General features: G+C 34.5%; 1 protein-coding gene across 1 annotated transcript; it reads left to right on the top strand.

Moving 5' to 3' along the window:
* Positions 1–17,855: 17,855 nt before the first annotated feature.
* LOC145677650 (rhotekin-like) lies at positions 17,856–53,657 on the top strand. Its single transcript, XM_081748083.1, has 9 exons — positions 17,856–17,991; positions 24,950–25,140; positions 34,138–34,353; positions 35,462–35,641; positions 39,290–39,384; positions 41,005–41,255; positions 42,565–42,722; positions 47,369–47,481; positions 49,887–53,657. The coding sequence occupies exons 1-9, from the start codon at positions 17,929–17,931 to the stop codon at positions 50,093–50,095; spliced, it is 1,476 nt and encodes a 491-aa protein (XP_081604209.1). The 5' UTR covers positions 17,856–17,928; the 3' UTR covers positions 50,096–53,657.
* The last annotated feature ends 1,721 nt before the right edge of the window (positions 53,658–55,378 follow it).

Raw genomic sequence — 55,378 nt, 5'->3', positions numbered from 1 at the left:
CACCTTCCAATGTTGAAGACAACTCTGTTCCCCAGATCCTCCACAGCATTGTTTTTCAAATTCATAAATATTTTGAACATCGCTTTAATAAATATATATATAATATGGGAACTGTCTCCCCCTCCCCCTAATGTTGAAGACAGATTTCCGCCGCTGGAGGTTTCGCACATATAATTGCTTAATTGCTGTATGCATCAGTAGGGAATGTTCCGTAGTACAGAGGGCTCTCTTCCTCCTCTATCTTTTTGTTAAACATTAAAGAAATTCGTTCATCCTTTGTTGTAACGTTGTATATGTGATATTGTAGCAAGTTCTGAAAAAGTCAGAAAGGCTTAGGTTCCGATACTTCTGTTAAATCTGTGCAAAATAAGACTGCATAGGAACAGGTATTTATTACCTGTTGCAAGTTCACGGGAAATTTCATCTTACAAAGAAGTGAACCAACGATTGCGTGGTTGAATAAATGAAATTTTCCTTTTAGCTCACTGAATTTTATAATAATTCAATGTTATCTTATTTGACAGGCCTAACATTACCTTACAGAACTTAAAACCTAAATAAAATCTTACACAATTCATTTTCAAAGTAACTTATAATTCTACGAAATGGCTAACCGTATGTTTATATTAAGTGGTAAATTGCAATATTGGTAATGTTTAGATTATTGAGAAAGGACTTTATAATATTCCACAATTCAGTGATATAAATATAGATAATGCGTGTTCATTAATAGTCCGAGTAGTGATGAGCGCGAGAGTCTTGGTCTTGCAGTTTTTGCAAGTCTTGCATGCAAGACCAAGACCAAGACCAGGAATCCTGATACGAGACCAAGACAAAGGGGTGCAAGACAAGACCAAGACCATACCTGCAAGACCAAGACCAAGACTCTTGCACAAGAGTCTTGCACAATTACTGGTACTACTTGAATCTTTTTTATAGAATGTAAAAATGAGAAAAATCATTACTTCTTTCTCTTGAATTTCTTGGTTTCAGTAAAAATACCACTGGAGTGAATGTGTTCCCAGTAGTTTATGCAATCGATGGTGTGAGTCGATCTGCCCCTGTAGCATATAGCTACAGTATGTCGTTTTCTGAATCGGTTCGCGTTTTCTGTAGTTATTCCTCGTTCTCAAGCCACACAGGTGCCATTCTAATCAAAGCTTGTTACACACAAAAAAATGTGTGATTGGTGCTGGATTATAATGTATTCATGCGTTTTTAAACAATGAGGATTACTTATCGTGAAATCACACACTATTCTATAGGTGTGTGTTATCTGGAGTAAACTTAAACTTTTAGCTTTCGAGCTGATAAAGTTTGTAGACCGTCCTGGGATAAATGTAGCAAAAGATGGATTTGTTTTTCACCCTTCAGTTGCTTTGCATCAGTCTACTGACGAAACGCCACAAACGTCCAGCAAGAAGAAATTTGCAAGATGAAAAAGCAAGTGGCGAGCCCAAAAAGTAAATTTCATGCGTACTTCGAAGTTGTTGCGGGAAGTGGGGAACATTCCTATGGTTATGCAAACTATGCAAAAAAAATCTAAGAATAAAGTGACAATAAAAATGAAAAACAGTAGCACTTCAGGATTGAAAAAAGTATATTTCATCAGTGCATAAGAACGAAGCGCAGGTACTATTTCCATTAAAGCATCTGCAGACTCAAAATATTGCAGATTTCTTTAAACCTGGTTTGATTATAATCAATATTATTTGTATTTGTTCTCTCCTTTTTAGCCGATATTGCTAAACATATCACCATCATCATCATAGCTATTCTGCCATTATTGGAAGGTCACTTGCTGCAACTGAGAAGTTTCGAAATACGGTGGTCCTCAGTTAGTCTCTTCGTCTTGACGTAGCAATTTTGTTTTAATACATTTCTCCAACTACAGTCTCTTTCGCCTTTCCCTCTTTTCCCTTCCACCATACCCTCTAGCAAGTCACTCATAATACAGTTCTTCCTCAGCCAATGTCCCAATACATGTCTTAATACATCTAAAATACTTTTATTCTACCCTACTGCTACTATTTCTAACACCTTCTCTTCGTTTTCTGTTCAACCCAGCTAATTCTCTCCTTTTCTCTCCATGCCCACGTTTCGAAAACCTCCAATTTTTTCATCGCTTTTGCGTAATGACCATGTTTCTGCCCCATAGAGTACATATTTGGAATCACTAAAACAAAATCCTTATATTTAATTTGAAGTTTTGTTCAATACAAAGATTAGCTAATTGAGGTTGAAAAAAAATCTGACGCCTTTAGAGTGTAAAAATTATTTTGCAATTCATAGTATTTCAGTAATCTGTGCCGTTTTGATTTTCTTTCATGAGTTTCAGGGGTAGGGTCCCCAGTTTGGGAACCAGAGGAGTATTGGATCTGTTAAAAAATGTAAAAATATTACGAAATGTTGTGATTTATCTTATAAGTAGTGAAACGGGGGCAACCATTGAAAAAAAAAAGTGTCATTGCTTATGTTGTACACTATCTTCATACTTACACGGAGATAAACTACATTGCATTTAGAAACATACATTGTATTTCCATTACTATTGGCGCATTGTAGAATTTATTATCTCTGATATCCAGAGTAAAATTTACCTATGAAAATCATAAGATTTCTTAAAAGCAAGACTCTTGCAAGCAAGACCAAGACCAAGGGTTCCAGTGCAAGACCAAGACCACCCGGGTCTTGGTCTTGCATTTGCTCATCACTAAGTCCGAGACCCGTTTCCTAGAATTCAGAATGACCTAGTAACTCTGTAGTAGAGGTGAAGTTTAACGGAATAGAGCGTTTTCAGTTCTTCCTCCGGTGCAATATTGGATTGGATTGGATTGGATTTGAGTTCAGCGTCCCTTTCAGCGGCGAGGCTATATGAGACGTAGACCTACACCTTAACGTACGATTCGAGCCACATAAGCTCTAATCGAAAATCGAACCTGGACCTCCTGCGCCAAAGGCGTGTACGCTATCCACATAGGCACGAGGGAATTCTTAGTTGCAATATTATTCGACAAAATTAGATATAGCAAAAATAAGTCGCAACCTGGAACACCGTTACACGACCTGACAAAAGATGGTAAGGTGAAAGAAAGATTCCTATGATTTACAGATGTTACTAGGAATCTATCAGTTGCATCATTGGCCGAGCATGTGTAAAAATAAAATTTATTATTTAATTTAAAATCCAACGCTTATGTCCTTTAGGCTAAAAGAGACGGATAACTATGAAAGAATGTTGGAATGAACATGTAGGAGAACACTACGAGAAAACGTCAATGTTAGTAAAAAAAAAAAAAATGAACTCCGGCAAAACAACCCTTAGGGAGCCAGAGCCTACCAGCAGGCTTATGTCATTCATGCTTTGGGGGATGTATGATCAGCACATCGGCTTCTTCTACCGTTAATGCTGTATTTCTACTCCTAAGTTCACTACTTTCTTTCAAATAGCTTCCCAATTATTCTCACACGGAGGGTAGACGCCACAATGCCAACTCCATATGGTGGGTACGAACAGTCAACTAGCTTTTCTCTGACCAGACCTGGCACTGTTTGACTTCGCTAATCTTACAAGAAAAGATATTTTTTGAGTGCGGCTACATCATTGGATGTCTCATGTTACTAGTATATGCTAATATTATCTTACATTTTGTCAATGGCAAATGTGTGTTGGCATTCGTGACTTGTTCCCCTCCCGGAACTAGTATGCATGCTCTCAAAAGTACGCTTGCAGCGTTAAATCTCAGATATTATAGTTGTAGTTAAATTTGTAAAAAGTGAAATTGAGTTAAATATTACTAACGGAAATTTCTTTAAATTGTTTGTCGGCAGAAAATAAGGAGAAGGAAAAGTCTGAGAAATAATTTAGCAAGGGTAAGAATTCATACATCTTAGAGGGTGTTCCTTATCGATTGGAAGACGAATTACCTCTGCAGTGACCAAACTCTGCAGAGGATTTCTCCGTTCTGTGTCCTCGCCGCCTTCACTGCCTTCTCTAAAATTTTTACGACACCTATCTTTCGCCGCTGTAAGTGGGTGGCACGTGTTCCCAAAAGTTGTAGTGTGAAGCTTGTTTCTTTTTCTGAGAGTCAAGTTTGATAGCCTTGCGTTGGGTAGAAAGAGTAAATAATCCAGGGCTGCAACGAGTATTTTTCGCCACCCGTAACAATCATTCGTTCTCACCATTCTTCTATTCTGTTATAGTCATATATATTTAAAATATATATACAGTATATATTTGTAATATTCTTTATATTAAGTCACTGAGATTTAAAGCTCAATTTCACTGCAGGTTAATTTTATTCTATTTATTTATTTATTTATTTATTTATTTCGATCTGTCAAAATTAGTTTATTTTAAACTGAAATTCCTTATTTAGTTTTTTTTTTTTTTAATTCACATTAAACAGTCTTAATGAACCGAAACATATTTAACGAAATCAAGATAAATTGGTACACCTCTCCCTTTCTCGCCAAGATGAAAATACATTTTCGTACATGGTTTTTACATCATGTGTATGATTGCTCGTTCGGATAATTTTGCTATTGTTTACACTTCGGCTGATTCAAGACTTGAAGGATATGTATATTTTAAATTGGAGACCCTACAATAACTTCATTGAATTGTGAATTTCATTTGAGTCTCACACGTAGTAAGCTTCCTCTTGATGATTAAATATTCCGCGTTCGCACCTGCGCACACTGGACTAAATGCACAATCTAGTTGTGCAAAAGTCCAAAATCAAGTTGCTTGGAATTGCATCCATTGTACCCGTAATGAGTCACAAAGAAACCACAGATAACAGGAACAACAGTAGAAAAATATAACATTCTGTAGGGAAATGGGTTTCCACGTATAAAAGACGGGTGGTGATACAGCAGCAAGTATTACTAGTGGTGATCAGATTTAGAGGGTCAAAATAAACCTATCGTGTTCAACGTTTTCTCGACTGTTAGGAATCGAGAGCTGCTGCATTTGCTGCGGCAGGAATGTACTATGTTTGAAATAAATTTGACTGAAAAATGAAATGCGTTTACCACAAGTAGCACGCGTACAACATCGGAAGTTGCTGTTCGTACCAAAAGGTATGTGATATTGCATTTTGAGGGAAAACAATAGATATCCACCTCGAAATTTATGTGCAATAAATCAGTGTTCTCGTATGCAATAATAGTGACATTAGCTGCAGCTAACTGCAACCTGATGATGTGTTTAATCACTGCAGATACGATATCTATATCCTGGAGAGAGCTCTTTTAATATCTGGCGTGATGAAAGAACCCTAACTGCCAAAAATGCTGCAGATGCCCATGCAACATATGTCTGGAGCAGACTGGGACTGGAGAAGACAAACACGGATGAAAATTAGTACCTTCAGCAACAAGTAAACAATGTCAATAGTAAATTGTATCAAAAATGTCAGAAATCGAATCGTATACTAAAGACTTTTTTATAACGAGATAGTAAGTGGCTGGATAACAATGTCCAAAATTTTAATGGCAAGTGGCAAAAAGGTTGGTGCGTGGAATCTATGAAACAACACCCCACAAGCTTGCTGCATCTCTTCTTTCAAACATAAACTACTTTGGGCGGCAAATGCTAATTCTTCTGTTGAGTGTTTTTTCACTAACGAGGAAACCTTTCTCTTCTTTGCTGATACGGATATTTGTTCAAATTTCTTCAGTGGCCTTCCGAGTGTGCTGCAGGATGATATCCCTTGTTCTGGATCACCATGTTGCTGTTGAGGCACAAAACTGATATTATTATCCAGCCACTTACCATCTCGTAATAAAAATGCCTTTAGTACACGATTCGATTTCTGACATTTTTTATACAATTTGCTATTAAAATTGTTTACCTGTTGCTGAATGTACTCATTTTCATCCGTGTTTATCTTCCCCAGTCCTATTCTGCTCCAAACATATGTTGCAACTGCAGCATTTTTGGCAGTTAGGGTTCTTTCCTCACGCCAAATTTCAAACAGCTCTCTCCAGGATATAGATATCGTATCCAAAATGATTATAAACACATCATCAAGTTGCACTTAGCTGCAGCTAATGTCATTATTATTGCATACGAGAACATTGATTTATTGCACTTAAACAAATTTCAAGGTGGATATAGGTGGATATCTTTATTCTTTTCCCTTAAAATGCAATATCACATATCTTTTGGTACGAACAGCAACTTCCGATTATGTACGTGTGCTACTTGTGGTAAACGCATTTCATTTTTAATCAATTTGTACGGTATTTCAAACAAAGTACATCCCTGCAGCAGCAAATGCAGCAGTTCTCGATTCCTAACAGTCGAGTAAACGTTGAGCACGATGGGTTTACTTTGACCCTCTAGATCTGATCACCATTAGCAATACCTGCTGCTGTATCACAATCAGTCTTTTATACGTGGAAACCCATTTCCCTACAGAATGTCATATTTTTCTACTGTTGTTCCTGTCATCTGTGGTTTCTTTGTGACTCATTACGGGTACAATGTGTGCAATTCCAAGCAACTTGATTTTGGACTTCTGCACCGCTAGATTGTGCATTTCGTCCACTGTGCTGCGGCGTGGAAGATCCAGGTTCGATTTTCACTTGAAGCTAATCTGTTCCGGGTCCAAAGTTAAGTTGTAGGCACATGTCTTTAATAGCTCAGTCGTGAAAAGTTGCGTTAAATTTAAACCAGTAAGGAGGAAGTTTAGCGATAAGTAACGGATGTGAAGAGCTTAATTTGTCGTTGTTTGTTCCTAATAGTGAAATGTAGTTTCGGAAATTAGAAGGCGAATGGAGAAATTTGAGTGATAAACCATTTTCTAAAGGCTTTTATCCATCAATAAGCTTGCAGTTCTCGTTTATATGGAAAAGAAAAGATAGCGCAGAATTCTGTATAACTTAGAGGGGGAAGGATATTCAGGTATGTGGGTTTCGTTGTGAGATACACAAGCTAGTGTATTCAGATATTGGGAGGCTCAAGAAAACTTTGAAGTGAGGACTCGGCCCTCCAAAGTCGATACACATGGTTGCACGTATGTATTGGAATAGTCAGGAATCAGCTCATCTTTACATAAGTTTTTCCAGTTCATCACAATTGTAGCAAGTACTAACATGAAAACTAAATATTAATGTTATCACTAGCTACCAAGAACAAAGCAATATTAACGCTGTAAAGCATCCAAAGTCAGAAAGAAGAGCTACTTTTGGGCTAAGTTGTAACCTGCAAGGAAGAACGATTGACATTGAGCTCTAATAACTTACGCGCCTGAGTACAACAGGGTCTCCTGACTTGCGAAAAATGAATTAAATCAACTGAGAATTATATCAAAAGCTTAATCAGTTATTGTCTATTGTGCAAACTAAAAAGGACTATTCATTTCAGTCTTAATGTAATCTAAAAATAATATTTTGAAAAAAAAATCAATCCCAACTCGAAACTTGTAAAATATGTTGAAAACCAGCATATCATCAGATTAATTAGTACTTAATGTTTAGTAGACAGTTTTCAAATTTACTATACTTGATTTTTTTTTTTTTTTAAGTTGGAACAAGTTTTATAAACCCAAGACATTTTATTAAAAATGTAATTTCTTTTCAGTACACACTGATTGTAAATCATAGCGCTAGTTTCAAACACATTCTGCTAGTACAAATAAACACAAGCGAAAAAAGGGAAGAATGAATCAAATGGGAGATACACACTCCTAAAAAAATTAGCTTTAAACGACACAAAAATGTTTTTGGTGCTTTCGATCGACATCGCCAAACGACTGGCGCCATGTACATTTCTTGGGAGTCGTAGTTGTTATAGCCTAAACTGCTCGATAATAGCTATGTTCATCCCCAACTTAAAAGTGTTTTACCATCTGGATTCTGTGGGATACTTGTAAAAGTTTTGTTCGTTCAAACTTTTGATATTTTAAATTTCTCTCCCTCTCTCTCTTTTATATATATATATATATATATATATATATATATATATATATATAAGAGAGAGAGAGAGAGAGGACTCCCTGTACACTATTATATTTTTCCTAGTCTCATCCACTCGTTCTTTTCGTTCCCTGTCGTTCTTTGTCCTAGCCAAGAGCCTCTGGAGTTAATAGCCCTCGTCGTGGATTGAATCAGGCCTTTCCTTATCTCTTGCCGAGACTTTCTCAGTTCTTTTAGAAAGCTTAGAAAATGGTGTGGAGACGCTGATTGGGGTGGAAGTGCATCGGACAGATACAAAGAGGGGAGAAAGACAAGGATTTTCCACGGGATTCTCTTCTTCGGTCGCCCGTGCGTGAGGAGATTAACTTCGAAAATTGCTACGGTAATGAGTGTGTGCTATTTTCAGTGAAGTTCCCTTCTTGCACTGCACAAACACAGGGTATGAGAGGAGTGACTGGGATGAACCAAAATTTATTTCCGAGTTGCTTGGGGTGGTAGTTGTGTTTGCATGCACTGACTATTTTGTAATTTCAGTAATTACTAAAGGCAACCAGAGTTGGAGGAGGGTGGATGTGAATCTCCCAAATAATTGTGCCTTTTGAAGATGTAACCCTCTGTAGAATTAGTTTGGTAAAGCTGTTCACAAAATTTGTATTCAGTAATTGAAGTTGTCTACAACGAATTTATTTATTTCAAAATATCCTCTGTGAGGAATAGGACTTGTTGATATAGTTGAGATGCCAGGAGTGTCTCTTATCGGAGGAATAATTAACTTGCATATGCATGTGTTTATTTGTGTAATGAAGTCATAGTTCTTGTCTATGTGGTTTCTCTAGTTCTAATTGTCAATCTATTTCTTCATGTTAGTTCCCTAATTTTCAGTTTTAAGTTTTGAACAAGTGAAAGAAGCAACTAGCTACCATTACCTCTGCTATACTGTCTTAGGTAAGAGGTTAGGTCCTACCCTCGGACAGAATACCCAGGCAAAATAAGAGTATTTCAGACTAATTACTTAAAGTTGTGCTCCACCATCCAATCCTTTGACTCGTTTGCAAATTTCTTGCACGTTAGCGACATCTCTTGACGTCAGTAGAAGGTAGCGCAGCTAGTGACAAATGTTAGCCTGACTGTGAACTATTAGGAACTACTGTGACTTGTGTCTATAATAATGATAAGAAGTATCTAAATATTTTCGCCTAGATGTTTATCTAACCCGTAACTCTTAAATGTTTTGATGTTTGCATATTAGCGTTACTCACAGATTGAAATATTTTTGTATTATAAATAGGATTATACACGCTCAGGAGCACACCCACGCGGGGGATCCATCGGGTTCGGACCCTCCCTCAAACTTAGTAGCTAAACTAGCATTTGTACACTTTTTTAACACAGCTATACTTGTTTAACAGATAAATGATTGATGTAGCTTAGGTTTAATTTTAAACTTAATCTGTATTCTTTCTTTTCTTATACAAATAACCCAGTTCTAGAATTTCGTCTGAGAATGTAAATGGCAGTAATTAATAATCATTTATACCCTTTTCGAGTGCAGAATAATAACAGGTTTAATACTACATAGACGCATTGGACCCTCCCCTCAAAAAAAAAAAAAAAAAAAAAGCAGCTTTGGACCCCTCCGAACAACAACAACAACAAAAGAATTCTGGGTTTACGTCTGTACATGTTTAAACTACCAGCTTTAAAAAAAATACAAAATACAAAGGAAAATTGATATTAACATTTTTAAAGAAATTTTGGAGCTTTTTGACAACAGCCAGGAGTATGATGCTAACAACTAACTCTTCAGAAACGTGCAGGTTCATTGCTGACACCGGTGAATTCACGGGAAGGGCGGTGAGGGTAAACGCTCACCTCAAAGATTACCTTTTATAGCCTATATATAAAATATTGCAATGCTTTATTCTGATTTTATGTAAATCTCCGTATTTCAATCCAACATTTATAATCCAGGAGGTGATCCGCCTCCAAATGACCCTTCTGGATCCGCTAATGACTCTTGCATATGCAGAAAGTAATGAAGCTTATTCTGAGCCAACCCAAGTATGATTATTGTTCCTACCTCCTGAAGACGCTGTTTAACGTTAGTAATGAAACTGAAATCAAAATTATTGAAAGTAATTCGAAAATGCTAGCGACGAAGGTTTCAAGTTGTCATAGATATATAAAATTCGTGCCATTTTCCTCGTTTAAAATAACAAACAAAAGACAAAATTGAAATTTGTAGAAAATACTGTTGACTCCAGTGGCGGCTCTTAAGGAAAATTAGGGGAAGAGGGCTTCTTACAGGTTTAGAAAGCTGTATACAAGATTTAGTTCATTAGGCTAAGTTACTTCCCTTAACTTGTAGTGATAAAGTTTGAATTTTACTGATTTAACTTCCCTCAAGAGCCGCCACTAGCTATTGCACTAACTGTTCAGTACTTTGAGTTCTGGTTAGGATTTAAAAAAACAGACTGTGTTTACAGTGCAGCGTTTCTCAGCGTTGTAAGGATAACTGGAGAAGTATTTTAATCAAAAATGGTACACGATAGTCAGCCATAACAAAATCAGCAACAATGACAATGGCCGTCGATGCCGAAAGCCCAGAAATATAATTCCTTGTCCTAATCCTTTAAACAAAACGTATAGACATCTAGACGTAGTTTTGTATAGACGTCTAAATTGTTTAAAACTAAACAAATAATTTTAATATATGTCCTAGCATGACAAGGCCCTAACGTTGGATCTTCATTATTCTTATCTAAACCATACACAAGAAGTAATTAAATATTCAGAATGCATTATGTATACAGATGTTAAATCATATATAAAAAAAATAGAACACAGTTATAGTGTACTAAATTGTTAATGTACTAAATTGCAAATCTTAATTTAAACTATAATTAAAATATTTATTTTGTGATGACTTGTGTATTTTCAAATATCGATAAATGTTCTTACATTGCATTTTCTATCACTTAATAAAGTTACAGTTTTTATGCTATTAACAATGTAAAACTAAAATAATGTTGAAATCTATAACTTGGGTGTATTAGGTATTGCCCACGAGACAAGAATTGCCATGTTTCTTGTCTCGTCTAAAATTTTAAAACTTAGTTCTCGTCTCGTTTTTGTGGGTACCTCTAGACGGAAATTTATCATTGTAAGTTTTAAATATGTATGTCAATTTACAATATAATGGGGAAACTCGTAAAATTCTTGAACACTATCTTCAATTTATTTATTGAACACGATCGTTGGCCTTTTTCATAACTGTGATTATCTGATACGTGCACCTACAGTTTAAGGTGGTACCATCATAATGCGTTAAAATTCCAATACTTGCCACCAGGAATCGAACCCGAACCACTTGCACCAAAGGCGTACGCGCAAGCCAGCGTGTAAGACTGGAAATTACAGGGGTACACACTTCTGTACAAGACACTACTCAGAATTATTGCATGAATGTTGTAGTCGAGGGAAAAAAAAGAAACTTATTACGGACTAGGAGCTAAATCCGGGTAGGTTATACCATTCATATATGCGAAGATCATCTTTTGGTAAGTTTGTCAACCCCCCCCCCCCCCCAAAAAAAAAAAATTCACATCTTTCATTGTCAGCCAAATGGGGAATTATGAGTTTTTATAACGTAAGAGCTTTAATGGGTAAGGTAAGTTCAAATTTGCTCTAGATACCCATTTCAACAATACATTTAAGTCTCATTTCCGCAAAAGAAAGAATACCGATAATTTCAAACATTCAGCTTTACTCATGGTAGAGACCTGCACGGGCCGAATTTTTCGGCCTGAGCCCGGTCCGGCCCGATAAGTTTTTAAAAATACTTGGCCCAAGCCCGGCCCGGCCCGATAAGTTTTTAAAAATACTTGGCCCAAGCCCGGCCCGGGCTCGATAAATTTTAAAAGTTTTTGGCCCGACTCCGGCCCGATAAATTTTAAAATAATTAGCTCGAGCCGGAATCTTTCTCAAAATTTAATACTAAATTTGACCTAACCCTCAGAAACATTTTCTAAACTTTGGTTCACAACCTGACGCTTGCCTCCCGAATGGTACTATTGCCTCCTAGAACTTTGCCTGTCATCGAGAGAACAAAAACTCCATTCCCTGTAACAAAAATCTAACTTAATTGATTTTTAGCATAAAGTGAAGATGGCAATATTGTTTAGCGACAGGCAAAACATTCCCACCCCTTCTTGTTATATTTTGAGTTCAGTGAAGGTCAAGGTCAGAGCTCAATTTACCGCATAATGCCTGCAATCCTCTATAGTGAAAGGGAGCCGCTAAGCTACACAAACTGTAAATAGCTATTGCATTCTTTGTAACATTTTTCACGGGCACACTTCTTCAACGTTTGGCTTTATTCCAATTATCGTTTAACGAAAGTCAATAATTATTAAAGAATTGCAATTGATCGGCCCCAGCCCGGCCCGACCTGAAGAGAAATCAGTGTCGGCCAAAGCCTGGCCCGGCCCAAAGAAATAACAGAGTCGGCCCGCCCAAGCTCGGCCCGTGCAGGTCTCTAACTCATGGAGGCTGATATTCTTGTGATTTGGAAAGAGGCAACCGTAGATACAACTGATTTTCCAAGGCCTTCTAGTTAGCTTAAAAACCTTTCTTTCTCATCATTCAATAATTATTAGCCTCTATCATTAATAGAGGAGCATGAAATACAACGGTTTGTCGCTTATTGCTACCTGTTAGTTAGAATTAATTAATCACTTAAAAATAATATTTGTTTCAGAAGACATACGAGTAATATTGCTTCTGTGCAGGAAACAATTACGCATATAATCTAGTGAGTAAATATTGATACAGATAAGTAAAAGAGCAGTTTAGGTTGTTGCTAAACGAGTTTGTTTACGTCTGCATTTTTAAAGCGAAACGGTTTCTTAACTTGACACTTTTTATAGTGTTGAACTGTTTTTATGCTGGTGCATCCAGGAAGCCAAGTCTTGGCGCCGTCGTGGCTAAACGTCCAGCGTAACCGTAGTACTCATTTGTTAAATGCTCACTCATTCATTCATTCAAAAGAAAATCCTCTTTTGTTACTCAAACACTATATGCTTTCGATTGTGTAATTACTGTTGGAAATCTTGTTTAAGTTGCTAGTGGTATAAGTTTAGTACTTTGAATATTTTTTTCTAATGAAGTTAAATAATTGCATTTTGACCAGAACAAGGTAGCTATAGCAATTAGCGTAGTCTTTTGATTATAAACTACCGAGCTCAATGAGATGGTCGAAGCGATCTTATTTTCATTCCTCTTTAAATAGGGATTAACCTGGATTCGTTGGCTTTCCCTAGCAAAATTGGCAAAGCATCATTGGGAAGGGGGGCAATATACACTTTAATAATAATAATAATAATAATAATAATAATAATAATAATAATAATAATAATAATAATAGGGCTTTATTTTACAGTGCGAAACTACGTTAGACTTCCAAACTATACGAATTCAATACTCTAATTTGAAATGGTACATCTACAACTACTGGTTGCAGTAGATTAATAAGATAAAAGATAGAATATGTTCCTCGGATGCAGAATCCATATCAAAAGCCATTACTCGATGTCCCTCACTATTGTTCCATGGCATTAAAGGTTAAAATCGTTAAATTAAACCACTTCTGATTTGAATAGAAAATTAACGGAGGAGGTGGATCCTACTTTTCGGACGCTTAATCAATTGAAAAAAAAAAAAAAAAAAAAAAAAAGCTTTTCGATATTTTTTGTCTTGTTTGCTATCATACATATCGACAGATAGACGGACGGAAAAAGCCGTTCTGTAAGATTTCTGACACGTATGAATAGCATAGTTTGGAAGTCTAATAATGTGAAATTAATGTTGCTAAAGATAATATGAAAATCCTTTAAAAAAAATAATAAATATTTTGCCCAGAATGCTAAAGTTTAGCTTAAAATTCTTGCTTTTTAACATTTGTTTTCTCGAATTAGGTTCAATCTCAAAGAATTATGTAAATCGGAACGTTGGCCTCAAATTTTACTTTATTTCTTTTATTTATTAATAAGTAGTATGCTACTGTTAGGAGAAAAACTACATACAATCTGGTAGTAAATACCGTGTTATTTTTAACATATACTGTACATAAATAAATAATAATTTCTAATAAGTGGAAACTATCAGTTATGATTAACAACAAAGGATACTTTTAGCGCCATAAAAAATTAGCTTCTACGCATGGAAATTTATCCTCAAGCATCTTATTTTATTTCGCTCAATGCCTTCTGTCGACTGGAACATGTATCAACTTTGAACATTATAAAGTTAAAGAGTTCGCGATAATTTTGAACTATATCTCATTAAGCACAGGGCCGGATTTAGGAGGTGCACCGGAGCACGTGCACCCCTCTTCGTTGTGAATATACACCATCTAAATTGAGAAGTTAGCAGTGAAAATAGCAATACTTTCTGAAAATTTGATGGCATGTTTCCGTTTCAGGCTTAAAAGAAAGCAGAGTTTTGCAAAAGCAGTAGTTTAAGTCAGTTTTCTGAAGGTTGAAGAAAAAGGATTTATCGAGAACAGACACAGCATTTCCAGGGAAATTCCTCATTCACACCACAGATGCCGAAAGGCATTTAAAAGACTTAAATTTAATTCAAATGTGCTGATAGTTATTGGTGCACTCCCCTCAGAAAATCCTGGATCCGGCCCTGATTAAGCGTACTATGTATTGTCATGTTACTAGCGTCATTATGAAGACCTTGGTTCGTGTATACTTCGGGATCAGTTTCACCTTCATAGATGGCGTCATTTTCGTACAGCACCAATTTTAAGGTTTGCCAACATTTTTTCTCTCTGTCTCCTTTTTCGAGAGCTATGCAGGTTTTACATTCACGTACATTATTTTGATTCAACTTTGGACTTCTTTTAACACTAATAATATTGTAGTATTACGATGTTAATCGTAATGTATTATATCCTGGGAAAATTGTTCACTATATTCGTTACTGTCTGAAGAATTTTTGAATCACTGCCTTCCCCTTGATGCATATTGTGAGAGGTCATGACCTCACTTTATAGCCTTTTAGACCCTTTGATTGTATTACTATTCTGCCCTCCTCAGCAATTTTCCTATCGAAAATAAACGTGCAAGCGGAATGTCCAGAAATGTTTTGATAGTGTATGACTGGAGAGGGTGAAGTTAGGGTGGTACTTTTCGCTAGCCAAGCGCCCTAACAGGAAGGAAGTACGGAAGCAGCGTAGGTGGGTAGAAAGGAAGGAAAGGCGATAACTAGAAAGAAGAAGAACAAGATGATTCCACTTTCCCGGAAGCTCACGGTTCAGTACGCTTGCTAGATTGCTGGACGGTTCCCACCTTATAAAAATGTGTCTGGGGACAAAATCGACGGTAGCTCTTGAGATCTCAAGGGAATAGCATGGGAAAGCCAAAAAAAAAAAAAAAAAAATTCCATCCGCTCCTCGAAAAGTTCCCCATCCCCCTCTTAGTGGAAGAACAAAGATTGACTACCCCTTGGGGATACATTGAATTTAGGATGAACTTTCTGAAAGGGTGAGTTCTTCAGATTAGCTAGCTTTTGTGTCTGGATTATTGGGAGTAATACAAACCATCTTCCCTTCTTATAATCTTGATTCCGAGTTGTAATGTGATGTCGCTTGAATTTATATTTATATACAGTATATATATATATATATATATATATACAGTATATATATATATATATATATATATATATATATATATATATATATATATATATATATATATATATATATATAACATACAGGGGCTACTAGACCTGATGAATAGTTTGATATAGTCTAAAATTTGATTATTTTTGTTCATAAATGCGTTTGAACCCGTTTTAATTTAAACAACTTCTTTAGACTATACTCGAGGGGGAAAAAGATCTAATTTTGAATGCTTCTTATTGAGTACGAATTTAAAACAAAAGTAAAAGAATAAAAAAAATGACAAAATTAAAATAAAATACGATCCTGCTTAGTGTGCATCAAAGAAAAACCAGTGTGCATTGTTTTACACATTACTCTCTCTAATTGAATGAACTACTCCGTTCGAGAGTCGACCTAGGACTACACACCAAACCTATAGGCAGCTGGTGGCCAGGGAAGGTGGGAGCTGCGAAATTTTGTCTTTTATTTACGTATACATGTGTTCAGAAAATAAACAGTCAAGTTAATTCGTCTACCAAGAACTCCCCAGAAGTACTGTATATATCAAGCTGTTTTATTATTGAGTGTGAAAATTTGTTTCATAATTGATTTTTACCAAGTTTGCTAATAGGACATAAAAATTTTCATTGTTTGCCAAGCATTGTGAGGCGATTGGACAATAGGAGGTAGCGAACTCCGGTTAGTAAAGCCAGAAATAACGGTTATGAGGGCATGAGGTCTGTATAATTGTCTCTTGGACAATGGTTCCTAACTTCGAACGTGCGGAAAATTATTAATACTGGCGGACGTAAGGCACTTTACATTCTGTTATAATATAAACTAATTATAATTATGTTTGAAGTTATAATGGCGAAGCAGGAAGTTTAATAAATTAAAATTGAAACTACTCCCAATTGACATTAGTCACACCCTAACAAATCCATACACCACTCGTTTTCAAAATTTCATATATAAGTCGACGATTTTTTTTTTTTTTTTAATGACAAAGCGGTTGAACAGTTTGAAATGAATTAAGATTCTATTTTGATAATCACCTACGTGCAAGTTGAGATAATTGCTCTTCAATTATCGATGGAGCCAGTTTTTCATTGTTGATCTGATACTAGATTCCCGAAACCTTTGAGCCCAAAGAATTACAAATTTTGCATTAATATTCTTCTCGAATTCTATGTTGTGGATAAGGCGGTGTTTTTCGAAACATTAGGGGCTAAAAGATTTTTCTTTATTGTTTACAAGATTTCCGAAACTGTTGGTCACAGAAACTTGAAACTTGTATGCAAATGTTCTCATTGTCTCTTAGGTTGAGAACCGTGCTCGTAGGTGTCTCGGGGTTCTGCTCTTTCCTCCCACTTTCTTCATTCCCATTTCATTCATTTCTCATAACCACCGCCTCCTTTAGCCTAACCAGCATAACCATGAGACGTAAAACAGATTTCATTTCATTTTTCCTTAGGTTGAGAATAAGGAGTTTCGCAAATTGTGACTCTTAAAAGAGGAAATGAACACTTCAAATTATTTTACGCCGTGCTCTGAATATGTTGAACAATGTAACAACTTGAAATGTCATGTATTTATCTTTGAAACTTATTCCGTAGACCTTATTCTCCCCGTGCGGAGAACGGACACTTCTGCCACTTATTAAATAGAATTATATTATTTTGAAACAGAGGTACAGTTTGTGAAAAACTTTTAACAACGTACATGATATAGAAAAAGTTGGGAACCACTGTTCTGTAATATAACTGGAATGTGAAACAAGCTACTAAGGTAATGGTATCCGAAGTTTCAGCTCATCATTGTATCATTCGTGGTATTCTTCTGTATCTTGTGAACTATTGGTTTCGAAAATGAAAATCTACACTTGTTCTTTGCTTACGTATACAAAATACTATGCACTGATCCTGATCACGTTACTACCTGTGAAGAGAATGAATGGAAAAGTGTAATGTTTCGCGTGTGACCGTCCTTCCTCTACATCCCATGGATACGACCCATCCCAGACGTGATCTGTTTTCAGTCTTGTCATCATGCAATCTTGTCTCATTCAAACACATCCTGACGTAGGTGTAATGTGATAGTGTTCAAGTGCAGCCACATTATAGGCTGGGTTGGTTCGTTTTCCTGAATGGTCAGCTGTCTGTGAAGTAAGAAGGCATACGTCAGCAACTAGTTTCTTCATTGTTCAAAAATACAGTATGTTGGAATTAAGTGTTAGTGTCTGCCCACTTCCTTTTTGTTCTCCGGTGCACCAGCAGTGCGGTCGTGCTTCAAAGACACTATAACGTAGGCAACAGGAATATCTAGTGATGAAGCAATTACTTGGTTTACTAGTGCAACATCGGTTGAATCCCAAGAAATTCTGTTCTAAGGTATAACTTCATTTATTTATTTATACTGTAAATATCAAGTATACCTAACTTTTTTTTTTTTTTTTTTTTTTTGGTTGAGATAGATTGCTATGTTGAAAACTAGTTCCAGATTGAGAACGATTGTTCATTCCTAGTTGAATAATTTAAAAGGAATCAAACGATATGTGTAACTTGAAATCGTGACCACAGGCAGTTTTGTTTGTCAATTGTTTGCCAAATTGATGCTGCCACAAGCCAAGACTGCAAGTAAGGCCGATCGTACCTTGACCAGAGGAAAGGACAACAAAGCTGAGGTACAGTACTGCGAGCAATGCAAAACTCGAACATGTGCTAGGCAAATGCCTCTCTCTCCGCGTCCTCTGCTGCTTCCTTCTACCTCAGAGTGGTTGTCTTTCCTCTGGTCAAGGCGTGGTCGGCCTAAGGTGAGGAGAGAGGAGACACGTGTCCCGAGCTTCGTATTAGAAAGAGGCTGTGAGAGATGGGATGTAATGCATTATTCAAGGTGGAGCATTTATAAATATCGTAATTGTAAACGATGTATTAATTTTGAAACTAACACATCTTACTCACTAATTTGAAACTACACATGTATTATTATTATTATTATTATTATTATTATTAGCTCAGACCTTGTTAACTAAGGAAAAGGATAAAAAAAAATGCAACAGACGAGTGGAAGAGAAGGACGGACCTCGATAAAAAAAAAATATCTTTACACTAGCGTGATCGTCCCCCACAAAGTCACCGGTCATGGTGTAGAAAAGGGATGTTAACTCCAAATCATACGAAGTCACTGTCCGGAGACCGAACCAATGTTCCATCGTACCAGACTTGAGCGCTCTACACTGAACCACCTTGCTCTATATGGAGGAGTTTAGTTCTGCTGCTGAAATTATTCAACGTATCTTTTTTACAGAAACTGAAATAAAATTAAAACCCTGATTACAGTGAACTACAAGAAATGAACCGGAATTTCATCATAAGCTGGTAGCACTGGCCGGCACTGTTGGCTGGTATACAGGATGTCGTACATGATAACGCTCTACCAGAAATTAAGGTGCACGGTGCTCAATGGTAGAACACTCGCTTTTGGTGTGTAGAATTCCTGGTTCGATTCCAGACGAAGTGAGTTTGTGGTGGACAGCATCGTGTCTGGATTTTCTCGGAATTCTCCCAATTCATCCCACATTTTCACTATTTTTCTCATTATAATTTATTTTCATTAATCGTTAGTCTCCTTTAAGCTAAAGCGCATAATGACATTGAACTTGAAATTTCATTTTGGACATGCAATTTATTGCAACGCCTGGTTGATAGTGAAATTATTAGGTGAATATAGTTTTTATTAAAGATACAAATCTGTAAACAAGTCACTCAAATGCATGAACTTCATAAATTCTACAATGTTTCTGTAATATTCAAAATAATAATAACCAAATACATTTTTTTGAGATTTTGTAAAGTAGTGCTTTTGTATAAAGATATCTAACGTGGAAATTTCACTATCATACACAGAACATGTCTTTCTGTAATGAACTCGACTATATTATACATTACTTCATTATACGGGGACAAGTTTAAAATGAAATTCAATTCCCTTTTTGCTACCATTTTATTGTTCCGAGAATAGACCAGATTTATTATTATTTTTTTTTTTTCGTTGAAACTACATGTAATATCATTACATCGGAGAGATTGCAATTGGTGGTGAATGTTACATGCGTTGTGGGGAGTAACCACCGTGTCCACCGTCGCTAATGAGTTTTCGTAAAGTAATTAACGGTTTCTCCCCCCTGTATAGTAAATTCTCCTGCTATTACCACACCTAATCATGAACACTCCATCCCGCTCGTCTCTCCTTCACCAATTCTCTTCAAGGGTGGCGAATTTCCATTGGAACTATTGTCAATTTATTTCTACGTTGATGCATACATTGCGTATATAGTGCGGTAGCTACGCGTGCATTTTGTAACTTTAGGAGATTTAGTTCTTATAATACAGAGTTATTGTTCCCGAAACTCGTATATTTTGATTTCAGCATGAATAATATCTAAATGTTGATAACAGTGTAACATACTCTATGAGGTAGTAGAACCTATACAATATAGCGGGATGTTTTAAACTTGGCTTTTATGAGATTCTCAAGTTAGAATTTTCTTCCTACTTCTGAAAATAGTAGTTGTTTACTGGAAGATAGAATATATTGCAATTTTGTCGAAAACTGGACTTGACTGACAATTTTGTGTGAAAAATTCTGAAGGGTTACTGCTGGAAGACAATTTTGTCAGAAACGGCTGACGCTGTTTTGTTCATAGAGCCAAGGTGGTTCAGTGGTAGAGCTTTCACCTTTGGTGCATGGGGTTCTTGGTTCGATCCTAGCTCACGCTAAGTGGGCTTTGTGGTGGACGCTTACACTGTGTGCGTGAGTTTTCTAAGGGTTTTTCCTTTTCCTCTCACTTTCTTCCTTCCACCATTTTTTTTCATTTCTCATCATTAGCTTAGCGTCTCCTTTAGCTTAGCCGGCATAACCGTGAGACGTAAAACTTATTTTTTTTTAATTTCATTTTCATTTCATTTGCTATTTTGTTCGTAATTCATAAGTGAATTTTCAGCCAATAACTCTTCAATGTAACCTCAGTCATTTTTCTTGAGTAAAGGCGCAAAAGAGTTTGTTGTTGGAGTCAGTTTCTTTGGGGATGATTTGCTTCAAAAGAGCTAATGTTCTATAAATATTATTTGTTTTGTGATGCGTTTAATTCATAAATAAGTTCACCACTAGTCCTACAATAAAACATTCTCGTAGGAAAAAAAAATAGGAAAGTTTGCTGGTGGAGTGTACTTTTCGTACATTAAAAAAAAGAAATCATGAAATGTTGCTCACTTCACTTACAACTCTAGAATATAGCATAATCTAATTTTCTCACAAAAGTTTAGACATTGTAGTGTACTTATGTGTCCCCCCTTTATTCCAACGATTTTCTCAAAAGTTGCTCTGAAAATTTTCTTGGTAATTTACGAATTCGTTATAAACTCTAGAACATGACAAAATTCATTTCTTTGAGAAGAACCCCACAAAGGATGTTTTACTGATGCGTTGAAGTTTCTTCAGCAGTTTTTCGAAAATGTGTAATTTTTGTATATATTTCATAAATAACTACACCGTAGCATAATTTATGATTTTAAAAAAAAATGGAAGCGAGAAGATTTTATGCAGTTCCTTCATATCTTTAATTGAAATATTTGGCTTAATAGATCAAGCTTGTAAGTGCACATCAATACATATTTTCTTTCTACTGAATTCAAATGGGAAAGTGATGTTTTTCTGGCTTTCTCTTTTCACTTCTTTTCTTTTTCTTTCTCTTTCCTTTTTTTAGTTATAAAATATAACTTCTTGAACACATCAAACTTAAAAACTCATAACTATTTTTTTATCCTCTCAGATAAATCAGTTCGAAGAGCTTATATATTGTAGTTTTAACTTTATGATAGTATTGCACAATAAATAAAAAAAAAAAAAAAGCGGGGAATCGTGTACGAAAGAGAGATTTCGCTTCAGAAAGTAGTTTTCAGTCGGATATAAATTTTCCCAATAACTCATTTTAGATGGTACTTTTTCTAGTTGGTGATATTATAATGAAGACGCATCTGTTTTTAAAGCTATTAGAATATAGAAACCCTTCTTTGCACATCGTTTCCTGCACATTGCATTTTATGAAATATAGTTTTTCGTGAGTTTTCTAATAAACGCGTTAGTCCTTACATTTTTAATATTTTGTGCAAGTAAATTTTCCTGTATTTAAAGAGCATTAATAATGTTTTGTTTCTACCTAAATAATTCAAAACTTAAATTATCTTATTATAAGACCAAACCAATATTCTTTGGGAGCAGAATAATTAGCGTTTATCTAGTGGGAGGAGTCACACGTTCGATAAATTTGCGGAAAACATCGTGTCCATGAATTTTCAGGATTTTCTTTTTCTTTCTTTCTTTCTTTTTTTTTCGAATTCTCATCCACTAGATCTTTCACAATCGTTTATCTATGTTTATAATGCGTTCCATGTAAAGGGCATAACTGTGGGCCATTAAGGATTTTTTCTTATTCATTTGGGGGGGGGGTTGAATTCGTAGTGGTATTTGTGCCCCTCTAGATTTGCACTTGGAACACTTGGTACAGAAAGTGATCACTCTAGACACGAGGTTACGGGTTCACCTGAACGTGAATACTGGTGCTCCTAATACAACTGTATGTAACATGTATAATTCAAAACACTTCAGTATACCTGAGATTAATGATTAACTGAATTTGCATTACTAAAATTATAGCATAGTAAAAAGAATGGTTAATATTTATATATGGATGTTTCTGCTGTAAGTAAGACGGAAGAAGCTACCAGAAAGCAACCTTTGGAGAGCCACTCGGATCTATTCGGCCACTCACTTTTCTAACCTATTGAGGTACATTTTATGAATAAGCATCACAGTTTTTCGAGACCGATGCGATGTTTCATTTTCCTGTCTCTATAAGTATTCATTTTAGCCCTACCCTAGTGATCACGTCATTTCGTACCAAGAAGTCACACTTTCTATTTGATTCATTTGCAGCGAAGGCATACTTCAATATGAATCCACAAGGATGGAGAAAAAAAATCTTCCTATTCTGGCATCATCCAAAAATGCCATTGAAACTTGAACACTTGTTTTTCCTTTTATCTCTAAGTGATTAGCTAAAGGGCTTTTGTTTGTCCCATTCCTAAACTGGAGGTCCTCGCACTCTTATATTGATTGTAAAAATATACACACATGAATATGAACTTGGTAAGTACAATAATAATAGACAAGAATTATTGTAAGGTTATAAAAATCATAAAAATAAAATTCATGTTTCTCTTCGGCGCTGTAACAAGAATTTCATGTTTTTGTTGTATCTATAAACTTTGATTCAGTGGAAATTAAAGAATATGAAAGCATGTCTGATATTGTTCGTTGATGAGTACGTTTATTACTTGTTCGTAATTACTCTTAACATTATCATTATTTAACTCATCAATGTATATTTAAAAACTTTTAAAAATAAAAGAAACAAACAGGCTGAGGTTCCGTAAACGCACTTTTAAGGAAGTGAATTTTAAAAATGAAAGTGAAAATGTTAAAACACAACAAAATAACGAACTGATACAAGTAAAAAGTTTTTTTTAAAAGAAAACAGGGTATTTAAAATAAACAAATGGTAAACAAGAGATTAGTTATTTAATAGTTGGCTTGTGAGTTAGAACAACATAGTTAGTCGACCACTAGAATTGGAACCTTGGCAGTATGGACCTCGGCCTATACCAACAAACTTTCCTGTAAGTACTTCATTAATTATGCTAAGAAGCAACACATACGAAGTTCGTGCATGGAGGTCTTCCTCCATGACAGGCGTAAATTGTTAAAATTTATAATTTCTATATTTATTTTGTAACCTTCTTCTCTATGTAACTTGTTCAATAATAATCAAGATGCATCTGAAGTAGTATTGTCTTTCTACCAAGGATAAACAATAAGCAATATCCTATAATCATTAATTCAATTAACAACAAATCTCTGTATTTTAAAGTTACGAAACATAGCTACTAAGTTTTAAATTTAAAAAACCTTAAGATTTATATGCCTATTGTTTATTTGTTAAGTATTAAAAGAATTAACATATATAATATTAAAGTCATAGACATTGGCTCAAATATGTCCATTCAATTAACTGCCTTTTTACCGGACCAGGAATAGTCCTTACATTATAGTACAGAAGCATACATATGCTCAGTATTTCTTGTATCTAGAGGTTAAGTTTGGTGTTTGGTTCTCACTTTTTTTGCTCTCGTGCTTTGTTGTGCTATGAGTTGTTCAGTGAACGCGTAAAAAAAATCAGTATTTACGAACCTCCTTTATAAACCCAACATGTCCATTCATACAACTGTTTCGGTAGACATGAGAATTTTGTCTTCAAATGAGAAACTTTTTTACATTTTCTAAAAATGAGTGTGTTATCTTTTAAAAAGTAAACTCCTCATTATTCCTGAATAATTAGAATAAAGATTGTAAATCGTAAGTTAATAACTGCGCGTTCGGTCTTTGCGGATGGCGGATGAAAATGCGGATAATCGTGAAAAGACAAGAATTTTAGGGCTCGATTTACATCTTGCAATAAAGTGTGATTACTTCTTCGGGACAAATAACCGCCAGAATAAAATTGAGTTTCGTTAATTATTTTCTGGTTTTATGCCAGTTTGTTAGAGGTGGCTTATTTTTCACTTTAAGGAAGGGCTTTTACATTCATTTTACCCTTGCGTCTGAGCAAATACACTTAAATCTTATGCGTTAGGGAAAATAAAGAGAATGATATGATACGATAGAAAGTATTACCAGTTTGAGAACTTTCTTGTCAGAAATCTTAATTAAGTAGATATGGTTTCCATTAATTTCCTATTTCTGTTTTGCAGGAATTTAGGATATTTTGTGTAGTTAATTTCCAATAGGAAGAGATAATATGGAATGTTTAGCTTGAATTTTATTGGCATTTATAACGTAGTATTCACGAAACTATAAAGGAGGTATTTATATTTTTTTATAGTAGGAAGAGGAACTATTTTTAAAATCGTAATTGTCGTAGAACAATCAAGTTCTATATATTTGTTATTCTTATTTGTGGGTGCAGGTGTAGATCGAGATGTGGATGTCGATGCCACTTTTTTTTTTTTTTTTTTTTTTTTTTTTTTGTTTGTTTGTTTGTTTCCGCGCAGACCTCTATTGACATCTGTGATATGCACTAAGTAACCTTACTACTAATTGTACTACGTATCAATATTCATTCTATTGTAAAGTAAAACTTACGTTTAAAAAGCTTTTTGTTTCTTTATCCATATATATTTTGTTCATATTTTGGAAAACGTACTTTAACGTGTCTTCTATTATTATTTTTAGGAATATGACCTTGAGCAGAAAATTGACCTGGAAATCAAGATGAGAGAAGGAACGACCAAACTGCTGGCTGCGTGTCGACACCAGACGCAAACTTTGGAAGCAGCTAAGAATCTCCTCACATCAAACGAAAGGATGTCAGCGTATATGGCAGAATTACAACGACGTAAAAAGGAGTCTTCCGTCAATTGTGGGTGCGTATTGTTTCAGAGGTTTCTGAATAGATGTTTAAGGCTAAGTGGCTTTTCTTTCAAATTCACTTATGCGAATTATGGTTCACTTCCTTCAGTCAGATGTGTAGTTTAAAATTATAAGAAGTAGGAAATATAATGTAATTTGTATGAATTCATTAGGATTTCCCTGAATTGTGATATAATGAATGTATCCTAATTTGCCCAAATGAAGTTCATTTCCGCGTTTTGTCTAATGAACTAGATCATCTTACTCCCAAAATCGTGCAAATAAATAAATATGTATATTCCAGTTGAAAATATCACCTGAATAATGGAAAGGTCTAAATTAAGTTTTCACAAGTAACAATATTCATTATTTAAATTCCCATACCATATAGTTTTTTTCTGATGTACTATTTGAACACTTATTATTCTTTCTTGCTTCTTGCAATTTGTGAAAAATAGTTTTGCCATCTGAATACTGTTCGTTCTTCCTTTGGAACTAAATATAACTTAAAAGAAAAATAACATCTGATTGAACAAACGCTTGTTATTAGTGATCTGTGTTGGTTTCAGCAATATATCATTGGCTTTATGTCAGATAATGTGCCGAAACTGGAAGAACACGATTAACACGTTAGCCGCCAAGCCAAATTTTGGGGGTATTTTGGACCACACTATTTGTGCATCAGAATTATGCACATGGCGGCCAACGTGTTTAATCATAAATGTTTGCTTTCCTCAAATTTTATTTTCAAGTTTTGCTACGATTTTTATACCAATATTATCATAGTTCAGGCAACCATATAGTGTGAAAATTAATACGTAGGAAGAAATTTCAGAGAAAAATTATCTATTTTGAAAGGAAAACTTAATATATATAGGGGATAGACAAAAAATCTAAAAAAAACACTTCATACAGGACACGTAAATTTGGCCCTCCACTGTACAACACGTGTTGCGGTTGCCGATCTTTTTTTTTTTTTTTCAATGTGTCATGTAGACCTTCCGTCAGCAGTAACCAGTTCACCTGTGAGTGTCGTGGTGTGAAAGTGGTGCGGTAAAATGGGAGACCTGACAGACTTCCAAAGAGGCATGATCGTTGGTACCCGTCTGGTTGGAGCTTCAGTGGTAACAGTGGCGAACATTGTAGGGGTACCGAAAGCCATTGTGTCCAATGTCACGAGGGCATACACAATTCATGGGCAAACGACGTCTGCAAAGTACAACAGTGGTCGAAAGACAATCATGTCAGTTAGGGACCGGAGGGTATTAAAACTGATTGTAGCAGCTAAAAAGAAGACCACTGCAATGAAAATTACGTCCGAACTCAATTTCGGCCTACAGAACCGGCATCATGGAAAACAGTGCGACGGGAACTTCATAAAATGAAAATTCATGGCAGGGCCGCTATCGCCAAACCCCTGGTCACAGCAGTAAATATGAAGAGGCGTATCAAGTGGTGCATGGACCACAAGGCGTGGACTCATGAGCAGTGGAAACACGTAAGTGGTCCGATGAATCGACCTTCACCTTGTTTCCAACAACCGGTCGTGTTTACGTATGGAGAACATAGTCGCAGGCCTATGATACAGACTGTCTGCTCCCAACTGTAAAGAATGGGGGGTGGTTCTGTTATAGTATGGGCAGTGATGTCGTGGTTTTCTGCAGGTCCCATCATATCCTTGCATGGAATGATGAATGCTAAGGCGTATGAGGCCATTTTTGGGGACCAGGTTCTACCCATGGCCCAAATATTGTTCCCTGATGGTGGTGGCATCTACCAAGATGATTTGGCACCCTGTCACGCTGCAAAAACGGTGAAATCATGGTTTGAGGAGCATGACCAGGAGCTTTCACAGCTCCCCTGGGTCCCACAATCACCAGATCTGAACATCATTGAGCCATTGTGGTCTGAGTTAGAAAGGCGTGTTCGGTCTCATTACCCTCCACCAGCATCCCTTAAGGAACTGGAGCATGTTTTGGAGGTACAATGGTACAAAATTCCATACACCACGATTCAGGAGTTGTATACGTCCATTCCACGTCGGATCCAAGCTATTTTGGACGCAAAAGGAGGCGCTACACCATACTAGGTATGATTTTCACCCTTTTGCAAATGTTTTAGATTTTTTTGTCCAACCCCTGTATATATAATATTGAAAGACCATTTTAAAGTGCAAATATAACTATTCAATGTGTCTATTAAATCGGATAAAACAATAACTTAGTGGGCAGTTTGCTTTCTTCAGAATCAAATAAAAATTTATTGAATGGAATGTCGATTTAGTCAGTCATTTCAATGTACAGTACTTCCAAATAATAATAAACCTCCACACTTGAGGCTTTTCAAGGTCGTTAGAGGTATCGCTCAAAGTTTCTTTGAAATCTCAGTTTTATCTTAGGAATTATTTATGGTTATTTAAGCACCAAACAGATGACTACTATAGCACCTTCCACTGCTTATATCAACTTAACCGCACAGTTCGCAGCGTGCTAACATAGTTTTCAACTGTTAATTTTATTGGCTTACTATTTAATGCCAATTGAGATGGTGCCCTTGAATGTACTATATATATATTTCAACAAAGTATTTTCGTAAGTATGATAGGTATTCATTGTTTTCTGAAAGGTGAGTTTTTCGATATAAATTATAAATAATACAACTCAAGATTAGCAAAACTAGTTACGACTTATCACTTCGCCAACAGAATGTTAGCAAAAAGCTGATTGCGAGGTTTGGAGGCAGGGAGTGGTGAAGATACTTGTGGAAGCACTAATCGTTGCTTTTTTTTTTTTTTTTTTTTTTTTTGCATAGTTTTATTTTCGTTCTTTCTACCTAATAATATTGGTACTTATTTCTTCGAATTCATGCTATAGCCTATTCTTTACATTCAATTTGTTCATATGATTTTTTAAGCAAGAAATGTGACCATATAGGCAGATAAGGAATAAAATATGATCACTTAATTTGCTTTTGCGTGATTGATTGAACCCCATTTTAACAGTTATTTCTGGTGCGTTGAATCTCTAGTTCGATCCCAGCCCGCGCGAAGTTAGTTTTGTGGGACTATTGTCCGAAGCATTTATTTTTAAAATTTTTAATCAAAACATATGAACTTCATATAGTATAAAGGAGTGGTTCTCAACCTTTTTTGTTGAATGAAGACACACTTTACTGAACGTCCAGGACATCGCGACACACTTGTTTGATATTTTTATTATTAATAATAAATCTATTATAATAGTGAAACCAATTAGTTGTTATAATGACTCTATATAGCATTGAGCATTATTGCTACCGCTACTTGTGGTAGAAACACGACATGAGTGGAATTTGAATGTGCCTCATTAGGTAAGATGCACATTTAGATACGGCTCAATACATTGAATCTACCTCTGTAATGACTATGTGGTACTGATTATTATTGCATTTCTTCATTATTTGTAAATCCTAAAATTTCGCGACGCTGGTTGGGAACCATTCTATAGAGCAAATGATTTTTACATTGTCTATTATTATTATTATTATTATTATTATTATTGTTATTATTATACCAGATGAAGGTATTTTAGATTCGTGAGAGCACTGTTCTATTAGACGTATTTTATGAAGGAAAAAGAAACTAAAATTAATATTTGAAATTAGTACATCAACACTCTCTGACAACAATACAGTCACATCGATTAGTAAGATTAGGTTTTACCACGTATTGTAATTATTAATCTCCTTTTTTTATATAGACTCTTCATTCATTTCGTATAAACATATAATAAACGTTTGTAAATAAAAAAAGATACGTCTTGAGTTTATTAAACAAAGATATTCAAAAACTTGAGATTAGAAAAGAAGCTTTTCGAAAGGGAGACTAATATTCAGCATTTTTAAATCGTTATTCCATACTCTAAGATGAGAATAAAAGTCTTCTTATGTTAAGCTAACTTAAAGTAACTGAAAAAATAAATTTTAACCAACTATTAAATCAAAAAGCAAAAATTAAAGAATAGAATTTATTTCTGTCTGTGTGGAGAGAAGGGAAATATATGCCCAGCATGCACGTAAGGTTTTTTTAAAAAAAAAAGCCTTTGTACTAGGGGGAAGAGGGATGGAAAGCTGCAAAGTGTCAGCATTTTTCTTTTATAGTCTTGATATATGGAAAAAGGTAACGGAACTTTTTATTTCAGCTGAAATTCGTGCTGTTTGCAAACAAGGGAGGAAAGCTAGTTCGTTAAAATTTCTCCCTGGAGAGTGACCCCTAACAAGAAGTTTCCAAGTAACAAGAATCAGATATTTTTGTAGTACGGGAAATCTGTACATATGATATATACTGTGTAATATATGTTTATGGCAAATACTTGAAAAATAACTAGGAGGGTGGTTTCCAAACATCGTTGTTCGGTTGTATTTATCTACCCACCTACCCTTCCCATTTCATGGAAAAGTTCTGCATTCCCATTTAAAAATGGAATTATACCAAGCAAAGGCTTGTCTTTCCTATTTGAGACCTTATTACATTACTACATTGTCACTTGTAAATGCAAACCTTAGAAAATCCAATGAAACTTAGTTTGACGTCTTATTTCCACAGAAACTGTTGTAGATTCCAACGTACCAGATTGAGAAGTATTGAGAAACACGAAGCTACACATGGTATAATTACATAGATACGCGGCCAGATAAGCTTTGCAGATTTTATTAAAAATTCTTAGGACTTGACCAGTTGTATAGCCAGTGTAAAAAGTTGTTCGAAAATACGAGATTGAACTTTAGATACAATCGCTAAATGTTACTTTTTCCAATTTTTACTTAGTTGTCTTTTTTCACTACATGTAATGAAGCATGGATGATTATGCGAAATACTGTAACTTTTAAATTTATTTATGTCTTATTAAAATGATAAGTTGAAGTTCTATTCTGTTCTTTCCGTATAGCTCGGGTGTTTATAAAAAGTAGTTGTAAGCACATGATACTGTCAGTAATTTCTGTCTGTCAACAATATTGTAATATTCCTGGGCGCCCCTTTGAACGGTATTTTACTGTCGGTTTTCGAATTTTGTTCATTAAGAAAAACTGGACAGAGGCATGTAAATTAAACATATCGAACCTATGCCAAAATTATTTTGGCATCTTTCAGGTAACGCATTGTTCTAAAATGCTTCGAAAGACATTTATTCTGTTCTAGCATCTCCAAAATGAGTATATTGAGAACTTTTTTTTTTAAATCCATTTTAGATTAGACAATTTGTGTGGTTATTTCAAACAAAACAAAAAAAAAAAAAAAAAACTAAAATAAAAGAAAAGAAAGAAAGGGGGAGAGAGAGAGATCTGTTTCATATATTTCAAAAGAGAAATAAGTTTGCGTTGGTATCTACTTGTTTTTATTATTATTATTATTATTATTATTTAATTTTATTTTCTCGCCTTTCCTAGCTTTGTGTCATTATTAGTCTGAAGATTAAAGTTTTTATATCATAGTAGTATATAATCCCTGAAGTTTTCTTTTAGAGATCTCCTTGTGACTATATTGTAAATGTGCAGAAGACTCGGGTTCGATTCCCAGTGGGAGCTCACGTAGTTCAGATCGCACGTTAAGACGTAGCTCTTATGTAGCCTCGGTACTGAAAGGGACGTTAAACTCCAGCTCAGCTACTTTTTAAAGATCTACAAAGTATAGCATAAAGCGCGCTAACGATCCACCATTCATGTAATGATTCCATTTAAGTTTGAACGTCTGCAGTTCAATCGTAAACGTGACGGAGACTGGAATGTCGTTCACAGGAAAGAATCGTAATAAACTCTTTAACAGCTATGGGTGGTCACTATTAATAGCTTGTGATGTGCTATTTTGAACTAAAAGTTCTCAATCAAAATAGAAAAACGTTAGTGTAGATCTTAAAGCAAAGCATGAGAAGACGAAAAAGGGGCAAGACGTGCTCTATAAATAGCTGTATAGTAAATCTATTTGCAGAAGATTATGTAATATGTAGTTAACAGAAACCACAGCTGTTCTCATTTGTTTGTTACTTCTTAACGTCTGGTAATTCCTATCTCGTAACTCCAGAAGCGTTGGTGTCAGCTGGAGTTTGTCGGGGAGGAGAGAGGGAATAATGAAGATTCAAAGAAATCTTTATATGGGGACTTCTACAGAGGTAAAGCAGGATAACTGCGTTTTTACTTTAAATACCCTAATACCTACGAGAATTTTAGATGGTGTAGAAATAAGTGTACAAAGTAAAATGGAATAAATCAAAATGGCATCTTGCAAAAACTTAATACGGCAAATATACGGCTTGTTTCAGGATGTTTTTTAAAAAAGTAAGTAGTACAGTAAGTAGTCTTGGAAAATATTGGTTACTTAAAATATTAGTTTCCACCTTGAGTATTTAAAAAAAAAATCCTAAACGTGTGACCTATTCTCAATAGACACGAAAGTAAAGTGTAAATAAACACTGTTGTGAGTTATTATAAAAGGTCGACAAATGTTGTATCATTCTAATGTATAACTTGCTTGTTTGAATAATGCAAAATGCAAGTATGTGACACTTAAATCAAGTGCATGACTATAGTCATTTACAAGATCTCCGTCATGCTAAAAAACCATATGATCCCTTACGGCCAAAGGAAAAACCTTTTAATAATAATAATAATAATAATAATAATAATACAGGTTCACGGAGCAATTTTTGAAACACAATTGATCTTAATCAGACGATTTGATAATATGCAGTGTTTACAAATAGATGTTTCTATAATGATATGATATATATGCATTTTAATTAACCTGATGCATCTTAGGTTACTTTCCCCAGTTGTATATCAGTTAAAAAAAACTTTGCATTATTATTATTATTATTGTTAGAAGAAAATATGATTTGTGATAGTTAATACTATCTGTTTGTACCGGTATGAAGTTGAACTTGACATCATGGTTCAGTTTTGAAACAAGGAAGGAAGAGGAAGGAAAGGACGTGAATTTATATCAGTATTTTTAGGATGACAGTACATCTAGATTATTGGCGGAAGTCTTTTACTTCATGCAAAATCATTGAAATACATTTTATTTCAGCATGTCTTCGTTAAACGCATAGAGGCAAAATACGTAATGAGCTCAGCTGACATTCTCTAACTATAAATATTATCAATTTTTTGACTCCGTGCTGTACACAAAGGGGGAGGGAAGTCGGGTTTTTAACTCTCTCGTCAGTAAGATATGGATTTGCCTTAGTAAAATATGTATATAACAAAGGAGCCTAAATCGATATGAATTTGGGTCCATACCCTATCCCCACCGTGATGAGATCCTGCCAGTGTTTCGACGGCCTAGTTCATGAAATAAGAATTGAAGTTTTAAAGGATGTAAGATTGATAGTTTTAAGTTCAGCACTGTCAAAGGATGTAAAGTATTTATGAGCGGTGTATTTAAAACTAGTAGATAAAGATAACTCAGTCATGGCATTTTAAAATCTCAGCCTAACAAGAGTAGGACTGAATTTAAAACCCGCTTTTTCTACTTTAATCTTAACATCCTTTAAAATCTCAATCCTTACTTCAAGAAGGCTGTGGAATTCAGCAAAAGTATTAAAAGAAACTTCACAGTAATATGAGTATATATGAAAAAGAAATGTCCGAAGTTGAGACACGTATCAATCGATAGATCTAATAGAGCTGAACAAAGTGCCACGCTTGGGAGATAAATCTTCATTCGTAATTTTCGAGGAAATCGACAAAAACTAATTTTTATGGCGCTCAAATATACCATTTATGGCCAATAAGGATAGGCTAAAAACCATGCCACTTATTTAAGGTGAAACTGATAACGAAAATATACTCCCATCAAGCCTTTCATTATGACGCTACACATAGTATTACCACATACTGAATGAACGACAAAGACAACAACTGGGTTCGAGAACCAAAACAGATTTAAGAAACCATGAAAACCAGATTTATCCAGCAAAATTGACAAAATAATATTACACTTTTTTTTTTGTTATAAATGAAAACAATTCACTACAGTACTGAATACAAACTAAAATAACTCAGTCCTTACATGTACATTACTACTGATGTTCTTTTGCTAATTGCACTACTCAACTGCCTATTGATGCAGTCAGTGTAGGCAGTTCCAATTCAAAAACTCACCTGGGCACACATTAAAACACTCTGAAGCTATGTTGAAGTATAACAATATGTAAATATCATTTGTAGATAAAGAATACGAACATTTTACAGATTTTTAATAATAAGTACGGACATCAGGACAAACCTTATAAAATACGATCTTAAGCTGCTAGATAGGACTAGTATAGTTAAGGTTACCAGATGTTGTATTTAGCAGGATAAGTCCCTATTTGCTATATGATAACCACATAATAAGCTAAAACTCTCACGAATACTTTAATTTTAAATAATTTGTATTAATATTTTTAGAGTTGTGCGTGTTTTTTGTAATATCTTTGTACATAGAAGATAAATACGATTGATTTTTATAAACATTGTATTTTACTTTTATCCATCCATGGTTAGAACTCTCTATTTGGTTACCACACGAGATTTGGCGCTGACCCCTGCTTCGATTCCCAGTGGACGTTCATATGGTTCGGATCCCATGTTAAGTTGTAGAGCTACGTCTCATACAGCCTCGGCGCTGACCGTGACGCTGAACTTCAAATCAGCCAATTAACCTTTAACTTTTCAAATGTAGATAGTACGAATTTTTGAAGATATTCTTTTTAGTTATGGAAATGAATTTTTCTTAGGTTAATGTCCCACGGTTATTCCCTTTAGAGTAAAAGACGGGAATGATTAATGAAAATGAATGATTGTGAATTTGAATTTTTTTGTACTTAATTTTTTTGCCGTCTCCCACCGGGAATCGAATCCGGGACCACGTGCACCAAAGACTCGCGCTATCCACTATACCAGCGAGGAGGGGATTCAAGATCTATCATATTATTATTTATTTCTTTATTTTTAAATAATGGATTGTTGTTTATATTCTTATCATTTCTTTCCAGGTATAACATGAAGCAATCAGTAGCAAGAGTTTGTTTGTCCGATCTTCGGATGCCTCTTATCTGGAGGGATTCGGATCACTTTAAGAACAAAGGAGACTACCGGCGCTTTGCTGTGTTTTGCCTCGCAAGAATTGGAACAGAAATCTATGACACCGCTCTTCTCAGTCCCGTAGATCGATCACTAACTGACCTCACATTTCCTGATATACTTGTGTTGTAAGTTTTAGAAAATAGATTGTTAGCAACTATAATTTGAAATGCCAATTTGTCATATTAATGTAGTTGTTGTGATTTCATGATTTTGTACATATGGTTTGCCTACAGTATTCTTATATTCATTGTAGTACATAGTAAAACCTAGAACGATTTTTTTTTCTCCTATATACCCACCAATTTGTTGAATTTTAGGGGGAAAAACTTCGTTAATTTTATATATTTTTATTGCTGTTAAGTGGGTCAGTTAAAATTAATAACTGTTTCTATAGATATTTTCGTATAATGATGTGTATTTATGATCTAACAGACGACCACTTAAATTTCTGCAGTATTTACGGTTGTCGAAATTGCTGTTAGTTTAGTAGTATAGATAGCGAGCAGTGATATTAGTCACAATAGCAAGCAAAGATAACGCTTCATACTCACTGCTGTTAAGTCACAAAACTTTAGCACTTTTGAGGAACACGGTCCTCATCTTTAGCTAACTGAAGTTCGGGAAAGGTTAAAAAGGTAAAAACATACGGAAAAGTGAAAGGATAAAAATGGTTATTCGAAGTAAACAAACCATTTCACATCCAAGAACACTACATGAACGTGAAATAGTTTGTTTACGTCGAATAACCATTTTTTCCTTTCATTCTTCCACATGATTTTACCTTTTTAATCTCTTTCAAACTTAAGTCAAGTGAAGATGAGGACTGTGTTCCTCGAAAGTACTGCTGTTTTATGATTTATAGCGGTAACTATGGTGTTTATCTTTTACTTGCTATTATAGCAATTAGTACATTTAATAACATTTTGTAAGTCGTAAATTTTTAATTCTTCCAGCTTGTATTTCTGTTGCTTCTGATTTAGTATCAAAGATCTTACATTTCATGGAAAGTAAATTAAATTTATTTATTTTTTCCCTTCTTCTTTCTTTAGAGCATTTTTCCCCGAGAAACTTCCTGCCGATGACATTAGGAAGTTTCTCTGTATTTAGTATTCAGATGTACTGAACTCTTTAATTGTTCTTCTTTTTAATTGTTACTTTTAAAAAATTGGAACCTCATAAATTAGATAATTTTATTTCTATGAGTGTTAAGATTTTCTTTTTGGGGTATTTCAGCAATAACATCCCTGCTGACTTTGAGTTTCGTCTGGAGGTTTATAGTCACATTCTGCAAGATGATCTGACAATGGCAAGTACGCCTCGGAAAATCAAGAAGACTATTCATAGTTCAATTAGCCGAACGGTTGGCAAGAAGTTGGCAGCTACGTTGAAAGATGAGCTGCATACAGGAAAAATGTAAGTTTTATTTATTATAAATAAGACAGTATAAAGACTATTCGAGCTTATTCAAGTGTTTCAAACATACAGTTTTGAAATGAAAATGCGTGCTGTCATAAGGGAGTTGAATTTAAGAAGCGTCTTCAAAGATAGTAAAAAGACTACCTAAAAACTCTTTTCTTGGTTGCTTGCATCCTCCATTGTTTTCTGTCTGCCTAAGATGTTATGTATATCATATTTACAATTGTGATCTTCAACAACATCGTAGTTGTAAGTAAATAAAGACATAATGTTAAGGAGGGTGTTTAAATGTGCTCCTTTTATCAAATGAGATACAACTGAATCGATGGATTTAGCTACGACCATCGGTGATGTCAGTTTATAAGGAAAATGGGAGTTCTTTTTTAAGTATCAGTAAAGAAAGGAAGCTAACTTTTTATTTTGTGTATGAAATATTCTGTTGACACTATTGAAGATATAAACTATTATATCGCCACCTTTAACTTACCTAACGTCAATATTGCCAGGCCAAAAGCAACTTACACTATAGGTCGATATAAATGACAAAAAGGAATGTTAAGGTACTGATTAAGGAAATTATCAAGGATTACAGAAGCAATGAAAACACTGTGTTAGATTTGACGAAGCACTTACATAATTGGTGGTAAATAGAATCAATATAGTGAAAATGAGTTATTATTTGTTTAATTAAAGAACCAAGTCTTTAATTGATTTTTGCTATTCAGTTTTGGATTTGCGACGATTTTAACTGTTGATTTTGTGTTTAATTTTCAAATAAATGTTCCAACAACTTGCACAACAGTTTTCATTATGTCTGGAATCCGTGATGTGTTCCTTAATGCTAACTTTTAGATTTCTTCTTTTTAATTCTTCTACGATGTTGTGTATGAAGAAAGCTTATAATTTAGTACTCTCACATTTATGAAAAAGAAATTAACATTATGTTATTCGTTTTTTTTTTTTTTTTTTTTTATTATTATTTGAATTGAGGCTTTGTTGTAAAAGAGAGAGAACAGAAAATATGATTTGTTTCCAAGGATTACCTCTCTTGGGTTCATTTTGGATTTTAGTAAGTGTCGACACTTCTGAAATAATATGCAAAGTAAGCCATTGATATTTAACTAGAATTATAGGAAGTACCTAGGTATATAAAATTTAACTCAGCAATTAATAAATATAATAAAATATTGGAAATAGCATTAGGACCTATCATATAAGGTAGAAATCATTTACCATACTCCTTGATTAAATGATTACAGTAACTAATTAGTAATAACACATTCAGCTTCCCATATGTACTACCAGTAACAAAGAAATAAAATCACAAATTTGTTCGTTAGTTTCTGCAGATCTATAAAGATGAGTTCTTTTGATTTTGACATGCCAGAGTGGCGACAAACCGGGAAAAGTAAGGGAATTTCAAAGAATGAGATTTTATAAAGATTTAAAATGAAAATTATAAGGTGATTTCAGGAGTGCATGTTGTTTCAATTGCTAACTTCAAACTTAGAAACTTATCTGTGGTTTCTGCTAATGATGCCTAACAAACTTACATTCTGTAGTTGTACGCATTTTCTTTCACTTGCGCAATGGAATATCATATTGGTGAATCATCAACATAGTGCAGTTGGATCAACGATCCAATATTAAATTTATTTTTCAAGCCACGCGTAATTCCAACCTTTTTCAGTTTCCATTCCCACTAGTTTCGATTTTATTGGAGCTTCCTGTCCTGCATTAAGTGTAGGTAGGTAATCACGCAAATGAAAGGATTTTGGAATACGATTATTCGTATTTTTGCTTCTGTATTTTCATTGTAATGTATTTTAATTCGCAAAGAGGTTTATTTCAAAGCATATTTCAGAGGTTTATTTCAAGCATATTCAGAATGCAAATGCATAGCATATTGCATTTTAGGGTTGCATATCAGCGTACTTATTGGGTCAATATTCAGTGGATAGCAGGAATTTCGTCAAACTCTTGATCTAAATATGGAATACCAAAGTGACTTTGTGCTTATAATGCAATATTTATTGTTATACATTTATAGGTACATATTTAGTCAATTTCCATCAATATTTATACATTTGTAATGATATATTAAGAATGATGCGTCTTACGAGTTTTAAAGAAAATATTGTTTATTCTCATGCTAAAATTACTTTTGACACTAAAAATGATGAAGCAATTTGCGAACTATATTTATGGTATTTTAGGTCAAATAAAATGTCATTTTCTGTCCCGTTAATCATTCTTTGAACCAAATTTCTGTATAATTTTTCAATGCCAATACGAAATTTTCAAAGTATTATAAAATAAAATTCTTTCAGACAAGACGTGTCAAAATATTTTGTAACTGGAATCTAACTTTTGAGAGGGGACACGATAACTGTTCTGTGGGATGGAGAGTGTGTCATAAAGATACCCCTGCTAGCACCTTCTCCAAAAATATGTAACAAAGACTGGATTTCTTTCTTTAGCAATTCGCAGTGAAATGAAAGAAAATGGGACAGGTAGAATTTGCGAATTAGATTATCGTAAAATAATGATCGTTTGTTTGTAATACACTGTGGAAGTAACGAAGTTTCATGATGTGCAATTCCTGTTTTAATGTTAACATCTTCATACCTTTATTTTGGAAAAAGATACATATATCTAGTAGGTAATATACGGCAGTATAATTTTTTCCCACAACTCCTAATGGTGGTTTAAACTAAATTGTGTACAACATAGGTGAATCAAATGCACACTAGATTCCGCTTAAGGGACCACCGGGTAATATGATCAAAACACATATCTCTGAAAAGCGGAATGATAATAGAATTAGTCGCTCACTAAGACCCATAATTTTGATAGTCTTATAAAAGTCGGAACGCACTATATATATATGTATTTGTAATCATAGGCACCTTCTATATATACTAATTATGATCTGATAGTGTTAAGAAAGCTGATTAGAAAAAACTCATGAAGTCTATGGAAATGTCGCCAACTTCAGCAATAAAGTGTGTCACTTTACTGTATAATAATAATAATAATAATAATAATAATAATAATAATAATAATAATAATAATAATAAAATTTCGAAGTACCTTAGATGGTGGATTTTAAACGAGTAAGGCAACAAAAGGAATAGCTTAATAATAATGGTCAAACCACAACGCAGCAAATAACAGCTACCTTTCAAATCATTTTCTACAGTGGTTAACCACGTATTTACTTTGTATATGAAACAAGGAAAAGAGTTCTAAAAATTTTTCAGGACAATTCCAGAGAAAATAGAAAAGAAATTCCATAACACTTGGAAAAAAAATAAATAAAATTCCAGTTTTTTCAGGACTCGCACAAACTCTGCATAAGTAGTGTGAATCTCTGTCTTCCCATTCTCCAGATCCATCCAAATTACAATTTCATTACTTTGTATCGTTATCCATTTCTTTGCATAATCTTGCACTGGAACCTTCAGTTTAACGCGGAATTAAAACTACATATGCATCCACAAGGAATTGAGTTCAGACTCTTGTATCATTATATTTAAACATGACGAAACTTCTAAGATTTGAGCAAATACAAAAACAATTTATTTGTTATTTATTAATTGTTTTAACTGCGCAAAAGTATAACAAAATATTTCTTAATTACAGAGGTCCACATTTTGAACTGATGGCCACAGCGAGGCTGACTTTGAACGATGTTCATGATAGTATAAAAACGCATGATTTGCACGTAGAAAGTCTAGGTAAGTTCATTTCTGTATAAATATAAAAATACTACTATCATTTACAAACAAGCTGTTCGGCCTAATGTTTAAAATTTTAAAAATGTACACTTCAGTTTTTTTCCCCTTTATACTTAGTAATTCAAACGAAATAGTTAAATTAGCTGCCTGGTTCATGCTCAGGATGTAGTGATGATTTTCAGAACTGTTACAAATTAATGTTAAGTAATGATTTTAAATACCTGAGTACTTTTATTAAGATAATAATGATTTTCCCGTTATGTATTGTCCATTTAATATTGCTAAAGCTCGGAGATTGAAAGCGAGCTTTGATACAGCATATTTAGCTACTAAAATAATTGATCCTGTTGGGAAATCATTACGTTGGTAAATGTCTGTTTATGGCAATAAAGGAATTATGATATATAAATAAAGAAAGGATAATGTATACTACAATTATACTGTGTGCGCAAGGAAAGGTGGGTTCTGACAGTTGGGTAGAGCACGTGGAGTACTGGAAGCGCTGTTGCCAGAAGCTCCGCAACAAAGACGGCAGCTCTGGCGACAAACTTAAGACATTTAACAAGTCGTCTCAACTACCAGCAACAGCATGAAAGAATACTGCTGTGATTGGCGAACAATCCTCCCTCTCGTTTTGTTTACAACATGTGCAGCTATCTGTCAGAGGCCACCTTTCAGTAACTCGATAATAGTATTGTAGACTTATATCTGATTTCGGATTAAAAGTTCAGTACTTATAAATCATAAACGATTGATGATGAAAGGATGTAACAAAAAGTGAGATAGAAAAATGCCAGAAGGCGCACTGAGTGGAGTGCTGTGTTTGAGCCACAGGGCTCCATATCATGGGGCTTCTCAGGGAACATCCAAAAAGTTTTAAATGGCATGGTATGTGATTTGATACTTACTTGAGAGGACCATGAAAAACAATTTCTATAAGGTAAAGTTTTTCGTTTAGGGCACCACTTACGAAATAGCCACCATTAAATTCGGTATGCTTGCATAGTCAGTTAAAACTCAGTTAAATGGAAGCCATTTCGTAAACTGAACCCCACACTAAAAAACTTTTGTGTGTATATATAGTTTTCTTTTCTTCTGCACGATCCTTTCAAATGATCTACTGTATCAAAGCCAATGAACTTTACAATTTATGCTTTTCGGATGATGCCGTGAAACGCTATGATAACTGGAACAAGCAGACCAGTCAGTTCAATGTGGCTTTTGACATTTTGGACGTTTTATTTGACTATGCAGGATTCACAATTAAATGGTACCTGCTTTGTAAGTGGTGCTTCGCACGAAAAGCTTTTTCGTGCAAAAATTGATTGTTTTTCCATGATCTTTTCAATTATGAAAAATATTACATATCTTGCTGTTTAAAATTTTCAGGGTGTGGGACAAGCAGAGTACTCAATTCGATGAGCTCTCTAACATTTTCTTATCTCTCTTTTGGTTCTATCTTTTTATTTCCAACCGTTTGTGATTTATGAGTACTGGATGTTTATCTGAAATACCCGGTATATATTTGATGGTGTTTAAATATCGTTAGGCTTACAAAATCCACGTCAAATTTATAGACGTAACAGAACTATATTGATTTGCCTTTGCTTTGTCTTTCAGAAAATCGAAGCCATCAGTTACCGTTGTTCGGCCATTTCTGTTGCCGCCTTGCTGCCCAGCCTGATTGTGTATCTCAGGAAAGCTGCTCTGGAGATTTGTTTCTCCTCCAAGAAGCAACGGATGATGGACATATTCCTGCCCATTGGACGAGTATGTGGGGACAACTGCAGGCATTCAGGCTTGATATGTGGGAGAAGCGAGATCACTACGATCAAGGGCATGATCCCGTTAGATCCATAGTAGTCGATAGGGTACGTTCACACAATATGTTACTAATTTTCCTCGTCATAATATGGGTATTGCTTGAAAGAGAAGGTGTACAAATAGATACTAAGCATTTACTTTAGTGATTAGGTAAAGCTATTTGAACATGTTACTTTCTGTGTTGACCTCTCCATTCTGGAAGAAATCCGGGTTTAAGCATTGCGTCGTTTGTGCTAGAAGGAAAATTAATAATGGAAACGGTGAGTGGTTTTAGCGTATTTGCAACTATATCTGTATTTCGAAAAATGTAATCAATTGAATATCTCGTAATCTCTCTCTCTCTCTCTCTCTCTCTTTCTCTCTCTCTCTCTCTCTCTCTCTGGTTGTGAGAGAAAATTCGAAGGAAAAGAAAAGAAAGAAAGAAACTGGAGAATCATGTAAAAACATGAATTTTAAAATTTGGTGAACGGTATGGCCTCTTAAGTTTGTCATCTTGACAAACAGATGGACAAATGTCGAGAAATAAGTTTTTCGGTGTGTATGGGCCATCAAACGTGTAAATCCGGCGAAATATTGAATTTGATTTTTTCACGATCACCATGCTTTCTTCTTTTCTTTCGTCGCTCAAAAGTAAGTTTAAAAAAATACGTACAGTTTTGATACGTACAGCTGCCTGGCAAGGTGCGCTCGCAGTTAATGATCCTCATATAAAACTACCCTTACCAATGTACACTCATGTCCAAAATCATTGTCTCATATGTATAACTGTCTTCTTGTAAGAATATAATTTGATAATGATTTTGGAGGGTACTTTTAATACTGATACTGTGTGTATAATCGGGAAATGTATATTTGTGGTAAATTTCATAGGAAAAGAATTATAAGTACGAAAATTAGAATGAGTAAAACAAAATGTTGCTAAAGGGACAAGAAAGTTTTATTTTCGTTCTGTTGTTCTTATTTACTGCTCTTTTGACATGATATTTTCCACAAACATGTCTTTGCCGATTATACACATACTAACATTATAAGAAGTACCGGGCAAAGTTGTTATCAAATTATATTCCTACAACATATTTATAGACATGCGACAATAATTTTGGACATGAGTATACATACGTATGTGACATCCGTGATATATTGGGGATTTGTTGAGTTAATTTATTACTAGTAAATGCAATCTTTTGAAAGTAATGTATTCATTTCTTTCAATCATGAAATTATTTAATGTAATAGGATGTTATATACTTACCAGCTAGTACAAGGGAATTGTATTTACATCATATAAAGACAGCTACTATTGATTAGGTGATGTATCGCTTCTGAACTATTATTCTTTCTTTCATTTATTCGCAGGACACTGTGATTAGGCCGGGAGACGCAATATCAAAACAAATAACTATTTCTAATCTCTGCGAAGGTAAAGAGGACCTAACAATTATTCGGACCACCACAAGCGACGAACAACAAAAGTGGATACGACAGTTAGTTCAACATGTCAAGGATCACCTCAGGTAATTTATGTTCTATATAGTTTTTTAAATGGGAGAAAGGAAGTTGATTTTAACTAAGAAAACTTTAGATGCCTTTTTAATAATATGATCATGGACGTCCTCTCCCCAGAATTCAAATAAATTTATAATTTACAGTTAAGTTTCCGGGCACAAGCAATATTGCATTCAATTCTCCTATATTTTCTTTATTTCTTTAGATTTCTAAGTTCTGTTGTGAAAATACTATGTGATAAGCAAAATATAAAAGCAACTGTCGTTTCTCTGAGAACTGTGCTATGAATACCGGGATTGCACCATAAAAATCAACCCTCATGCGACTCTTTTCCACGTTCTTTTCCTTCTCATCCCAATCTGAGCCTTATATGCCAAAAGGCCAGAGATATTTAAAAATAAATCTATAAACTTTGCCCCTCCTGCAAAAAATCCTCGAACGCCCACGGACATGATTACACATATTTGTGTTTCGGAGCAACCCAGTACAGTTTCATTTAATAATAATTTGATACAATAACTTATGAAACAAATTAGCATACAAGAAAGGAAGAAAGAAAAAAAAAACACTTCTTTATAATTCATGGTGAAGATAAGCGCATCTCGCAGCAAATAAAATGTGTTCATTAAAACTGAAAAAGTTCTTCCTAAATTGAATTTAGTAGCAAATATTTTTATACTTTACGGTATATTTTTGTAGCATCTTACATGCGTTTGTTTCCTTTGGTTATATATTTTAAAAATAGAATGATCTTGAAAATTCAAACCAAATTCATGTGAATTGTTATTCAAATAAATAGAACTCCAGAAAAGCACTACAGTACAGTTAAAGAAGTATAATATGAAACTATATAAAAGTTTCGATATTACAATAACGTCTTCATCAGACACATTTTAATTTACATATACCTAGTCCGTGACAGGAAATACAATGCAACACGAACCATGCCTCTTCCTCAATTTGTTGAGGTTTTATAATGTTAACAAAAGCACATAATAATATTGCATACGATTATTCTTATTTCAAATTGTAGAAATGTATCAGTCACCATCACCGATTTTGGTCCGCATAACATACGTTAGTCTTCCCATTCATATATGAGTAATCCCAAAATAGTTTCGAAAAGTAGACGCTGAAAGGTTTGGTACAAGAAGAAGAAGAAGAATCAGCCCCTGATGGTATACAACCACGCATAAATTGTTTCTCGCTAACAAACAACAGTAGCAGAGATAGAAAATGAGGCAAATTCTGATTGGAAGATATAATGGTCGTGCAGATTTTGGAGAACGGTTTGATTATTTACATTAAAAGGAAAAGTTTTTATACAAAGGAAATTGAGAGTGCGTTCAGTTCAAGCTTATGTTCACTACTTGACTAATATTTTGTTTACATTTAAAAAGTTTTGCCAGAAGAAAAGTACACTAAAGCTTACATTTTTAATACGAGTAGCGAGAAAACAAACTGTTTCTAACCTTATCATCAGTTTTCTTTGTGTATAACAATGTAACCTTTGTAATATTCAACTTGTAAAGTTACAAAATCTAGCAGAGTGGGTAAGTGGTAGTGGTACAGATACTTGACAGAGAATATTGTCTAAAGGCATACAAGAAATGTCTTCTTTATCTGATCACCTCAGTGCATTGCAGGGTCCGTGCGGATACATAAAACTAAGAAGACAATAATTGTTTTCATAAGAAAGAGCCAAAACTTATTTACTACTTCAAGTCTCTATATATAATATGCGCAATAAAATCACCAATTGCAATGAAGTCACAAAGTCCGAAATATTTGCGTGCAATTCAGTTCCTTGAATCTTCCATCAGTACATATTGTAAATCTTCCATCAGTAGATTTAAAATTACTTTTTTTTTTTTTTTTTACATTTAAAACCTAATCATGGAAATTTGGTGGACAAGATTTCGCTTTGAATCTGAGGTGCCCAATTTTCTGTAAAATGAAAGTGTAGCGTTAAGTAAGTTCTCGTCTCCTGCACATTCTTCTTTACTGTTGCAACGACATTATGTTGAATATTACATATGTATTTATGGGGTACTCCATTACTGACATATTTTCTTAACACATCGATGAAAACCTCTTTACTAACAGTTTTTTTTTACAAGGTCTCACTTTACCCAAATTGGAGAAGTAACAACCAAGAGAAGTCACGTCCAAACGCTCGACGCCAGGACAGTCAACGCACTCCTAAAGATGACAAACATCTTTTTGATTCTCATATGTCATCAGTTTGAAGTGTTTATCTAACTTCGTGTTAGGTACATTATCAGGGACATACAAATGTAATTTAATAGCTTATTTTCAAGTGCTTTCGTAATAAAATAACAAAAATATTACCGATTCTTATACTTTGCTTTGAAGGACCTCTTAAAAGACATATTCTGAAAATTTAAACATAAATAAAACAGGTTTTACCGCAATAAATTTTCAAAATAGCGCTTGTTATTATTTCAAAATGTGAAATAGGCAGTTTTCCTTTTAATATCTATAATAAAACAGTTCTCTAAAATACCACCATTATACTTTCCAACCAAAACTTACCCCACTTTTCTCTCTCTTCTAATGTTTATATTACCGAAAAACAATTTAAATGTGGTTGTAAACCCGTCAGGGACTGATTCTTCTCCCCATCTTAACACCCCTCTCTGTTCGTACTTTTAAGGACTTACATATACGATACGCACCAAAATCTGTGAAGGTTGATGGGCACCCGTTTGCATGATCTGAAATTGAAAGAACTACACACATTTTTTTTTATTTTAAATCAATCCATATTTAGGAATACGATTCTATTTTAAGGGAAGGTAACAACAAAATAAAAGTTACATTTAAAATTTAGTGTGACGGGTGTCAGTTTCTATACTTTCAAGCTATAAATAACTGCGTAATAATAATATTCCAACTGTGCTTAAATACCAGATGTTTAGTAATTATTATATCCTATACTCTCGTGCTCTTTTCTTTCTTTTTCTATTTTACTAACCGTTCTTTCTACACTTCGTTTTTCAGTACATTTTTCTAGTTTCTTATGCTCTTAGCCTTTTTTCTTGTCGTATTAAAATCCTTTATGTACCTAGGTACTTTCGCTAAAATATTAATAATATTTATATTTTCTCTCTAATATGTTTGTAAAATCACACTTCTTTCTTCTCTCTTTAGCCTCACATCATCCTTACATTGCTTTATTCGTTCCTACTTTGCCTTCCCTATACATTTCATTTCACTATCCTGTAAGACAGACCTTCCCAACCGGTGTCGCAAAATTTTAGAATTTAAAAGTAAATTTTATATTATCCAGAATAGTTGTAAGTGTAGACTTCATACAACACATTTTATTTTTCCGTAAAGCCTTTAATAACCAAGTTTATAACAGTTTTGAGTTAGAGTGTACAACTCAACACTTACAACGGCAGCAACAATGTTCAATTCTAACGTAACCTAAATGTATCGCATGTGTATCCAATAAAGTATCTTCAGTTAAAAAACAAAAGTTGGTAAGTACTACTACAGTATAACCTACTATATCATCCTTTGGCTCTTTAAAAGCCTTGATTTTTCTTTTGTGCTTTCCAAGATACGCCTTTTTGTCCCTCTACTTTGCTATTCTCTTATCTATTTGTCTTTTCTACTTCAATTTCTTCATTCAGTTTCTTCATTTCTAATACTAATTCATTCAGTTTAAACAATCCAGGGAACTTCTCTTCGATTTTCCGTAGCAGGTTGAAGTTGTAAATTGAGGAAAATTCCATTGAATAATTTAAACTGTTTTTCTTTTTTCATGTAAATAACACTATTTTTATACTGTCATCTTGTAATTTCGCTATATTCTTCATTCTTCTCTTCCGATTTCCCAGTTGTATGTATATAATTCTGAACGTTTGGATTTCCAATGCACTATTGTATTTTAAACTAGGTATATTCTTTTAATAAATATATAGATAATTTCATTTCATAATTTTACTTAAACTATTTCCTCAGAACATTGTATTCGGTTCCACTGTCTTCATCACTTCTCTAATGAAACAAATATGTTATGAAATTTCCTTCTCTTTTCGCTATCGCCGTCAAATACTTCCTAGATGTGATATGGTAAGTTCAAGAGTTCATAGTGGTAATTTCAGAAAAAATTCTAGCGGAAGTTTAACTCCATTAGACCTAATGAGAAGCAGAAGATTTTCAAAAGAATATCATGTATTTCTGTGCTGAGTTTGAATAGTGAATAGAAGAATGAACACTGATGTGATTTATACGAATCATTACCCAGAAAAGTGTGAAAGTTAGAAACCAGAAACTTAATTACCACTAACTTACCAGTAGCTCCGCATAAACGACATTCTTTACTTAAGTCAGTCATCAAACAATATCTAATTACGCATGTGGTTAACAAGTGCCTTTCCTTGTAGCTAAAAGAGAGGGAAAAGAATCTAAAAATAGAAGACAGAAAACATGAATGTGTATCAGTTGCAGAATTCAGTTGTTCACTTTTTAACTTCTCCAGATGTAATGGAAGGGTAATTTTTGCAACCATATTTATCAACTTAGCAGAAATTTAAATGCCAAACATTTTCGCAAAGATTAACAATACCGGATTTCTTTAAACAGTACTGACTGGTAACTAATTGAAATTTTGTGTTTGTAGGTGGCAGCAAGCTGCGGAGAAAATAATGGAAATTCAGTCACCAGGGAGCACGAGGCATTCCTTCAGTCGGCAGAGTCGCCAGGGGTCTCTCTATGATGAGACGCCATTAATAGGTAAACGGAATTTTAATATTTTTTTTTCGTATGGTCGGCAATATTTTTCAGCACACTTCGTGTAACAAACTACACCAGTGATTGTTGATACAAATAGGAAAAAGTATGCCAGACAGTGGGTACATTTGTAAGGATATAACTGAAATTACAACAATGGCAATTACTGAAATGATAAAAAGCTTGTGTTATCTTTATGATAATGTATGGTACGGTCGAACTGGTACGGAATATAGGACAAATGGTCGATCTGGTACCGAATATAGGATAAGTTTTACTTTTGTTTGTTTCTCGGTGGAAGTATTACGTTTTAGAAGGGACCATTCTTTTGTAATGACGGTATGGATGTTTGGGGGTCTTCAGTAAAAGATTTCGAGACTGGAGACTCCGGGAAAATTTCTGTTTCAGGTGAGGTGGTTGGTATGTTATAAGCAAGATTTATTAGTAGACGGAGCCGTAGCTACAGGTGGTTCAGTTCCTGCGACGAACTTCAGCTCCTTCCCAAACGTTTGGTGGTTTACTTAGATATGTTCAAAAAATAACCAGTCAAGAATAAAGGGAACTCAAGTTAGCCTTCTCCCAAAATTATCTCTGGATCCTCTTGTCTTACTTTTCTGGCTATGGGCCTGGGATAGCAAATGTAGGGAACGTAAAGTGTGTGTCGTTTATGAGAGTTTGCATTGGAGCAGGAGTAGCTGTTACGGAAAGTAGAAGAGTGAAGTTTTCTATATCTATATACATACTAGAGAACGAGCACGTGTTTCGTAAACACAGCTATCTTAATTTGTAATAATTACAAAGACACAGTCACTTCGATCTAGGCGCCTTTACTGGGACCCATTCTGTGGATAAAATAGGAGTAATCTATACAATTCTTAATTAATCTTACTATTAGTATTGCAATGTCCTTTCGATATACTAACTTACTACAGTCTTCATTGTAAAATCTTTTTACTACAAAACTATCATGATATTCACAGTCATAGACTAGAAACTGACATCAGTTAACCTTGGCATGTGTATTTTTCACATGCATTTTCTGCCCCAACAGGAATAAGTTTCAGTGGAGTTTTTGCACGACTGAGTTGTTCACTGATTCGAATTATGGGGTATTTCCAGTTAGAGAACGGTGACGAGAAGATCCTGAGGTATGATTGGGTGGAACATACACAGGTTTCCAGAATGACCCAAGTCATAGGGTAGAAGTTTGATTTGAGTGTGGGAGCTTTTGAAGTGGAGGTATTGGTACTGTTCGTAGGCTTGATGTGTACGTTAATCCCGAGATGCCCATTAATTTTTATGCACAGCTTCAACTCTTTTCTTACTGTTATTTTTGTCTTTTCTCTTCATCTATTGATTTCGTACTTGTAATCTGTTTTTGCACTATCCATTTATGGCTATTGGTGCAAGAGAATGCGACTTTCTACAGTTCTGTTCGTCTGGGATTGACTGCCGAATGCCTAACTATTAGGGTACCATTTCCGGCTTTGTTCTCATGGCCTTCACTTCAAGAGCTCCCACCTCACCACATCAAACGTTTCCTACCCTATTCCTTGGCCATTTGGGAACCGTATCGTCTCTCAGTAGCTTACAGAACCCTCATGAAAGAAATAACACGACAGCAAGTCCTTTATTTCGGAGGTTCTTACTCAACATCTCAACTTTCATTCCCTACAGAAACTAACGAATCCTCCATATTTACCACCTCACCTGAAGCCGAAAACTTCCCGCTTGGCCTAAAACCGTTTACCGAAATCTTCTTCCTTCACATCCCTATCATCAAAACTGGTCTATCTTGCCCTCTTCGCTAGTTTTAGAACATATTGTGGTGGTTTGGATTGTACGTTAGACTGTAGGTCCACGTTTTATATTGTCTCAGTACTGAAAAAGGATATTAAATACAAACCAAAACTGGTCCCTTGAAACATCCAGCTACTCTAGGCGAAGAAATGCCAGAAACCCAATACTCATAGGATTGTGTGTGAGATTGTTTCCAAATTTTCCATTCCTCTTTGGGATTCCTTTGTTCCAACTATAAATTTGAGAATGCTAATACGACAGAGTTACATAGATCTTGTTTCACTTTCCGATGTGGCACATTTAAATCTTTCTTAAAAGTAATAAAATGTCATATTCTCATTTTACCATTATAAAGAATACCATCATACCCTTTTTGTTTTGTATCCATCACTTGATAAAGCAAATAGCAATATCGAGACACTTCCCAATAACAAAATTAGCTGTTGTAGTGTTTGTTTTTAAAGACTGATTTTGTTTCCTTTCTTAAAATCAATTTAATATTTCAATGTGTACCGGTATATGTGATATCGGTAGTGTTACACACTGAAATTGTGTGTTAAAATACTATTTTTGTAAAATTTTTAATTTTATTTATTTTATTTTTTCAGAATCTGTTTCATCCGACTACCACAGACCTACAGTGCAGGAAATCTTCGGGCTGACTCCTTCGACAAGTCTAAGCTCCTGCGCCTCTTCGTCATCGTCACCTACATTCCGGGAGAGGTCATACAGCAGTGGAGCTAACGGGTACAAGGGTCGCGTAGGAACGGGGTCTGTGAGGTCACATTGGCCTTTTAGTCGCAATGGACAAGACTGACACACGGTATCACCCAGTATCAGTGAATAAAAACACAACATAAAAAAAGAAACAATTATTAAAAAGTGCTGGGGTTAATCATCTGAATGAATGAGTTGAGGAAGCAATAAACAGGTGTAAGAGAAAACGTGATTATAAGTGAACATCAATAGTGAATGGAGAAAAGTTAAACGTTCTCCAAGTTCAGTTATGTGGCAAGTGTATTTATAGATTAGCACTAGCCAAACTATTTCAGAAGTAGGTGGTGCTAATTTCATGTTTCACTACGTAGAGTTTTTATCCAGTCTTTATATTGAATTACGTAAACAAATCCTCATAAGATAATTTTAGTGACTGCAGATTACAACCCAGTTATACTAGTTACTTCAGTTTATGAAATGACACACATTATTACGAAATATAAGAATTTTCAATCTACTCGTCTACGTTTAACATTAAGTAGTTAGATTATTATTTTCGAAGTATTTCTGTTAACCCTGAGAAACCTGTTGGTTCAAGTCAGCGACTTTGTAAGCCAGAATGCTTTCTAAATTGCTACATAATATATATTTGAAGATCTTAACTACCTATTAACGAAATACTTCATCACTAGTAGAGCGCTAATATTCGGTGTATGAGTGACCCATAAGACTAAAAAATAATAGTGATCAGATCTAGTCCTGCACTTCCTATTGTCCTATGTACTAAAACGTTCCTAATTTCAACACTCCTGACTAATATTTGTATAAATTTAGTAGGATGAAGTTTAAAATCTTCCATTGAAAATATGTTTCGTAAGTACAAATGTAAAGACTGGATATAAAACTAAGTACCAATGAACGGTGGTATTGGTAAGGTACTGTTTTGTAAATAAAGTTTGCGCTACTCCCATTGGGAATGTTCATATATGACCACTTTCTTTTTAAAAAGTATTTCGTACTTTTCCCCCGTTTCATTCTTTTGTATTCAATCATAAGAAAAGACCGAAGTTGTTTGTGCACAATTGTAAACACGTTTGAGAACACTTTACAATTTCAAAAAAATAAAAAAAAAAGTAAGTCATGCATGTGTGTAAGTGTAGTAACTACACGAATATAGCTGTCGTAATGTTTTGTAGATCACGATTAGAAATGCTTAGTATTTTGGATGTATAATGTCAGTGAATGTGAAATTATGGGGATTTACCCCCCAGGTTGAAGTGAACCGATTGTCGTTGCGCTGTTTTCTAAGTTGATTTAATATCCTAAAAAAGGGAATCGGTTGCTGGTCTGGGACTCAGCACTTACATAGGAAAACGGGAAAAGGAAAAAATAAAAAAAAATAAAACTTATTATGCTCAATAGAAGTGGTGTGAAAGTTGTACAAATGTTCATTGTGTCATGGAAGTATAACTGTTATTCAGTGGATCACTTTTTCGTACACTCCAGAATATTGAAATGACTTCTTTGGTAACAGTGGTAATGGAATGACGATCCACAAAGATTAACTGTGAAGTACAAAACAAAGACCATGTAATTAAACTTATACAAATATATTATTTTGAAATCGAAAACTCTACCTTTTTATCAAGTATGATGCCTTAATATAAGACCAGAGCTATTTACATCTCAAGCATTTGGATATGTTTAAATATGTTCTTCAACTCTAACTCAAACGAAAAAGCATTTAATCTGGATATTTTAGATTATATGAATCTATATTCGTAACAGGCTTACATAATGCCTAATAAAAGCTCGAACACAAAAACCGCAATGAGTTTCGTGTCATTGATTACTTTACATTCACGAAAATTACAGCGTGCGTGATCAGGCTCCTCAGTTACAGCGATCGATAAAAATTCAATAGTAATAAGTATATTATATAGTTAAGCACTGTATGATGTGGCAAGGCTCGGTACGATTCAACTTCCATGTTTACTTCATCGTGAAAACACAAGATACAGTAACTGTTCCAGTTATGGACCAGCCATTTCCAACTGAATCTTCTGTGACGCCACTGTTTGCTGCTCGCCTTCTTAGTAAACTACACGGAGAGGAGAAAGAGCTGTAGTAGCAGTCAAACAAGAATATAAATAGCGTTGTCGATAGTTTCCCAAGCATACGTTTTGTAGATCTATAATTCCGAATACAATGCCAATACTTGGTCCTTACATTTTCCTACCCTCTTTTGCTCTAGTGTTTGCTATCGTTTCTCATACGTAAAATACTCACTCATATAACTTACATATAAAATTAAACGTTGCTCCAACGACTAAATTAAAAGAAAAGTACTTCTATTTTACTTTATAGCCTTCTAGTTACAAAAGAATGTCAATATTTTGAGATAATCGTGGTTAAGAGATATTTGCCAATCATTTCTCACGCTAAACTTACCTTAACATAAACAGTGACAATTTTGTTCCATAGTATTTTTAATCAAAAATATGTGAAAGAGAAAGTGGGACTTACAAACATCTCGAGGTTCATTGCACTAGTCTTAAGAATAGGTGTAATTCTATTGAAGAAGTTGGATGCCCTTACAATCTGAACGCTCTAGAACTCGAACAACTTGAAATACGATCGAAAAATTCGAGCAAACTTCGCCTCTAAACACGTACACTGCTTCCATTTCTCCTGCTCTTGGGCCACCCGTACGCTTTGTCTTTCAGTTCGTTGTTGGAAGCTGTAGTAAAAGCATTTCCTGTGATTTTCGGTGCAATTTTATGCTTTTGTATTTGTTTTGAATTATTCTTTTTATTTGTATAACAACTTAGTGTATTCGCCATGGGTCCTAAAAAGTTCGTTTTTACGGAGGTATTATTAGTATTTAATATTTTACCTTCAAGTCAAATGTATTTGCTGGTAAAGTCATTTTGAAAATTTGAGTTCATGGGACCCAGGAACCGATTAATCCAGTAACTAATATTTTAAAGGAAAAAATGTTCTGGAATTCTAATGATTTGAAATTCAAATAGGGTTCCGGAGCGAATTAAGTTCATATTCCAAGGTATCACTGTATTTGTCAATTTGTGAGAAACAGAGGAGTTCTTTAGATCTGTTTCCAACTCTTAAAATTTATTGATAAGCTATTTGGAAGTTTCGAGAAGGACAGTTCTAGTAAAAGAAAGTGTACCCAATCGTATTGGAAACCATACATTATTTTATTTTTGTATTCTGTGACATTTCCCTTGTAATTGAATATGATCTTATTAATAATATCTCCTGTTTTTCTTTGAGTTTTCGAACACCCAAAGGTTACTACGCCCTCCTTTTGTTACATGGTGGTCTTGGATACGATTTCCGGTGAGGAACCAATATTCTTAATTTAAATCTATTTTACATACTTATTACATGTTTCAACTGATTAATAAAAAAAAAAAAAAAAAAAAAAAAAAAAAGGCTACGAGTTATTTTTGAGGTATGTGTCGGAAAGTTCATTTAGAAGATATTACTACTAGAAGAGTTAAGTAATGGAATTCTTTAACCCAGTTGTATAAAAGATTCAAGAGCCGCGGTGGCTCAGTTGGTACGTGGGTTCCCTAGTTCGAACCCAGGTCGCGTCAGTTACGCTTTGTTTTAGACAAACACGTTGTGTATGGGTTTTCTCGGGGTTCTCCTCTCGTTTTCTTGATTTCACCATTTCGTTCATCACAATCTCCCTTAGTCTCGGACCATAAACGTGGGACATTATTATATTCAACATATGTGGAAATCAAAATTATTCTACTAATGCAATTTCTTTGTTTGGATTTAAAGGGATGACACAAGTTTCTTACACGATCCGTTATTAAAATCCTAATAACACAGTGCAAACATGTAAGTTTCAAAAGCATTAAAAGTTAAATGTGATCAAACCACAACTTTTAATAAATATTAATGTAGTTTCGGCAATGTATTATCGCCTTCATAGACACATTATCTGACGTCTCAAAAGCGTAAGAAAGTTCGTGTACATTAATATTTTGGATAGTATTTGTATATCACTTAATTTATTAAATAATTATACTAGTACAAAATATCTGTTAAGAACTTGCGAATTGCATGTAAAAAAGAAAACTTGAAAACGCTACTTGTTTTGTTGGTTCCACTCGTTCAAGCTGCGCAAGTTCACATGCAATTCAGTATTGTATACTGATCTTAGAAGGTTTGAAGTATTACAAGGAAAGAGCTTACTGTTCATTCGCACATTTTTATTTTGTATTTTAATAATAAAGTTAGATGTAAATTTATATATTGTAGGAAAATCAATGTGCCTTAAAACTTTTTCAACGGACATAGCTATTATAACTCAAAAGCGTAAAATTGAATTGAGTATAGTAAATAGAAAGGAGTGAATACAAACTTATAATTTCACAAAGTTTCTGTACGTGAAGAATATTACAAGTTATAACTCGATCACCATTAAGCTTTATAAAATTTATAAAAACTTTCGTGAGAAAATAAAACCATGCTTTTAGCAGCTTCCTTTCTCCAGCTGAATCGTAGTTATTATTATATATGTATGTATGTACAAGATACTAATTTTACCGGGGAAGCTCCCTCTCCCAAAGAAAGAAAACAAATAGTAGTGAAGCAAGAAGCGAAGTTTGGTAATCGGCTAGCATCGTCACTGGTATAAAGAATTCCTTTCTTTTAAGGAAATTCGAGTTTAATACTCTATCAGAAAGAAAATATTTTCTACCCAACTTACTTTTTTGTAAGTCAGATTGTGACGTAACATACTGGGAACATTAATCATATCCGTACAATTTCTATGCAGTAAATTGCTTCTAGATTGAGTTTGATTTTACTGAATTTCTATTTTACAGAGCGGACATAGTTCTGCTTCCTAGTAGCAGAGAAATCTAGGATTCAAATTCCAGGACTGGTCGTCTTAAGTGGGGGAGGTGGGGTTTCCTCCATCCTGGTAGGTAGGATACCTCTAAAGAAATAGTCTTATCCGACTTAAACATTTCTGACCATCTTTCATACTGTACAAAGGCCTTTTTGCCACCTATACTTTGAGCTTCGTTAGTAAGCAAACTTAAAGTTTGCTGTTGAAACTACTTTACGTGATTTACTTGTTACCTAATATGTATTGGTGACCAAGAAGAGCTTAGAGGAATTATATTTATATGACTGAAACACCAATGATTTAATCAAATATATTGTGGTCTCAAAACATTCGATTACCACTGTTGCTAACTGTCACGGGATTTTTTTAAAACTTATATATAAATCGTGTCCAATGAAAAATAACTACCATCATCGCTGCTACGAGTGATTGTACCTGACAATGACATTCATACCCTATATGTCGTATTAAAAATATCTAAACTAGTTTTCA

This window comes from Thermobia domestica, unplaced genomic scaffold (genome assembly GCF_964235325.1).
Source record: "Thermobia domestica unplaced genomic scaffold, izTheDome1.hap1.1 HAP1_SCAFFOLD_1157, whole genome shotgun sequence".
Classification (NCBI taxonomy): Eukaryota; Metazoa; Arthropoda; class Insecta; order Zygentoma; family Lepismatidae; genus Thermobia; species Thermobia domestica.
This window is presented reverse-complemented; position numbering and strand designations above follow the sequence as displayed.

Excerpts from the sequence above, each read along its gene's own strand:
- LOC145677650 (XM_081748083.1), top strand. The coding sequence starts at position 17,929 with ATGAAGCAATTACTTGGTTTACTAGTGCAACATCGGTTGAATCCCAAG. Across the intron at positions 25,141-34,137 it reads GAGTCTTCCGTCAATTGTGG|GTATAACATGAAGCAATCAG; the intron begins GTGCGTATTGTT and ends ATTTCTTTCCAG. Across the intron at positions 42,723-47,368 it reads CATGTCAAGGATCACCTCAG|GTGGCAGCAAGCTGCGGAGA; the intron begins GTAATTTATGTT and ends TTGTGTTTGTAG.